The 71,896-nt window shown below is 47.2% G+C and overlaps 1 long non-coding RNA gene across 1 annotated transcript; it reads left to right on the top strand.

Moving 5' to 3' along the window:
- Positions 1-7,939: 7,939 nt before the first annotated feature.
- LOC123584878 lies at positions 7,940-54,545 on the top strand. The gene is made up of 2 exons (XR_006705719.1): positions 7,940-8,095; positions 54,315-54,545. It is a non-coding gene; the product is annotated as an uncharacterized LOC123584878 (long non-coding RNA).
- The last annotated feature ends 17,351 nt before the right edge of the window (positions 54,546-71,896 follow it).

Genomic DNA, 71,896 nt, shown 5'->3' on the forward strand with positions numbered 1-71,896 from the left:
GGGTAGGAGCATTTCTGGAGAGTCCTGATATCTCACCATCTGGGCATTTGCTATACCACATGGGAAGGGCCACATAGAGTGGTAGGTAAGATCAGACTGAGAAGTCTGAGATATCTGGGTTAACATCTTGGCTCTACCACTAGAAAACTACTTAGCTCCTCTGATAATAATACAAATACTAGCATTTATTGGCCAGTTATTGTTTTTAAGGTAATGTTTTACATGTATTAATTAACTTAATTTTCATAGCCATCCCACTAGGTATATCCCATTATTGATCTCACCTTGTAGGTGAGAAAAGCGAGGCACGGAGATGTTAAGTAACTTGTCCAAGGTGACATAGATATTAAGTGGAGGAACCTGGACTTGAATCTCAACACTTGGTTCTATAGCCTGAGTTCTTTTCTCTATGATATACATTTTCTCTTCAGATGCAAGATGATGCCAACTGTATCTACTGCATGGAGCTGTTGTTAAGGGTTACATGAAATAGCACAAGGTAGTGTGATTAGGTCAGTGCAAGTACACTGTAAATATTGTATCCTATTAAAGTTTGCCTCTTAGCCTAAATGTCAGCAAATACATATTTCTCTGTTTTTTTGTTTTTTTAATTAATTTTTTTATGTTTATTTATTTTTTTTTTGAGAGAGAGAGACAGAACATGAGTGGGGGGAGGGACAGAGAGAGAGGGAGACACAGAATCCAAAGCAGGCTCCAGGCTCCGAGCTGTCAACACAGAGCCCAGCACGGGGCTTGAAACCACAAACCATGAGATCATGACCTGAACTGAAGTTGGACGCTTAACCCACTGAGCCACCCAGGTGCCCCTATTTCTCTGTTTGGCCCTTCTCTTGGCAAGTCATAGTTTCTCCAATGCTCCTCATTTCCCACTGTCTTTCGTTATTTGCCACTCAGTCAATTTCTCATCAGGTGGTCTTTTCTGCTGTGTGGGGTGTGGATGTGAGGGATGAGTCTGATTTCACCTGACCCACTGGAAGAATGTTGCCTGTTCAAAGAGTCCAAAAGGGAAGCCACACACTTGATCTGACGTTGCTTCCACTACCAAAAGTCTGACTGGTTCCATCCCTACCTGTTGGGTTCTGCTGATTACTTGGAAATCACACGTCACTTTTTACTGGAGAAGTGTTATACTCTCACTTATTGACCAGATTTAGGTATGAATTGCTTTTAACTTTTTAAGAAAATCAAATCTTCCTTTTTGGGAGTGATAAGCACTCCCAAAGTATTTAGTACATAGAGACTTGTTCTTTAAAGGAACATGAATCATATGTCTGGAATGGGTGAGGCTCTTTAGTGAAGCTCTTGGTACCTCAGAGTGAAGGCTTTCTTACCGTGGCATATGTTGGGGATCAGCCTATCTCCATGCTCCCACCCATGCACCCTAATATAAAGCCAGTCAATTGCAAGCCTTCCCATATATTCACAGCTTATAGTCAGTCTTTTCATCCAGGGGAGAGGCATATTGGGAAGAACTTACACAATATCAAGAAAAGTTTTATTATCTACTTATATTAATCAACCTTTTATTTACAAGCATAAATGAATCCTTTATTCATAATAGACACTAGATTATCTCTAGACATTCAGGACAAAAAATGCAAAGCACAAACCAGTAAAGCCAACTGATAGAGTTAACCCCAGAGAAAACAGAAATACTCTAGAAACAGAAGGGGACTTAAATTATTTTTAAAAAAATTTTTAATGTTTATTTTTGACAGAGAGAGAGAGAGAGAGAGAGATAGAGAGAGAGAGAGCATGAGCGGGGGAGGGGCAGAGAGACAGGGAGACACAGAATCAGAAGCAGGCTGCAGGCTCTGAGCTGTCAGCACAGAGCCTGACGCAGGGCTCGAACTCACAGACTGTGAGATCATGACATGAGCTGAAGTCGGATGCTCAACTGACTGAGCCACCCAGGTGCCCCCTTAAATTATTTTTAGTTACTATCCTTAGAAGGATCCAAGATACTGTTGCATTTATAAAATAACTACTGCTGTAAAAAATAGAAACCAAAAACCAAGAAATAATTTTTTGGAATTAAAAATTGTGAATACTGAAATAAGCATTTCAATAAAAGTTCTAGAAGATAATACTGAAAAATCTCTCTGCTTGTGGTGCAAAAGACAAGAACATGAGAGATACAAATGAAAAGTTTAGAGATAAGAAAGATCAAACAGAGATATAGTCCCATACAATAAAAGTTCCAGAGAGAGACAACAGATAAATGAAGAAAGGGAAATAATCAAATATCCCAAAGTGCAGGAAAGGTGACCTTTTTTATTACTTTAAAAGAGCCTGTTAGCTGTCAACAAATGAATAAAAAAATACCCATACCTAGGTATTTGCTCATCAAATTTCAGAACATAAGAATAAAGAGAAGATCCTAAAAGTTTCTGAAGGGAAGGTTATCAATTAAAGAAAGAGAATCAGATTTCTATTTGATTCTCATTGGCCTCACTGGTTGCTAGAAGAGAATGGAACAACACCCTTCAATCTCTAAGGGAAAATGGTTTTGAACCTAGATTTATATACCCAGACAAACTATCATTCAAATGTGAGGTCTAAGGACATTTTTAAGAGATGGAAGGACTCAGAAATTTTAATCTCACTTACGGCTTTTCCATACAAAGCACAACAAAAACATAAAATCTGAGCATGTAGACCAACAACATAAGAAAATAATTGAAGAAGGAGGAAAACACAGGCTCCAATATTCAGAGTATTAAGAAGAAATCCCAGTTTAACAGCTATACAGCAGACCAAAAACCAATCAGATCAAATTAGACAGGATGTTAGATAACTCCAAGAAGAAGATTTTTAAGAAAAAATGGATTCCATTCAGTAAATACCATGATCATGGGCTCTCGGTATCTTATGGATATCATTTTTAAAATGTGTACTTCCTTTCATTATAAAAAATTTTTTTAGGAATTTCAGGAAAAACAACACTGACATGTTATTATCACCCAAAGGCCATAGTTTACATTAGGGTTTTTTTCTTGGTGTTCAGTCTATGGGTTTTGACAAATGTTTAATGACATGTATCCACCATTATAACATACAGAAGAGTTTCACTGTCCAGCTGTTCATCCCTCCTTCCCTGAAAACCACTGATCTTTTTACCGTCTCCACAGTTTTTCCTTTTCCAGAATATCACATAGCTGAAATCAGACGTTATGTAGCCTTTTCAGATTGACTTTTTTCACTTAGTAATACACTTTGAAATTTCCTCCATGTCCTTGCATGGCTTAATAGCTTATTTCTTTTTAGCGTTGAATAATAGTCCATTGTATGGATGTACCACAGTTTATTTATCCATTCATCCACTGAAGGACATCTTGGCAGCTTCCAAGTTTTGGCAGTTGTGAATAAAGCTGTCGTAAACATATATGTGTAGGTTTTTGTGTTGGCATAGTTTTCAGCTCCTTTTTTTTTTAGGTTTATTTATTTATTTTTGAGAGAGAGAGGGGGGGAGAGAGAGAGAGAGAGAGAGAGAGAGAGAGAAAGCAGAGAGACGTGCAAGAGAGAATCCCAAGCAATTTCCACACTGTTAGTGCAGAGCCTAAAGTGGGGCTCAAACTCATGAACTGTGAGATCATGACCTGAGCCCAAATCAAGAGTCAGCTACTTAACCAACTGACCCAACTGAGCCACCCAGGTACCCCTCTTTTTTTTTTAAAGTAGGCTCCATACCCAACATGGGGCTTGAACTCACGACCCTGAGATCAGAAGTGGTATGCTGTACCAGTTGAACCAACCAGGCACCCCAGTTTTCAACTCTTTTGAGTAAGCACCAAGGAATATGATTGCTGGAGCATATGGTACGAGTATGTTTAATTATGTGAGAAACTGTCAAATTGTCTTCCAAAGTGGCTGTACCATTTGCTTTCCTATCAGCAGTGAAGGCATTCCTGTTGCCCCATATCTTTTCCAAAATTTGGTGTTGTCAGTGTTTTGGATTTTAGCCATTCTAATAGGTATATAATGCTATCTCTTTTGCTATTTTAATTTACAATTGCAATTCCTGGATGACATGAGGTGATCTTTCCTATGCTTGTTTGCCATCTGTATATCTTCCTTAGTGAAATGCCTGCTAAGATCTTTGGCCCATTTTTAAATTGGATTGTTTGTTTTCTTACTGTTGAGTTTTAAGAGTTCTTTGTGTATTTTTTGATAACAGTCTGTCTTCAGATATATCTTTTGGAAGTGTTTTCCCCCAGCTTGTTGCTTGTCTTCTTATTGTTTTGATAGATTTGGTTTTATTGTTTTTTTCCTGCTTTGGTCATTTGGTCTTGCCTGTTACTATACCAAGTAATTTTTATTGAATTATAGATGTAAAATAAAAACTGTATTCTGAGGCTCTGAGTGATGTTTTCTTCTGGAGATGGCAAGCATTGCACCTGAATCCAGACAAGGATTAAATTTACTTGAAGCTGGGCTTCAGTCTTGGTAAAGACTTGATTTGCCTTTACTTCTAGGGAATTGTCCTTTTAGGGAATGACTGGGATATTTTCGAGGCCCACTCTACAGTGATGGATCCTAAGCTCCAGTTTTCATTCTTCTGGTTATGTGAGATTTTCTAGAATTCTGCTTAGCTCTCAGACAAATGCCTTGAGGCTAAAAACTACATGGATAGCTGACTTTCTTCTGTACTTCTCTTTGATATCTTGGCTCTCCACAGTCTTCCTATCTTGGCAGCTTTCCAGTGCCTTTAATTTTTTTTTTCTTTTAATAAATGTTTTATTGTGGAATAATTTTAGGTTTACAATAAAGTTGCAAAAATAGTATAGAAAGTTTCCATGTATCTTTTACCCAGCTGCCTCTAGTGTAACATTTTACATGAACACGGTATACTTGCCCAAACTAGGGAACAAACATTGGTACATTACTGTTAACGAAACTTCAGACTTTATTCTAATTTTGCCAATTTTTCTATTAATGTCTTTAAAAAAAATTACTGGATCTAATCTAGAATATTACATTTCATTTAGCAAGTACATTTTTAAAATCCAAATTTTTAGTTATTCCTGGCGGGTGGGGGGTGGGTGCTGATCTGTTATAAGCCTATATGCCATAAGCAGATGCAGAACTCCTATTTGTTGGTTTTTGTTTTTTTTTATTTTTTATTTTTTATTTTAATTTTTTAAATGTTTATTTATTTATTTAGTGGGGGCAGAGAGAGAAGGAGAGGGAGAGAATACCAAGCAGGCTCGATGCTGTCAGTGCACAGCCTGATTGGGGAGCTCAATCCCATGAACTATGAAATCATGACGTAAGCTAAAATCAAGAGTTGGAGGCTTAACCAACTGAGCCACTCAGGTGCTCAGGTTTTTCATTTTTTAAATAATTAATCTGTAGATAAGGCACAGAAGACTTAATATTGGATATTCAGCATTATAAAAGATAACCGACTGAGCAATGAAAAAATACAATCCATAAAACTCTGGGAAGAGTTATGATGGGGGGGGTAGTATTAGAGAGTTAAATGTTCTCAGTTTTGATAGAGTCAGTTGATACTATCAAGGTAATAAATCATGATACAGAAGTGTAAGAATTATGATGAAAATGATTAGAAAAACAAAATAGAAAGACTTGGTTATCTCTGAGTGATGGAACAGAAGGTTGTGAAGGTACAAGATTTTCCTTCTCTTTTATTCAAGCAGATTTGCTTAAATATTTTTTAATCATATGAAGTAGAATTTACATGTACTGACAGAGTATAATGCCGGTTATACAGTTTCCAAGGGGAAAAAACAATGGACAATACAGTATGAATGAATGATACTTTTTACGTGAAAACCCTTTGTGCCTACATATACATATAGTATGATTTTACACACATATATGTGGTCTTGTGCTTCTGTAATTCTCATGAGAAGAACATGTCCAGGTTAGCCTGCTGGTCACCAGAGAAGGAGGAGAGGCACACGGGGCAGAACTGACCTACCAACTTCTTATAGGAAATTTGGTCTGAATCTAAATTACCCAGTCCTCTATTACCAGTAGTGGAAGTCAAGAGTGACAAATACGCTCATTATAAATGTCTCATAACTAACAATAAATACAAAGAAAGAAATAATATCTTCAAGTGCTGAATGAAAAGATGCATTAACCCAGATTCTGTAACCGAAAAAAAAAAAAACCCTAATATTTAAGATTCAAGATGATACACAGACCATTTCACACATACAGAAACCAAGAGAACTGGTTCCCCAAGACCTTTCCAGATAAATTAATAAAGGGTGTCCTTCAAAAGAAGAAAAGTGATCCCAGAGAGCAAAAGTTGGATGCAAAAAACAGGGGTGAAAAATGAAATTAATATCTATTGGTGATAAGATTAATTACTGTAGAAACTGGTTTTCTCCATTTAACTACAAGTGCCATCAGAGAAATTAATGTTATTTTTCTCAGGAGGTAAACAGTTCTTGCTTTATTTTGGAGGAGATTTGGGACACGGAACAACTTGAGAAGTAGGAGGCAGTATAGTTATGTGTGTGTGTTCAATTGTAAGGGTAATTAGGATAATAGATCAAAGTTTAGCTTCCAAAAATCAGCAGGATGTTCTGTGAGAAATAATAAATTCCCATATTGTTTGAGGCAATTGGAATTGGTATTTCTGCAGCTTGCAGCAGAAAACAGTATGGAGATTCCTCCAAAAGTTAAAAATAGAACTACCCTATGCCCCAGCAATTGCACTACTAGGTATTTATCCAAGGAATACAGGGATGCTGTTTCGAAGGGACACATGCACCCCAATGTTTATAGCAGCACTATCAATAATAGCCAAGTATGGAAAGAGCCCAAATGTCCATCAACAGACGAATGGATAAAGAAGTGGTATATATATACAATGGAGTGTGACTCGGCAATCAAAAGGAATGAAATCTGGCCATTTGCAACTATGTGGATGGAACTAGAGGGTATTATGCTAAGCAAAATTAGTCCGAGAAAGACGAAAATCATATGACTTCACTCATATGAGGACTTTAAGAGACAAAACAGATGAACATAAGGGAAGGGGAGCAAAAATAATATAAAAACAGGAAGGGAGACAAAACATAAGAGACTCTTAAGTATAGAGAACAAACAGGGTTGCTGGAAGGATTGGAGGAGAGGGGATGGGCTAAATGGGTAAGGAGCATTAAGGAATCTACTCCTGAAATCATTGTTCCACTGTATGCTAACTAACTTGGATGTAAATTTAAACAAACAAACAAACAAACAAACAATAAATAAATAAATAAAACCAACCCCCCCCCAAAAAAAAAAAACCCCACAAACAAACAAAAAGGAAGTATTCCTAACTGATGTGGCAAGAACCAGCTATAGCCCTTCCGAGCTGTGCCATAGTTGTGAGTAGGATGGAAAAGCTGAAGCTTGCTTCTCCCTCTTCTCCATGTAAAGAGAAATCCCATCAGGCAGGCTTGTGAAAGGATGAAGCGAGATAATGTCTTTAAAGCAGTTAGCATAGTGTCTGGCACACAGTAAGTGTTTAATAAGTGCTCGTTGAATTGAATGAGTGAGTGAATGGGTGGGCGACTGAATTTGTTGAAGAGCTGCAAGAAAGCCTAGACTTAACACCACCCCACACTGGTGTCCATTTCTGGGATTCTCTTTTTCAAATGAGCATTGAAGATTTCTTTGTCTTTCTTTGGCAACCATCCTGTTCCGCCTGTTCCTTTCCTCTAACACATTCTCCATTGGTTTAGAAAAGGCTAAGTTTTAACGTTATTATTATTTATACATTTTTATTCACCAGAGGCAAGTCTTGTGGTTGTTTTCTTCCCTTATTTTCCTCCTAGTCCCCTGCTTATACCCTGTGTGTTTGACCTGTAGGAGGGTCACCTATGACCCCCGGGATGATCCAGGGCAGCAAAGTGTGGTAACATGGAGTTAGGCTATATGGTACTTGCATTGTCAAGATGCTTCTAGAACAAGGCTGCTTTTCCCACCCAAGGCTCGCTCTCCAGGCTCTTGGACACTTTGCTGGATTGCAATCATTGCATCAGGTAGAACAGACAGCCTGAAGTCAAATCCAAAGTTTCATCAGATCCTGTGGAGGATCACAGATTGGCAAGTAGGTCCTGAAGATAGGAGGCGGGGGGGGGGGGGGGTTCCAGGTGATTCACAGCCATTTCTTGTTTGAACCCAAATTTGTAAAACTGAAAACCTTCCAAACATGAAAGCACAGACCACATGGGAAACAAAACAGTATTGTACTTCAGTATTTCAACAATAAAATTGGAAGACAGGCCCCCAGTCCTTTACAGTAAAGTTGTTTAGAGTTGGCTGTGCGACTGGACCTGGCGGGGATGGTCAAGCTCGACAGGGCCATAAGCCTCTGATAAAACGTGGTATTATTCACATTTCTGTTCCTAGAGACAGAGACTCTCATCATGGGAAATATAAACATTTATGTTGATTGCTGGACTGTTTTCATATTGAAGGCTGTGACTCTATACCCCGCCCTTCCCCAAATCCTCACCCAACTGCTGCCTGACCTCTGAGTGGTCTTAGTGCTCTCATAGATTCCAGGGATTTGAGAACTGGGCAACTTGTGAGATGTGGAGTTAGACCCCCAGAAAAATTATGGGAAGGCATGTTCCTTCATTCTGCCTGGCTAAAACCTTGATTCCGAAGTCTGTTCCCTTGCAGTGAGCTTGGGGATGGCATTATGACTCAGAAAGTTTTTCTCTTTTGCTTGGTTTCTGTCTCTCTCTCTTTCTCCCTCTCTCCCTCCCTCTCTCTCTCTCCTTGTCCCCCTCCCCACCCCCTCTCTCCCTTCCCCTGATTAAAGCCCCACATCTCTAAGATCACATGTGGATAGAAAGCAAATCAGAGACCAGTCTTAGAGCTTTGCAATCAGAACTGACCTTGTTGTTTCTTTTCATCATATGCATGTGCAGCTAGATGGTATTGTGATATTTTGATCCAGGTACAAATAGAACATTCTCTTTTATCAGCAAAAGAGCAGGTAAGGGTCCTCGTAAATAGGACAGATGCTTCTGGGGCAGATGTGGCTGTGTGTGTGTGTGTGTGTGTGTGTGTGTGTGTGAGAGAGAGAGAGAGAGAGAGAGAGAGAGAGAGCGCATTGCCTCTGAGAGTTAGAAATCAGATTTCCTAAAAGTAGACACCTGGAAAACCCTGTACCATATTGGCTATTGCTTCTTAAGAATGACATAATGGAGCTGGAGAAGGTCCAGGAAAGGACAGCTGAATTAATTAAAGAGTTAGAATGGGTTTTAAAAACACCTTTATTTTCAGATTGTAAAAGTAATACGTATTCATTATAGAAAATCTGGAAGATATTCAAGGCAAAAAGAAAATAGAATTACGTATTACCCTACCACCCAGGAGTAACAGTGTTTAACATTTTGTTGTACTTCCTTTCTGTCTTTTTTCTATGAACAAACATACATATAATAACATTGGTACATGTTATTCTATGTTATTATTGGCACATGTTTTATACATATATAAAATTTTGTATCCTATTTGATACATATTTTGTATCTTATTTGGTATGTTTCTTTGAAATTAAATAGTTTCTGAAACATTCTCATGGCTGTATAATATAGCCAGTGGTGGGTCTACAAAATTGTCTTTGGCTACTCCTATATTATTTAGATTTGGTTTATTTTTAGATTATATTAATACATTAATTACATATTTACTTTTATAATGAGCACTGCAGTGAAAGGTTTTCCGCTCAAACTTTCATGGGCATCTCTGATTATTTCCTTAGAATCAGTTCTTAGAAGTAGAATTACGGGGCCAAGAGTTTTGAACATTTTTAAGGTTTTTGTCAGACTGTAGTAGAGACATGAGATGAATTCAGGTGTTGAGAGCTTGTCAGCATGAAAAGTTAAATGCCAGCTGGAGGCATGGATAAAGTCCTTAGTACAAAAGGTTTCATTTGGTCAAGTAGAGTTTTGCTGACAAATCCTGAAATATTGCAAATATGAAACGATTTTTGGAATTCAGTGAGGGTAGCTTCGGAGCCAATGGAAAGAAGGCATGATTTCCCTGGCAGAGTAGAATCTGTGTAATTCTTTGTGTTGGAAAATGGAAACCGGAAGAGAGTACAAACTCCGTAAGAAGATACAGACTCCAATTTATATGACGGGGGTGGTAATGCTAGGGTTTTCGGGTGGGTTTGTGATTTTGAGGTAGTACCATCCAGAGCCGAGAATTGAATGGCACAGCCCTGAGACAACGGCCGCGAATGTATGTTTTGACTACACGGCACAATGCTGGGCTAAGGGGTCACAGGAACTCTGTAGCCTTGAAACCTAGAAACTGTGACAAAGGGCTCTTCTAAACTGCCAGAAATGGCTTCTAGAATGCTGAGGATGGAAGCAGGGATTGGTCTTTGGGAAAGACTAGTATTTCTCTTTTTGCGGGGGAAAGGGTCACTTCTGTGAGTGCTCTCAAGTCATGTAGATGTGATTCAAGTATCTACCCTACATTCCTAAAGAGAAGCGATTGTAATATAGATATATTAGCATGTTAAGCATTCTATTTACTGAATGAAATCCCAGGCTGGGGCCAATGGGAGGGCATTCAAGGGATTTTTTTTTTTTTTTTTTTTTTTTTTTTTTTTAGCGTGAGGATATTGGTGGTTTTCTCCTGTGGACTGGGAGATAGAGTTTTTGGGGAAAAAGGTGTAGAGGAAAGAAGCATGTCAAGAATCAGCTCCGCATTTGTTGAGATTATTTCAGCATCAATTTCCTTTCTCTCTCCCCACCTCCTCCTCCCTCCCTCCCTCCATCACTCTGTCCTTCTTTCCTCCTTCTCTTCCCTCCCTCCCTCCTTCTCCCTCCCTCGCTCCCTCCCTGCCTCCCCCTTTCTCCCTTTCTTTATTTTCTCTCCCTTTCCTCCCTTCCTTCCTTGTTTCCTTCCTTGTTTCCTTCCTTCCTTCCTTCCTTCCTTCCTTCCTTCCTTTCTTCCTTCCTTCCTTCCTTTTCCTTCCTTCCTTTCTTTCTTTTTACTGCAGGTGCAGGAAGAATTTTCAGTGTAATGAACAATGGGTGGAAGGCGACGCATCACAGAACATGTGTAGAAATGGTACAAATGAATTTAGGTTTTCTTTAACATTCTCTTCTGTATTCCGAGATAAGAAAACTATTTTATTATTATTATTATTATTATTTTAATGTTTATTTATTTTGAGAGAGAGAGAGGGCGAGTACAGGAGGAGGGGAGGGCAGAGTGTGAGCAAGCGAGCAAGCGAGAGATAGAGAGAGAGAGAGAGAGAGAGAGAATCCCAAGCAGGCTCCGCACTGTCAGCTCAGAGCCCAACGCGAGACTTGATCTCACAAACCATGAGATCATGACCTGAGCCAAAACCAAGAGTCGGATGCTCAACCAACTGAGCCACCCAAGCACCTCAAGGAAACTATTTTAAAAGTGGAATAATATAAAAGCTACAGAGTAGGCAATCAGTACAAATTTTTAATTGAAATATGCAAATGAAGACGAATTACATATGTTCACTTTGGAGCTCCTGCGCTCTCTGAATGTTCTATACTGCCGGAGGGAGCGCTGGTGGGAGGACAGCTCTGGGGAGGGAGAGGACAAAATGTTGTGGGAAGCAAGGGGAGGGAAGGCCTTTTCTCTAAAGAAATTAGATGACATAATCACAGAAACCAAAGGAAAGTCATCATCTTATAACCACAGGCTCTTTAAAGGTACTCAGATGTGAGGAGGCTTCTGCAATGCCTGGCTGAGACCCAGAGGTGACTGTTGATCTGAGTTTGGTCCAGTTGGGTGTGACTATCGGGTCTCCCTGTGATTAATATTAATATTAGTCTCTATTGCTTGACAACTCACTACCTTTAGTGCTCATCCTCGCCTCCATTCTTTGGTGTCACTGTCAGTGACAGAAAACCCACCTGGGTTATTAAAGAGACTAAGATAGCAGCAGCAACAATAAGCTAACCCTGGGCTGGCCCCAGTCCTCAAATGGGCATAGGCAGATGCCGCTCTGGATCTCTGGACTTCCGTCTAAGATCAAGACCTATGGTACTGACAAGGTGTGCAAAGCATGGACTATTAGGTCCTTGTGCTATTCATTTTAAAATCAGTCAATACATTTATATTTACTATATATTTACATATATATTTACTATATTTACAAGACCTATGGTACTAACAAGGTGTGCAAAGTAGGTACTCGTGCTTATTTTAAAATCAGTCAATACATTTATTTTTTATTTATTTATTTTTCAATATATGAAATTTATTGTCAAATTGGTTTCCATACAACACCCAGTGCTCATCCCAAAAGGTGCCCTCCTCAATACCTGTCACCCACCCTCCCCTCCCTCCCACCCCCCATCAACCCTCAGTTTGTCCTCAGTTTTTAAGAGTCTCTTATGCTTTGGCTCTCTCCCACTCTAACCTCCTTTTTTTTTTTTTTTTTTTCCTTCCAATACATTTATATTTACTATGCGCCCTTCAGAGTCGGACCCCAGAGCGACTGTCCCAGGGGAAATAGGAGCAATGTGAAGGGCGATCAAAAGGGACAAACTTCCAGTCATAAACTAAATAATTCCTGGGCATGTAACATACAGCATGGCGACTCTAATCTTGTATATGTAAAAATTGCTTAGACAGTAGATCTTAAAAGTTCTCATCGCAAGAAAAAAAACTGTAACTATTTGTAGTGATGGATGTTAACTGGACGTATTGTGATCATTTCAGAAAAAAAAAAAGGGAAAGAAAAAGAGCAGTGTGAAATGAGAAGGCTGTCCTCAGGCACTTACGACACTGTTGGGGCTCCTAGAGTAAAGAATGGTCTCTGTCATACTGTAGAATTTACTTATTTGTTTTGTCTATTATCTGTCTCCAGAGTCTGTTTACGTATTTATTTTGTCTATTATCTGTCTCTCCTGCTCAAATGTAAGTTCACTGGGATAAAGATCCAGTGTTTTGAACAATGCTTGGCATACAGTTGGTGTTCGATATCTACTGAGTATCTGCTGAAGAAATGAACGTTCTCACGTGCTTCTCCAATGGTGCTCGTCCATTCATACGTAAAAAAATACACTTATATCTCACTTCAGGTGCCAGGCACTCCTCCAGCCCTAAACATCAATCCTCTGACTTAGGTACTAATATTCTCATCCCCATTTTACAGACGAGGAAAATGATTCTTCCTACCCAGGAGGTTGGCCTTAAAGGTTCTTTCAGCCCAACTGAATTATTAGCATCTCTCAGTGCTGAGCTCTTATTATTATGAGTCAGGCATGCATATTAACTTTTCATCTTGTAGAAAGCAAGCAATGTTCGGGAGCACGTAGAAAGTAGAGTCCACTATGAGAAAGGGACGGCAGGAAATATTACGGAAATTCAGAGGATAATGCTGCTGCTTCTGTATGTTGTCTTGAGAGACATGGGAAAATGAGATAGAAAGGCATGCTGGGAACAGCAGAAACAAAGATGTGGAAGGCCATCGAAGAAGACCTCTTTTTGGTTGCCACTCAGGGGTCCCTCAGAGCCAGAATCCTGCCTCTTGTGGGCCAACGGCTCTCCTGCCAAGTCTTGGTATGTCTGTCCTTCCAACAGTCTAAGGATGCGGTCTAGCACGTTGGTGAAGAGACCCTTAGCTATTGTTTTCATTCCTCACTTGGGCCCGTTCGTGAACTGCTCTGAGCCTCAGTTCTTTGTCTATAGAATCGAAGCTAATAGGACCTACCTTAATTGCCTGTTGGAAGGATCAAGGGTGGTCATGGATATGAAGCTCTTAGCTTTACCTGGTGCCATGACTGCTCAATAAACTTGCTGCTGTTATCCACCCTAGTTGTCTGAGTGCTGGGAGGTGATAATAGTCACAACCTTCTGCACTCATGTGGGGCTTACGGATTAGAATCCTTTCGTGTGCGTGAACTCATCGAAACCCTACAACTGTTCACCTGAACTGGCCTGGGAAAATCAGCCGTCTCTGCCTTCCCTAACAGATATTTTAATTCTGATGAGTTACTTTGGGCTGAAATGAACAATCCAGGCAAATGAACCCAAAAAGCTGTGGCTGAGGGGGCTGGTGGAGAGGGGTGGGTGGGATGTACAGGTTGGCTTTGCTTTCAGAACCGGCTGGCAGGGCCCCTTCTCACCACACCAGCCCCTCTCGAGGCACAGTACTGGGCACTGGGGTGACTGCTTGGGACCACTGGCTCTAAATAGGGGCCTACAGACTACCACAGGCGTGGGGCAACTGATGGGAGAACCCACGATCTGAGATAGTCATATCTCAGGGAGACTCGGAAGTCAATTTGCTGTGAGAAGCAAGTTGACACAGCGTTTTCCAAAAATCATGCTCTGGAGTAGATTTGCGTAAATGAGTGTATTGTATTTTTTTTTAGAAACCATGAAAGCTTTAATTACCTAAACTCTAATTAAGCTTGTCTCTTGCAGAAAACACCGGATAGCAGCTTATTTTGTACTTGGCTCCACTTTTTTTGTTTTTAAATATTGGGTGATATTCTATATGACTCTCAGTTCAACTCCATGGAAACACTTCAGAGATGTTTGCAATCCAACAAGTATTTCATTGAGCACCTACTAAGTACCAGCAGGGCTTAGGTTTTCAATACAAAGGACCCGAGCTGCCTGGGTCCATTCTTGGCTCTGCCGCTTGCTAGTTGTGTGACCCTGAACACGTTATTTTAACTGTCTTCTGCCTCAGTTTCCTGATTGGTATGATAGGCATTATACCTGGTGCCTCTCTCAAGGTCGTTGTGAGAATTAAGTGAGATAATGCGAGTAAAACATGTAGAGCCGTGTGGGCAGGCGGTGCTCTGTACAGATTGGCTCTTATTACGTGCAGGCTGCCAGGCCAGGAGCTGGGCTAGAGCCTCCAGGGACACTGTCTCTGAGTTCTTAGAGCTTGTAGTCCAGGGGAGAAGCCAGGCCACTAGCAATTAATCAGCAATGAGTGATGCAAGGTATAAAAGGGGCAGGCAAGGTGCTCTGGGTCATAGGCCCCCGCGGATACTCTGGATGTTTTCATTTTCCTGTTTCATTAACGTAGGCCAGCTCGTTAAGCATCACAGGTCTTCAGGGTCGAAAGGAACTTCCAAAGGTCACTTGTCCCCTTCAGTGACCCAGGAAAAACCTTCCTTCAGATGACACCACGATCACATCTGCGTTCTCCTCCTGCTCCATGACGGCAGCACGTTCGTGGACTCAACCCAGACTGGCCTGCGTTCAGGAACTGCCTGTGGATTGAGTCGGAGCCTGTCCCGGGCAGACGTTCTCAGCACTGGTCGTTAGGAATGGAGCGGTTCTCTGCATCCATCGGTGACCCATGCCGTCTTGATTCCTGGACCTGGGCATGGGGCCGTGGCCATTTTCTTTGCCTGTGGCTGTTGGACACTCTGCCTGTGGTCCCCAGGGCTGTGGTGGGCAACAGGACAAGAATGGGCAGAGAGCAGAGGCCACAACCAGGGGCCTCCAGAGTTTCTTAGCCTTTCATCTGTGGAACACCTACTTGGAGACCACCTGGAGTAACTGTTTGAAATGAAGATTTCTTGGTCTCAGACCCAGTGAGCTCCAGAGTACACACACACACACACACACACACACACACACACACACACGTATGCATATATTTAATGTTTATTTCTTGAGGGGGGAGAGAGACAGAGAGAGAGAGAGAGAGAGAGCAAGCAAGTGGGGTAGGGACAGAGAGGCAGAGAGAGAGAGAGAGTCCCAAGCAGGCTGCATACTGTCAGCACAGAGCCCAGCGTGGGGCTCGAACCCACAAACCTTGAGATCACGAGCTGAAGTCAAGAGGTGGACGTTGAACAGACTGAGCCACCCAGGTGCCCCAGAGTACACGTATTTAAATAAGCTTCCCGGATGATTCTTAGGAGGCTGCTGCCCCAAAGCTGAGCCCCTGAGCCTGCTTGGAGCCCTTGTTGGAGACAAATGCGTTTCTCTGCTGGTTCCTGAGTGCTTCACCCCTAATAGGCCTCCCTCCTGCCAGGTTTCTTCAGAGCCCTCAGCCCAGTGTCCAGTCCCACTGGCTTCTAGGGCCCCCCAAATATACCGGGAATTTGGGGTAAGGAAGGAGGAGGAGGATGCTGGAATAACCAGCAAATTGGGGATAAGGGTCTATGGCTCACAGAATCTCAAAATGCCAGAAGTGGAGAACATCTCAGAGCCGGACCAGTCCAGTTTTTAATCCGAGGGTGAAGCCTCACCCCTTTAGCAGCCAGGGGCACATACGCAAGGTCTGACAGCCAGCAGCGGGCTGCGCCAGGGCCAGAAAGGAGACCTCTGGTTCTTGTCCTACTGTCGCGATCCTCCCCCCCCCCCCCCCCAATGAGGGCCACCTCTCGTCTGGCCTATTCAAGTTACGGGGGGCCAAAGAAAGCTCCATTCGCCTACGTCTGCTGTGCGGGTCTTGCCCTCTGCATTACTTCACCAGCAGTCGGGAGGGCCACGCCGAGGTTGGCTGCGTTTGTGGGTAAGAGCACGTTAGGGAGAAGGGCGAGCCGGGCCGGGATCCGGGCCAGGGTCCAGAAACAACCTGGCTGGCTCTCGTGTGTCCCCCGGGACTGCTGGTGAGTGAGCTACTCTGTGGTGGTGCTTAACATTCGTGGTTGTTTTCACTGCTGTTCGGCCGCACAGACGTCCACGCCTAACCGACACAAAGACACCACTCCAGGAGAAAGAGCATTTTCTCTGCTGCCACTGCTGTTACTCTTGCTAAAAAAAAAAAAAAAGAAAGAAAAAAGCTTTCATGAATGCGTCAGTGACAGGACAGGCTTTGGTTGTGAACGGCGGTGGATTGCCCTCTGCAGTGTGTTTGTGCGCATGAGTGCCTGTGTGTGTGTGTGTGTGTGTGTGTGTGTGTGTTTGAGTCTTGCCCAAAGTGACTGACGGATGGTAAATTATTTTAAAAGCTTTTTTCCCCCCTTTTGTGTATCACCTTCACCCCTGGCATGTTATATGCCAAGGTACTAGGCCTGGGTCAGAGAGAGATCATGTTTGAGAACTGGAACGTGTTCATTTGTACACAGCGAGGGGGAGGGGCACAGCCAAGGGGAGGATGGAGACGGGCACCCGGATGTTTGCTCAAGTTTTCTAACGCTCACTGGAAGACGGCGGAGGGGTGGGGGGGGGGGCGGTTTACGCCGCGCTCAGAAAACACTATGGAGGGTTGAAGGAAATTTTGCATTCTTTCTTCAGTAGTCACTCCACAGCTTCCCGATGGCTTCACATCTCCAGCTTAGATGGGCTCAGGCACACTGAGTCCCAGTGAGACTTTAACTTCCTTTTCTAGCACTGCACCTCTCGGAGTGAGAGCTGAAGATGCCCGTTGGTTCAGCACCCTGTCGTCAAGAAAAGAAGACACAAAACCCAGGATAAGCAGCCTCAACCCTGCTTTGAAAGACTTGCAGGCCCGGAAGTGGTTTCATTTTGATTGGTTAGAGCTTTGTCACTTGCAGATGACAGAAACCCATTTCGAACCAGCTTGACTGCAAAGGGAATGCCGTGCGTCTCGCATGCGCGGAAGGAAGGACATTAGGTTAGAATGACAGGACGGTGACTCAACATTGCCCCCTCCATCGCGGGACGTCTATGAAGTCTGCCTGCGTCAGCTGCTCTGGGGCTTGGTCCCTTTCTCGCTGCAACCTGGCTTCCTCTGTGCATTTCGGAAGATGGTGGCCATCAGTGCTGAGTTCACAGCCATATAGCTTTCAAGCCAAGGGATGGAGCAACCCTCACCTCCAGTTTGGAAAATTCTTGGAAGGATTCTGGTAGGTCCTTGTGAGCAGCAGGCTGTGGCGCTCAGATTGGGCCAGCCAGAGCCCTGTGTCCACCCTTCTTCGAGGCTTATAACAGATAGGGTTAAGGGTTGGGTGCTCTCTGTGACTCACAGCCCCACCAGTCTGTACAGGAAGAGGAGGAGGTCGCCCCACGTCACACAAAGATGAACGTTGATGAGAAAAAACCCCAAAGCTACCACAATATGCTGTAGTAGGTTTTGCAAGTAGGAGAGTAACATAAATGGAACCTTCAAGTTCTCCTCCCTGTGGTGGCTGAGGTGATGTGTTATTATCTCCAGTTAAAGACCCAAAGGGGAGCAGGCAATGGCACAAATGATACAATCAATGAATGCGGGGTAAAATACCCACAGCTTTACACTTAGTAAAAAGATCAATACTAATTTCACTCAAAAATGTATATTTCAAGTCATAAGTAAGTACAAGACACTTTGCTAGTCCTGTGTCTGGATCCCAAGATAGGTAGAATGGGTCACATCCTGTGGCAGTCATGATATGTTTGGGAGATTAAAAACGTGGAACAATAGTACCAGGTACTATGTGGTAAACACCAGAGGAAAGGTTCCAAGTCTGCAGGAATGTCAGAGGAAGAAGTGGTTCTCTAATTCCTATTAGAGGTTCAGTGTGTGGTATAGGAGGAATTTCATTTGGCCGCTAGAAAGAGACTTGACCACAGTGGCTTAAACAACATTAGAGGCTTATCTTAAGTAGGCAGCATGCCAGCACCAACAAAATCGTGTAGCAGTCAGTCTTCCTGCGTTTTGCGCTGGTTTCCATCCTCAAGATCACTTGATGGCTGCCAGAGTTCCAGCCATTTCATCTGCATTCCAGGAAGTGGGAGGAAGAGAGGAGAGGGCGAAAGAGACTCTTTTGGTTCAGTCAGCTCCCTTTAAGCAGTTTTTGTGCTTGTCTTATACAACACTTTTGTTTTCATGTTCTTGACCAGAGCTTAGTTACGTGCCTATATTTAACTATGCAGTCTTTTAGTCACCCTGAATAAAATCTATCTTTTGTTACCAAGGAAGAAGGGGAAAATGAAGATCTGCGGCTGATTGGCAATGTCCACCAATCCCAGATGATTTATAGGATATTGGGCTTTTATGCCATTATTTATTAGTATACAATTAAGTCATTTATCTATTTGAGATAATTTATTAAGCACTTTCTGTTTATGTAGCAGGAGCTCTATCCTTGTGGATATAGATGCCATAGAGGTGGAGAGCACAATCCTGGCCTCAAGTAGCTTCTAGTTGAGTCAGGAGGGAGAGAGAAACGCTGGAGTGCGGTTTCTACAGCCCAGCTCTTTGCTGTGTCACTGGGAAGAATGACAGAGTTCGAGAGCCTGAGATCAAACAGTTCACAATGTTAGAGTGCAGGAAAAATAATAATAGCCATGGCGACCATGTTGAGCAAAGATGGCCACGATGCAGTCTCCCATCCCGCATGCCCTTCAATGATACGGCCTTGCCATTCGTCCATTAGGAGGTGGGGTCATTCTAGCCCCAGACACCAGATCTGGGAGTGAGTGAGGCTTCTGACCAGTCCAGCCTCCAGCTGTCATGTTACCCCCAGCCTTTGGGTCTTCCTAAGCTGAGGCCCAGACATCATGGGGCAGAAATAGGCCATCCTTCCCGTGCCTCGTCCAAAGTCTTGCCCACAAACACATGGGCATAATGAGATGCTTATTTCAAGATGCTTAGTTTTGGGGCGATTAGTTCCACAGCAATAGTAACTGGAAAAATGGCTATGGCTTGTATTGTACCAGCCGTACTCTGGGCACTGTTCTAAATGCTTTCACTCACTGACTCTTCCTAGAAACTCTATTAGGCTAAGTGCTGTTATTCTCCGCCTTTTACAGATGAGGAAACTGAGGCACAGAGAAGTTTTATCCAAAGTCACACAGCTAGATGTGATATATCCTAAGCATTCTGGCTCCAGAATCTTCACGTTTTCTTGTCACACTCAACTGCTGTGGGTAGGTGAACATGTGGTCTGAGAACGAGATCGCATAGGTAGTCAAGTCCTGGTGGGTACAGCTGGCTCCATAACATCCTCAGAGCCAGGTTATCACAGCATGGGTCACACCTACCAGCAGCCCCACTTGTGGGACTGACAACTCATTCCCTGAACTTCTAGTCTCTGCAGCCACAGATGGTTTCTCATCTTACTCTTGCCGCCCACTCTGCCAGCTTGTTAGGTTCTGACACTTGAAAACTTGCTTTTTAAAATTTATTTATTTAAGTAATCTCTACAGCCAACGTGGGGCTCGAACTCAGGACCCTGAGATCAAGGGTCACATGCTCTTCTGACTGAGCAAGCCAGGAACCCCTAAAAACTTTCTTTGTATCCCTTTGGTCGGTTAGGATTCAGTCCAGTTGTGAGTAGTTGAAAAATGTACTAGCATGACTAAATGAGGAAGAAATTAATTTTTCTCACATAACAAGGAGTCCGGAGGTGCTTAGAACATAATCCAGTGCTGGGTACTTACTCAAGGATGTTAACAAGGACCAGCTCCTTCTGTCTTCCAGCTTTACTATCATTAGCGATGCCTTTTGTCTTCATGGCTGCAAGATGGCTGCTGTATCTCCAGGTGTTGTGTCTAGGTTCCAGGCAGAAGGGCCTTGGCAGAGAGGGGAGAAGTGAAGATTACAAAGGGCAAAATTCTTCCTTTTATGGGCTTTGCTCATTCTATGGGAGGCAGGAGGGATGTTCGAGGGGGGCAAATCTCTCCCGGGAGTTCTATCTACATCTTACTGGCCAGAACAATTTCACACTGCCCCCGCTAGCCACAGAGGAGGCCGAAGTTCAATATTTTGCTTTCTGGCTTCTGTAGTAGAGCAAAGCAAAGCATAGGTGGCTCAGAATATGAATGTTTAGTGTGGAGCTCAACAAACTTATTCAGCAAAGGGTAAGATAGTAAATATTTTAGGTTTTATGGGCCATATGGTCTCTGTCACACCCGCTCATCTCTACCATGTAGCGTGAAAGCAACCACATTTATTTATGTGTGGTGGTGTTTCAGTATGACTATGTTTACCAAAACAGGCGATGGGCTGGATTTGGCCCATGGGTCATAGTTGCCAACCCCTGGCTTAGTGATTCAACCTGCAATATTTGCCACTGGGCCCAAATATCCCAGCCAAAATGTTACTCTCACAAATTAGGGCCCAGGCATCCCGGAAAGATGAAGGTGGGGAGTGAATCTCATGAGATGATTTGGTCGCAGGGTTGACTCTGATGGCTGACAGCTTTGTGGAGGGGACACTTCTTCTCTGCATTAGTCACTCCATGTCTCTCCCCAGACCACAGGTCTGGGTCAGCGAGGTGACCAAGGGGCAGCTCTTAGTTACCCCAGCTGTAAATAAAAATCTGAGGGTTGAATGGACACATAGGATTCATTGAACACCATAAATATCTGTTTCCATATTCTTGAGCTCTTTGGTACCCAGAGAATAAACTAACAACAGATGTTTGGGGTGGGGTTAGAGAAAGCTTCTCTAATTTTCTTAGCCTCACAAAATTCACATTTGTATCTGGCTTCACCTTTGCTAGAGTAGAACCAGCATTGAGACAGTATGCGTTATATAATCTCACATCAAACCTTTGTGTTTATCATTAAAAATATGGCAACATCATTGCGGTTATAAACAGAGTTACCAAGGAAACCAGTTTATCATAATTAGCTATTTATTCCCTCTTCTTTTTTTCTCCCTCTCCCTTCCACCTGAGCTTTCTTTGGGCTGAAAGGTATGATAAGCTGCTATCAGCCTGGGCTCAGTGGCTAATTAGGTCCTAATATTGATTCATAGAATTACATTGCTTTTTTCCATAACTGTGCTGTTGTGCATCGTCTGTGCTTATTACAAATAGACACAGTGATGGAACAATTGCTTTGTTATATGTGTTTTAAATAGTCATAATAGCTGTCCCCTAGGGTGGTGGTATATCAAAACCCAACTGACAGAAGATAAAAACTTTTGGTCTATAAAAGACCTGTGGTCCTTTCTCTTGCATTAGGAAATGGTTGTGAACGGAATTGCTTCCTGGATGGGGTTTCCCAGTCCTGCAGGATTTTTCTTGTTTCTTGCCCAGTACAATAGAGAACATTAGCCAGTATCCATATTCCACACTGATACCCTAGAGCAGGGATTGGCAAACTTTTTGTAAAGGACCAGGTAACAAATGTTTCAGGTTTTGCAGGCCATATGCCCTCTGTTGTAACTATGGAACTCTGCCTTTAAAGCAGGAAGGTAGCCATAGGCAATATGTAATGAGTAGGCAAGGCCTTGTTGCAATAAAACTTTATTTACGAAACAAGTAGCAGGCCAGATTTGGCCCAAGGGTTGTAGTTTGCTAACACCTGTCTAGAGCCTTGATCCCGAATGTAGGGAATGAACTTCATTTTTTTTTTTTTTTTTTAATTAACTGTAGTATAGTTAACATACAGTGCTATATTAGTTTCAGGTGGGCAATACAGCGATTCAGCAATTCTGTACATTGCTCATCAAGGTAAGAGTCCTCTTTAATTCCCATCACCTATGTCACCCATCCCCCCCCCCACCTCTCCTCTAGTAACCCTCTGTTTTTTCTTTAGTTCAGTCTGTTTTTTGTCTCTCTTTTCCCCTTTGTTTTGTTTCTTAAATGCCACATAGGAATGATATCATATGGTATTTATCATCCTCTGGCTGAAGTGTTTCACTTAGCATGATACTCTCTACCTCCATCCGTGTTGTTGCAAATGGCAAGATTACATTGTTTTTCATGGCCGAATAGTATTCCACTTTACCCCCACACCCACGCACCCACACCCACACACACTTCTTCTTGTTTATCCATTCATCAGTGAGCACTTAGATGGGTTCTGTGGTTTGGCTATTGTAAATAACGCCACATGCAATAGACACAGGGCTGCATGTATCCCTTTGAGTTAGTGTTTTGTGGGAGTGAAGGTCTTAGAGTGGGAGCAACACCTGGAAAAGATTGGATAAGCCACCAAGGCCCAGTGTGCCCCTCCTCAGCTGTCCTCCAGGTGGCTCTCTCCCTGCTGGTCAATCTGTCATCAAGAGAGAGGTTTCTCATAGTGACCTTGCCCATGGAGGGGTGGACTAGGGATCAAGTGACTTGGGGTCAGTCCTGACTTGGACACTTAAGTGGATGACATTTTATCCTCTGTCATCCACTCTGCTTCCTCCAAAGAGCTGTGAGAGTCAATGGAGACCATGAATGGAAAGGTGAACAGTAAGCCAGTAACTCACGTAACCACATATGGTGTGGCTGTTAAGGTGTTGCTACAGAGCAGGTGCCAGACTTCCAGGAAGGGAATGACCCTTGAGGTTTTAGTCCAGCTATTATCTGGGTCTTGAGCCCACCCTATGCTACCCTCTGGGAAGCTGTCCAGTCTGAGTATTCATTACCCCAGTGGCCAAGTTCATGATCTTCCAAGATAGCCTGCTCCATCTAGAGATAGTGCTGGTTGTTAGAAATTTCTTGCTGATACTGAGCCCAAATCTATCATTCTAGGTCTTCTACCCACTGGCCCTGGTTCTATGACTTAGCATTTTCCATAGCAAGATCAATCTCTTTGTCACTTGACAGCTTTTTGTATAGTTGAAGATAGAAGCCGTGGCCTCCGTCTTCTCCTCATCTGGCTAAACACCGGCAATTCCTTGAACTGTTTCTATATGACATGGTTTTGAATCTTTTAGCTATTTTATTTTATTTTGAATTTAATTTAACTGTTTTTATTTTGAGAGAGAGAGAGAGAGAGGAGAGAGAGAGAGAGAGAGCAAGGTAGGGAGAGGGACAGAGGGAGAAAGGGAGGGAGAGAGATCCCAAGCAGGCTCGAAGCTCAGTGCAGAACCCGACACGAGGCTCAAGTCCACGACCCTGGGATCGTGACCTGAGCTGAAATCAAGAGTTGGATGCTCAACCAACTGAGCCACCCAGGCATCCCCGAATCTTTTCACTATTTAGGTTGCTCCCCTCTGTGCAAGTGCCATTTCCTCCACACTCCTCCTGGGGGCGTGGTATACCCTCACCTGGACACAGTAGTCCATACAGACTCTGACTGGTATGCAGTAGAGTAGGATTATCATCTCCTATGTTCTAGATTTAATACTTCTGTGGACACCGCCTAAAAACGCATGTGACCACATCACAGTGTTGGATTTTATTGAGTTGAAGTTGATCAAGCTCTTTAACTCTTTTTGACACATAGTACTCAGTCATGGCTACCCCGTCCTGACTGGTGCAGAGGAAGGTTTACCTGGATTTCCAATAAATATATGCATATATTTGGGGGGCTGGGTTTGGCTCCTTTGAACAAGGCCAAAGTCCCTTTGAATTGTGATTACACATCTTGTCGATTTGGGTCATCTGACCGAATGAGAACGCTGACTGTAATGTCAACCACACATCTTCACCTAGCCTGCCCGCATTCTGTTGCAGACACAGGCACAGCCTCTAAATCAGTGCTGTTCCATTTGTACTGGTCTGTCAGGAGGTTAAGGAGCTCACTCCAGAATAAAAGCACTGCGTCGAGGAAGTCTAAGCTGAGCTCAACACTGCTTAGTGATAAAGACGCTTTGCAGGCTGCAGACGGACAGTAGTGTCCCGACCACACTTTGGTATGGCTCCAGGCGACACTCTAAGGTCTCGATCAAAACCCTAGAGGCTGGTTTAAGGAGGGTAGATGAGGAGAAACAACACCTTCACAAAAGTAAAAAGGATGGCGATTACATGAAAATTCTCGTTGAGGTTCAGTCTAAGTTAGGGTTCTAATGGAACGCCTCTTCAGTCTGGATTTCCGTGCGGATTCAGTACACATTCGTTGATTTCTTATGCGGGGTGGGGGGGCGGGGAAGCCATTGTGTGAGGCAACAGGGCTGGGGGAATGGCTGCAAATATAAATAAAATACGGGCCAACTGTGGTTCGGGAGCCTTGGGCCAACTGTGGTTCGGGAGCCTTAAATGTTAGCAAATAACACATCGTGGCATCAGGCTGCTCGTGGCCTCCTCCAGCAGCATCATTCTCTCCTTTTACTTTATAACGGAATCTTGCATTTATTCATGGCAGCCGGGTCCTCGGGTGAAAGATCACATATTCCAGCATCTCTTGTAGTTAGACTTGCTCGTGCGATTGCCAGCAATCATCTCGTATCACGGGGCCACCTTAACGATGGGAGTTTTGTGCTCTAGGGATGTTGGAGCAGAACTAGAGGAGGACCTCAGATCTCTGATGACTGTGGAGCTTCCAGCCCTGCCTAACTGTGGGCTTCTTCACGTGAAGGGATAATTCCTTGTGTGTGTTCTAGTTTCCGTTTTCTGCAGCTGAACCTCATCCAAAGTGACAGAGAATTTGATACTTGGAAGGGGGTGGCTCCCAGAAACACAGTCTGAAGTGTGATATTGACTGAGTGGAGGAGGTGGGAAGGCAAATATTTAGAAGTCAGATTTTGCTAACTGGAAAGCTGGTGGCCCTAGTTATACACTGGTAGAGCATTTGAGCCTTTGCCAGCTGCAACTGGGAAAGCCAACCACGAGCTCCTGCTTTAGAGGAAATGGCAGGAAAAATTCAGTGCTGGTTAGCTCTCTCCCTCTTGCCACTTTTTAGCAAAGTCCTGAAAATGAGAGCTAGCCAGTCCGAGGGCAGATAAGGAGAGCAGTACTGCTTGGCGGGAGAGGTGCTCTCTGCCCCGGGTGGAGACGTGTATTGAGAACGTGAAACTTTGTTGCCTTTTATTCTAAAAAGTGAAGGGGGAGTTAGAGTGGCTCCCAAACCAGTGCCTTAGTAGGATATACGGCTGGTGCCCACCCCGCGAAGACAGGAGTGAGGGTACCGTCTTCCACAGTGTGGACTGCCTGCCTCTGAACTCATTTATGTTAGAGAGCGACACTATAAAACAATTATAAAAGCTGCTGGTATTTTGGATGAATGTAATGGAACCCGATCTTAATTGATGCTCAGGGCCCAGGGGCCGATTGTGAAAGTTTTCTTTGGTTATGCCAAGGCCTTGGTCCATCATCCTCTGGGCAGGAGGAGCGGCCCTGACAAGACCTGAGAAGAGTGTGTTTGGGCAGGTAAGGGGCAGGCAACCTCTAAGAGGCTACCTGTTCTGGGGGCACCTGGGCGGCTCAGTTGGTTAAGCGTCCGACTTCGGCTCAGGTCATGATCTCACAGTTCGTGGGTTCGAGCCCTGCGTCGGGCTCTGTGCTGACAGCTCAGAGCCTGGAGCCTGCTTTGGATTCTGTCTCCCTCCCTCTGCCCCTCCTCTGCTTGTGCTCTGTCTGTCTGTCTCTCTCTCAAATATAAATAAACATTAAAAAGATTAAAAAAAAAAAAAAAGAAGGTAACTGTTCCGTACCCTCCCACCTCGCAGCTTGCTGGCTCCTGCCATTCTTCCGTGATGCTTGTATTCCTTGAAGTTTCGAAGGCATTTCAGATATTGGAAATGTCTTCTTAATGAATTTCAAATACTCAGAGTGGGGGATGGGCACAAGAATGCTCCAGCCCCCGACAGCTGCCAAGACCCGGGCCAAGCTCCGGGGAGCGAGGTAGAGAGGCCTAGGAGTGGCAAGGACGCTGACAGGGAATGGAGGAGGAAGGCGCAGAGAAATGTAACCGGGATCATCATTCTGGTAAAGGCCACTGCAGCCTGGGATGCTGGGATCCTGGGACAGGTTTCTCGCTCAAAGCCATTCTCTAAGGCCGATCCTTCGCTGCATCAGTGAGGTGGAATTTGATCCATGTAGACAGCTGATCTGGACATTTTTGGCCTGGATTATTTGTTTGACTGTCTCCACTGATCAAATTAACTGGATAATTGCCAAATCTCTTCTCAGTTGTGCTCCCTCAGGCAGCTGGTGCGGCCAGCAGGATGGGGTGGGCCTCCAAGGACAAGCCAGATGAGAGAATTAGCACATGCTTGCTACCTGGTATACCCAGGGAACCGGCCATTTAAAATCGGGGGTGAGAACTGGGGGCCAGGTTGGAAGCACGTGGGTGATAGATGGGCCTCAGCTCTCCTGGCTTCACAAGCATCATAGGTCAGTGACGCAGCCTGATTTCCCCCACCTAAGCCTCTAGACCAGCACATAAGATAGTGTTCATTAGAACTGGCGAGCCGGGGCACCTGGGTGGCTCAGTCGGTTGAGCTGCTGACTTTGGCTCAGGTCATGATCTTGCAGTTTGTGAGTGCGAGCCCCACATCGGCTGGCTGCTGCTGTCAGCCTGTCAGCACAGAGCCCGCTTGGGATCCTCTGTCCCCCGCTCTCTGCCCCTCTCCCCCTGGCACTGTCCCCCAAATAAACAAATATTAAAAAAAAAAAGAACTAGCAAGACGCCCTAATTCTGTGCCTACCTGCTGCAGTGTGTGTGTTCAGGGTATTAAGGGTCAACCTCTAAGTGTTTGTTGTGCAGGGAGATGCATTTCTTAACCTCTAGGGGCCAAGAAGAGCTTGAAAGAGGCTGCGGAAAAGACAGGGAAAGAGATCTTCTTTCTCTTACCTCGGGGTGGTTGGGATCCCGGGCGGTAGCTTGAACCGGCACACTTGAGTGGTAATCCGATTGTTGTGGGTGTTTCTTGTGTCTTTCACCAGAACACATCTTCTTTAAGAGTGTGATTCTGGGTTGGTTTCCTTAGCACTTAGTACCGTGTCCTGCACATCATCAGTACTCAGTGAAGTGGTTAGTCTGTTGCTTAATTCAATAAGATTTAGTGAGCTCTTATTACACGCTTGTACACTCTGCGGAGCACAAAGTTGGTCAAGCCTGATTTGTGAGGAGCCCCCGATTCATGGAGCGAAAAGTGATCACAGTGCAGTATGGGAAGAGGGATGGTAGTTTTGAACAGAACTGCTTTGGGGTATTAGAATAGTGTTGGAGGCACTCTCACTAAGCCAGAGCCTTGAGGGGGCTGAGGAAACAAGTAAAAAAATGAGAAGAGGGGTGCCTGGGTGGCTCGGTTGGTTAAGCGTCCGACTTCGGCTCAGGTCACGATCTCACAGTTCCTGAGTTCTAGCCCCATGTCTGGCTCTGTGCTGACAGCTCAGAGCCTGGAGCCTGCTTCGGATTCTGTGTCTCCCTCTCTCTCTCTGCCCCTCCGCTTCTCACGCTCTGTCTCTTCCTCTCTCAAAAATAAATAAGCATTAAAAACATTTAAAAAAAAATGAGAAGACCTGCCATTCCTGCGAAACAATCTGCTGGTGCCCAGTGAGGGCTGCCTGCCCTGAAATGGGGCTCCGGCTTCTTGGTTAGCTGGGGTTCATGCTCACTGCCTCTGCTCCTGGCTTGACCTCCTCAGATGAACCTGGGTTTGAGGGAGCAGAATGCTGGCTCCTCCCCCAACTCCTATCCCTGGATGGTCTTTTTTTTTAAATGTTTATTTATTTATTTTTGAAAGAGAGAGAGAGGAGAGAACAAGAGGGAGAAGGGCAGAGAGAAAGGCAGATGGAGAATCCCAAGCAGGCTCCACTCTGTCAGCACAGAGCCCTACACGGGGCTTGAACCCACGGACCGTGAGATCATGACCTGAGCAGAAACCAAGAGTCGGACGCTCAACTGACTGAGCCACCTAGGCATCCCATATCCTTGGATTTTTTTTTAATTTAAAAAAAATCTTTATTTTTGGCGGGGTGGGGGGGGGAACCAGAGAGAGGAGACACAGAATCCACAGCAAGCTCCAGGTTCTGAGCTGTCAGCACAGAACCTGATGTAGGGCTCAAACCCCCGAGAACCCTGAGATCATGACCTGAGCTAAAGTCGGATGCTTAACCGACTGAGCCACCCAGGCGCCCCTGGATGGTCTTAGGAAACATTTTCTAGTAGAGCACTAGACCAGGAGTCAGAAATCTGGGGCTGTCGGTCCAGCTCTGTGATTGGGGGCAGATCACTTTACCTCTTCCTCAGTTTCCACAATCAAAATGAAGTCCTCCCATGGTCTCTGTGTAGCTCCCAGTGTTTCTGTGTAACGGAGAGAGGCAGTGGGGCTAAAAGCCCTTCATAAACTGTTGACCAAGAATAAAGAACAGGCAGGTGGTTGCACCAAATGAACGGTTGGGGTCTCTGCCGGTGGGTGCTGCAGAGAGAAGGGGCGTCTGCCTGTATCCCTGGGCTGGGGCCTTTAGCATGCCTTCAAATAGGGCACCAGGAACTGGATGTCCACAAATGTAGGCCCGGCTTCTGGTCAGATCGTCCAAATGTTTGCCTTTAGATCCATTGAGAAACCACCGAGCAGGTGGGGAGGTGGGTGCAGGAGGCTCCCGGAGGCCTTTGTCAACAGAATCCTCGGTCCCCATGCACATGGTCTGGCCCCGAGGGCCGTACAGCTGCACGTGGCCCAGCCTGGCAAGGGGAGCGGGCTGGGTGTCTGCCCGTCTGTTCGAGCTCTGTTCCATGCGAGTTCCGCAGCAATCGCCCTCAAACCATTTCTGTTGGACTCCCTCTCTCGGGAACTTCTGCTTTGTCATTTAAAATAGTTTGGGAACTTCAGATTTAGCCGAGTTTCAGAGCAGTTTATGTGGTCTGTAGGCGGTTTTGTTTTTAAAATTCATGACAAGTTCCTTGCAACATGTTTTATTATATTTTCACCACCTGTTCTACCTTGGGGTGGTTTTAAAATCTGGGACTATCTATCTGTCTTTTTTTTTTTTTTAAGTTTCCTTATTTGCCATTTATGTGTCTTGCAAACACACACACACACACACACACACGCACGCACATACACACAATGTGAATTTAAATATGGATACATATATACATGGAGATATATATATATATATATATATATATATATATATATATATACTCAGCTCCCCCTGTGGCTTGATTGGCTTTACACTGTGGTTGTAATGTTGAAGGTGTATGTTTTGCCAGGCTAATTATGGAGTTTTAAATGATAAATTTATAAAACAAATAAAAACTTGTAAAACCCTTTGCCAGTGATAAGTGCGATCTCTGTGAACATTAATAGCAGAAAAAATACCCCCAAACACACACAGAAAAACCCACAACATTTAATCCTCCAAGGAAAAAAGCCCTTGAAAGTTTTACAACTTATTCTAGCTTCCATTGAAGGGGAAAAAGAGAAGTAGTGTGCCCATTTTTACAGATGGAAAAACCAAGTCTCAAAAAGGGTAGCTGGAGGCTCAGTTGTAGAAGTGGGGTCTATCCCCAAATGCCCAACATCCATGTAATTATTTATAGTATCTCTCTGTGTCCACCAGGACAAGGGACCAAGACATATTTATAGCACTGTATTCTATTTCTTTTTCTCTAAAAATACAAGTAACATGCATTCAGGTCTAATGATGGTCTCATTTGAACCCCTGGATCCAACCGTGCCTGAAGCCTGGAATTTTAAGTTATGTGACTCAATAAATCATCTTTGGGCTTCTTCTACTAGAAACTAAAGAAAAAAATATAAAAAAATCCCCAAACAAAAGAACAATCCAGAGTTACACTTTTTACATATATGTACTTACATTTGACATAAAAATGTGATGTGAGGTGGGTATTATCATCTCCACTTTTTAATAGACCAAAAAAGCCCAGGTATGCACATAGAATGTTTTACTGCTTATAAAACCAGGTCAACAGATATATAAGATTCAAGACAAACTAAGCTTTTAGACGAAATAAAAAAGCAGTCTACTATATTTTCCATAATATCATTGGGAAATATACATTGGGCTCCCTGACATGGTGTCCTGTCATAACCCTTGCGTTGAGATTTTCAAGAAGGATTTTGTTTGTGGCATTGAGACACTGACCCTCTCTTCATTGCATGGAAACCAAAGCTTCCCAAGGGCAATCAGAGAGCCCTCAATATCCTCTGTAGTCTTCTGCTTTTCTTGTCCCACAGGGAGACGATTTGTAGTATTGCATGACTGGTAATATGGGAAACAAGTGGAGTGATATGTACAAGTTGCATATTTTATGCGAGTGGAATCTGAAGAGTAATATCCTGGAACAAATAAAAAAAGTCGGTGTCTTGGAATGGTTAAGAACACGGACTTTGGTGTCATGCAGACAGACCTAACTTCAGCAAGATATTTCACCTCTTTAAACATCAAGTTCTCCATCTATAAATGAGAGTACTATGATCGGTAGTACGTCTCAACAAATGGTAGCTCTTCCTATGATCTCCCCAAACTCCGATCAAATAAGTCTGGGATGCACTGCATGCTAAAATCTTAATCTTTGAGATTCATGTTCATGAGTATATTGAAGACTTGGAGGAGTCCACCAATAAGGAAACCGATTGCTTTCATTTATCCCAGTGTTTTCAGATCTAACTTAAGCATAAAATACTTCTCTCCTCTCCGATCTTCTTGCAGAACCAGGGGTCCCATGGAACCCACTTTGAGAAACCCCAGGCGTGCGCAACCTACAGTAATTGAGGGGGGATTCGTTAGGCCACCACTAGGGGGTGTGCCAGCCAAGTTTTCTGATGCTCAGTCAGAAAAGAGGGTTTGCTCTCTGCTTCCAAAGAATAAGAAAGAGCTTTTGAAGGACTCACTGGGGAAAAAGAAGAGGCCAAAATGGCCATGGTTTGGGGGAGCAGTAGAAGTAAAAAGAAGTGTGGTCACACCATGTGGAACGATGGAAGTTTTCCTGCCCTTCCTTTTCTGATGTGCAAATGGCTGACCTTTGGCCAATGAATCAGCAGAGACCTGGGAATGGCTGACACGGAAGGAATGACTTGGGGGCCAGGCCAGGGCAGGGGTGGGGAAGGGAGAGGCAGGCCTGCAGTGGAGCATCAGAGGCCTCAGGAGGGGGAGCCTCAAAAAGACCAACACTCTCCAGGATATTGGTTTCTGTATCTGCTATGAAGATTATATAATAATAATAACAATAAAAAATAAAATGTTCCCATTAGCATAAAATACATATTTCATAAATACATATTTTCTGTCAAGTAGAGCAAAAGTATGTTTGTGTGTAAGCGAATCCAAGGGGCGCATTTGGAGGTGGTCACTGCACATCAGCTGATGAAAGTGTTCATAGTAGGGAATTTGGGAAATGCAGAGAAGCAAAGTGAGATCACTCGTAATCACACCCCCTTCCCCAACATTTTGAAGCAGGTAGGGGGTGTGTAAATAACTGGGTATTTGATGGAGCAGGTATTGGTTAGGGTTCTTTTGGTTACAGTGACAGAAATCCAATTCAAGCACCCTGGGTAAAAAGGGGGCTTTATTCTGAAGATCTAGGCTCGTGTGTCTTGTGGGTTCCAAGGGCGGAAGTGTGGCCGGCCCCAGGAGCAAGAACAACAGAGACTCACGTGCTGTGACTCTTGTTTTTCCCTCTGTGCGTGTGCCTCCTCTCGTCTCTTCTCTCTGTGGATCAGCTGCCGGCATCTCTGGCCCACGGGCTAGGACATGTGGACCCACATCTGCAACTCCTGGCCACTATGTCCTATCGCTTCTACTGCTGGAAAGAGACAGATTCCCTCAGTTCCAGTTCAGAATTACTGGGGAGGGAGACGATTGTCCTGGCTAGGGTCACACATCTACCTTGGACCATCAACTGGGGCCAGGGCCAGCCATACTGTGCAACTGTGCATGATGACTCCTCTGTGGCAACTCTGTGTGTGTGTGTGTGTGTGTGTGTGTGTGTGTGTGTGTGTGTTTGTGTGTGTGTGAAGTTCCCAGAAAAGCTGTAGTTGGAGTGGGGAAAAGGGATACTGGCAGACAAAACAATATCTAGTGCTGTATATGTTTTCTATATTTATATAGCTGGGATTAAACTGTATGTAAATGTATCCTGTATCCTGTTTTTAATCCAACCTTATGTCATCACTATTTCCCCAGTCCTCAAAATCTTTGTAAGCAGCATTTTAAATTATTGCTTTGTATTCAGTTATTTGGATTTACTTAGCACATTTTCAATTGTTAGATAGATTGTTTCTATTAAATTTTTTGGAGTTTCCATTAAATTTTTTCAAGGGGGGTGCGCCATTAGTGATAACTATGATGGAAGGAAATTTTCTTGACTCTATCGAGGATTAGGTTCATTATTGTGAATAAAAATAAATAGGATTTGTGCCCACAGTTCTCCTTCCCTTTCACAGGTAATGCAGACTGTTCTGGGGCTCGGCCCCTACAGTGCATTGCGTTTCTCCTCCACCCTTCCCCAAAGCCAACAGTGGCAGTGGGAGTTGACGTTGAACAGTATGGAGGAAAGCAGGCAGGAATAGAGGTATGGTGGTCCCTTGGGGGCTTTGAGTCTACTGTTTTCCCACCTGGTTTGCATCTGGAAACAGGTCTAGGTAAAGTGAATCATCTGTGAGTAAGCCCTTCCACCCAGGAAACTGAGATCCAAACGCCCAAAGTCAGGCATCTCAGGAATGGGGCCCCATTTGGATGGGGCTGGGTGTGTTAACACAGGAGACTCTGGGAATGGAGGTAACTGGGGGACCTGAGCAGAGGCTGGCTCTTCAATTCTGTGTGCAATTCACACCCCTCTGTTCTAGGGAGCAAACAAGAGTTGCGCAGCCATGAACCTGCCACACTCTTTTTTGGGAAGGGATGGCCTTTGGCGGTTGCCAGCATCCCAGGATTTTTCTCAACTTGGAATTAAACATTTGCTCAGGTTGAAATGGGGCTTTAATGGCCCTTCATGGAATGAGATGTCCTGGATGTGGGGGTCACTGGAGGTACTCCAGTGGAGGGCAAAGAGTCCCTGATGGTGACAACCTTAGCCAAAGAACTTAGACTATTGGAAGGAAGCTCCATGTAATGCCACCAGAAAGGGGGAGGAAATTGAAAATGATGTCCTACTATGTGCCAGGCCCTGTGCTTTACATTTTATTTTTCTGAGGTTTTAAATGGGGTTACCCTACACAGTATTCTTTGTGTTGATTTGATTGGACATTTATTGCTGCTCTATTATTTCAGGTGATCTCTGTTTTAGGGGGAAGGTTCAGAACGTCCTCTGCCATTGTTTTTCTGCATTTTCTAACACTTTCTATTTGTGGAATACTATGTTTTTTATTAGATATTCCAGTTCCTTCTGTGCTGGAGTGGCTCCAACTGATGTTTTATCATTCTTATTTGTTTTGAATAATAATAAGGGAATAATGATACTAAATGCCCTGACTCCAGGAGGTGGAACATTTCTCAAGCTAGGGCTGTATTTAATTTTGTTTTGGAAACTGCTGAAATTATTCAGCACAAGAGGGCCAAGAGGCACTGTGTTTCTGACTGGGAGTAGGGAAGCTGGAAATAAAACTGTTCTTGCTTTGTCAGAGGGGAAGGGAGTCTGATACCTGCATGTGAGGCTTACGTCCATGGTGAGATCATACCTGTGAGTTTGAGAGCATGTTGGAAAGTCTTGACTGTAGAGGACAATCCCATTTATTTGAATTTTCTACTAAAATTGGAGTTTGGGGACATTGATCAGTATTTGGTCACTAGGGAAGAAGTCTTTGGTGAGTAAAGAACAAATAGAGTAGCAGAAGAAAAGTTTAATTCCTGCAAAATAACTACCTTTGTAGCTCCTGTTAGGGTAACTCTGCCAGGCTAACTGGGTGACTGTTTAACTGAGGGGTTGCTAACCTGAGAGGTTGTAAGGGGATGTGCTGTTTCTAAGTTGATGAAGCCACATTTCCTCCAAGGCGACCACACTAGGACTTTCTAATTCAGATCTCCCTCTGAGTAAGCAAAACTCTAGTGAGTGCAATCATAACACAGTTCTCTCTCTATACTATTTGGCCCTTTCAAGGAATTGTAGCTGGTCCCTTAACAGTTTTGTTCTCAGTTTCCTCATTGATAAAGTCGGGGTAATAATGGGTCTTCCTTAGGGGACTGCTGGGAGAATTAATTGAGCTAATTAATGGCACTTCGTGCCTGGCATGAAGTGATCAATAAATGCTACTTGTTTATTTAGGTGGCGGCCAGGTACATACGGGTTGCCTCGCGGAACTGCACTGGTACCTCGCTCCTATCTCCGCAACAGTGAGCTTGTGTTCCCAGAGCAGGCGGCAGTGATGGTGAGGAGAGAAAGTTCGCAGGCATGTTGAGACAGGAAATGGGCAACTGACACTTATTGAACCCACGCTATGTAGCATGTACTGCCACACCAGTATTTTATTACTTTAACAAATAATAAATCGCTACCAAGTACTAAATGCATGCATGATGAGAAGGGACAGAATATGTCATCTCCTTTAGAGCCCAGGAGAAGTGGAGAATCTTGCCAAGCAGAAGCGGCATGTGAATGAGAGCAACGCACCCTGCTTCCGTGCCCATCCAAGGCTCCACACCTGCAGACTGCCTGCCACGTGCATTCTGGAGAAAACACAGCTTTGTGAATGATTTATGCTGGAATCTGATGGAGCCAAGTGATCCTAGGCCAGGCTACTCCAGACAAGATAGCCCATCAAAAGAAGGTCGAGACCCATTTTCGGTCCTAGGGGAGAAGCATGGCCATGGCCAACTCCCAGGCACTTGGCAGAGGTCAGTTGTGGCATTCAGATGGTCCTATAGTTGTCTAACTTCAGGCCGGTCCCTTGACTTTTCTGAGCCCTACTTGCATTCTCTGCTAAGTGGGGACGATGATACTCACCTTGTGGGACAGACAAGGGTTGGAAGTACTACAACGTGGACAGGATAGTACCCAACTGTTCTAGACTGAATTGTCTCTCTCCCGCCTCCAAATTTCATATGGTGAAGTCCTAAACCCTGAGTACCTCCGAACGTGACCTTATTTGGAAATAAGGTTGTTGTAGCTTTGATTAGTTAAGATGAGGTCGTAGTGGAATAGGGTGGGCCCCTCATCCAAAGTGACTGGTATCCTTATAAAGAAGGGGAAATTTGAACACAGAGACAACACAAACATGGGAAGAATGTCACGTGAAGGTGGAGGCAGAGATCAGGGTTTTGCAACCATAAGTCAAGGAACCCCAAAGATTGCCAGCAAACCACCAGAAGCTAGGAGAGAAGCGTGGAACAGGGTCTCCCTCACAGCGCTCAGAAGGAGCCAATTTTCTGACACTTGGATCCTGGAGTTCTAGCCTCCAGGTCTTTGAGACGATGCATTTCTGTTGCTTAAGTCCCATACTTTGTTACTGCAGCTTGAGAAAACGAATATGCCAACCACGAGGAGCCCATCATCATCCTTGATAATTGCCGCGGTGTTTTTTTTGCCTCTGATTGCCTTCCTGGTGGCTTTCCCCAAGGCATCCAGCAGGCAACCAGAACCACCATTTGGAAGGATGCACAAAAGGAACGTGCTGGTGGGGGGGTGGGGGGGAGGGTCGTGGGGGGTGGTGTGGAAAGACCGGTGCTAAGACAGAGAAGTGATGATTTTCCCTCCAAGTCTAAATGTCCCCACCACGTGCAGCTCAGCCTGGGCAGAGTGTCTACCAACCTCTCCTTCTTCTCGTGTCCCCGTGCCCATCTTCTGCTCCTCCTCTGCTCACATGTCTGCTTCATGCCCATCTGTGCTGTGGGGTCTTAGAGAAGACTATTTCTCTAAGTCCCAGCAAGGCTCCTGGATCTGCCAAACAAGGATGCCTGGCTTGGCGGAGGGATCACAGAGAATTGTCATGACAACTCCCTAGGCTTGGGAAGCGCTTCTGCACAGTGCTTTCTTCTCCGTTGGCCCTTGGAAGAGTCACACAGGGCAGGGAGATACCTGGAGCAAACGCGGTTTCTAGGAAGGTGGGACTGGGGGCTGGGGGTTGGCAAGCGGCGAGTAACTTTCAAGAGTGAGGAGCAGGAGGCAAGACGGTAGTACTGTGATTTCTTCAAAGTGCTGTGAGCCTGGGGGTGGGAAAGCGGGGACTGGGTCTCCCGGTAAGGCTTGGGAGAGTTCTGGAACACAGTGTCTATTTTTCTTTCCTCCTTTCCCCTTCTCGTTTTGCTCCCTGTCTTCTGCACATTTCCTCTCCTCCTTAGCTGGGTGCTTATGGGGCCAGCCTTATGTTGCACCCGCTGAGTCCTCCCGTTCATCTGGTCTGGTTCCCAATGTGTGATTTAGTGGTGGTGCGTGCCCCGCACACGAGCAGGAGGTGGCGGGAGGGGAGAGGGAGGCGGGGGGGAGAACCGTTTGATCTGCTAAAACGCACCTTAAGAGCAAACCCATCCACATTACGGAAGGTATCAGCTGGGTCCTGCCTACAGTTATGTCAAACAAAGTGTGCTGCGAAGTGCCAACTCTCCCTTTGTGCTGTGACACCGAGAGCTGCCAAAAGATATTAAAAAGCTTGCATGAACTAGGTGATGGCAGCTGTAACTATCTAAGTTATTGCCTGGCAGCTGCAGCACTGCCTCACTGCTGCTGGCCGCCTTTCTAGTTGGTTCTCCATTTGTTTGCCCTTTCTCTAGCAACCGAGAGCCCCGAGCCTGCGGTGGGCGAGTGGCCGCCCCAGCCCCCTTGCGCCTGCGGTAAGGGAAGCTTGTGGCCCCGCCGCCGAGGAGGAGGAGGGACCCCCCCCCCACCCCCTGCTGTGACGTGGCTCCTGGGGAGAAGTGGTTTCTCCTGGCCGGGCCCCAAGCCTAGTTCTGCATCGGTCAGCTCGACTTTAAGGAGCCTTGGCCGAGCGGATACACAGAGCAAGTACGCACGCCCAGGCACAAGCACCAAATGCAGCTTTTTGTATTTGTGTGTGTGGCTTTTTTTTTTTTTTTTCCCTTCCCCGTTGGCTCCGAGTGAGCTAGAACAATATCGCCAGCTCCAAGCCCTGCCAGTCCTACATCTGCTCCCTAAAACCTCCAGCAAATAAGAATACGGTGGGGTTGTTTAACCAACACTTACAATATACACACTTTTCAGCTCCTCTCCCCCTGGGTTGCCCAGGCTCAGAGATCTGGATGCTGGTGGCAAAGGGTTGAGAGATAAGGAGCTAATGATCCCTGTGGGCATCTGTCTCTGAAGCCTCCTTCTCTGGCATGTTGATCTGTGGCATAAAATACATTTCATTGTCATGGGCTTCGGGGAAGGTGTCTGTACCGAGCTGTTTTTTTGTATTCTTCTGTTGAGTTTGGTCTTTTCAGCTGTCTGTTAAATAATTCATACAGCTCATGAAAGTAATATTTCTGGGATGTAGGGGGTTCCATTTTTCCAATTCCCTTTCACTCCATCTTTTTTTTTTTTTTTTGAAGCGGTTGTGGGGAGAACTTGGCAGGCGTGGCCTGGGTGGTATAATAAAGCCTTCTGTCTTTTCCTCTCACCTCTCCAGCTCAGGCTGGGAGGGCAGGAGGGGTTGTTGACCTTCAGTGGGCCAAGTCAAGGTGAAGGCTGAGGTTGGAGTTTGGTTTTCATCTCAGAGTTCAGCCATAAAGAGATCCAAAGGCATAGGCCTTTTTAAAATTCTTGCTGCGAGGGCCTTTTCCTTCAATATTCTCCCAAATGCTTGCCCAGTGCCTAGCATGGGACTTTACCCCTGGTAGATAATGGCTGTCTAGCAAAATGGATTGAATTGAGGCCATTCTGGGGGAAGGCAGGACTCAGCATTCGTAACCTCTGTTATGATGAAGTCAATCAAATAACCACACTGGCCATTTTGTTTATCTGCACATGTCAGGGTGGTGTTCAGGTTTTGTCAATGCAAAAGCAGCGTCTTGTTCTAGAATGAGTACAACCTTTCCATTCCAGCCCAGCAGAGCCCAGACCTGGGTTTTACATCCTACAGAGTGCTGGCCTCACTTTTGGCACTGGATTACGGTTGAGCATTTGTCTATAACCCTGAAAGTTCCCTGAGAGCAACGACCAGGACTGCTTTGCTCATTACTGGAGGCCCAGCACCAAAAGCAATGTCGGACACCTAGCAGGTGTTGTCTAAGTGTTTGTTGAATGAATACGTAAAGTTGAGTATGATGTCATATAACAACCTTCCGGAAAGTCTGAGGTGGGAGGGAGGTTTGTCAGAGCCTCCCCATCCTGCTGGATGCCTCCTTTATCCTGGATCTCCTCAGCCCCTGAGGTGCCCTTGAGGAGCTCATGTCTAGGTGCCGTGGTCATAATCTTCTCTCAAGTGAGGGTCTTCGGAAAGGCCCTGAAGACTCAGGCTCTGGAGGCAGATGACCACCCACTTGTTGGCTCTGTGACCTGGGGCAAAGACTCCATGCCCTTATCAATAAACTCTAAACCCATCTCAAAGAATTACTGGAGTGTGTTATAAACCGAATGTTTGTTTCTTCCCCAAATTCATATGTTGAAGCCCTGACTCCCAGTGTGGCTCTCTTTCGAGAGGGAGTCTCCCAGGAAGTAATTAAGGTTAAATGAGGTCATAAGGGTAGGCCCCTTATGCTACAGGGAAGAGGTGCCAGATAGCTCACTCTTTCTCCTTCTCTGCATGCTCCGAGGAAAGGCCATGTGAGGACATTGTGAGAAGGTGGCCATCTACAAGCCAGGAAGAGAGCTCTCACCAGACACTGAATTGGCTAGAACTTTGATCTTGGGCTTTCTAGGCTCCAGAACTGTGAGAAAACAAATGTCTGCTGTTTAAGCCTCCTAGTCTGTGGTATTTTGTTATGGCAGCCCGAGCTGACTAACATTCAATGACATAAAAACAGAAATCTTAGCACAGTGTTTGGTATATAGTCAGGGAAACAGTATGGAAGTCTTTGTCAAGTATTTATGGTCCACCAAGGACACGAGGCTGGGGTGGGGGGAAGGGTAGAGAGAGCAGAGGAACCCCCTTGTCTATATTGGGAAAGGACTGGGAATGGTTTTACATGAATCTGGGAAGGTAGTGGAGGAGGTGGGATTTTAGTGGGCGTGACGATGCTTGAGGTCTTTGGAAGGCAGAGGTGATGGGAGGCCTTTCTGACCCGAGGGACAGACAGACGAAGGCATGGGAAGGGGCGGGGACTTGTATTATTGAGGGCTGACTGTGTGCAAGACCTGTGCTCTGTGTGTCACACACGTCCCCTCACTCAACTCTCTAGTCCCCCCGGCCTACCCATCCAGTAGGTAGCACCACTCCCAGGCTACAGACAGGGCAGGTGATGAGAAGGGCTAGAATTTACTGCACACTTGCAGGTGTCTGGGTACATGTATATTCTCCCTGGGTCCTCACAGCAATCCCATGAGGTGCATTGTGGCATCATCCTAATTTTATAGATGAGGCCATCAAAGCATAGTACTACGGTTGAGCGTCTGGCTCAAGGTCACGCAGCTAGTGGTGCTGGCAAAGGTATTAGACCGGGCAGGCCAACTGCTGAGTCTGTTTTTCGTCACGTACATTTATGTCTGGGTCATGCTTTGTGCTTCCTGGGGGCTGAATAAATGGGTCCAGATCCCACACTGGCAGGACTGAGACTTGAATCCAAACCTTTCCGCTGTATCACACTGCCCTGGAGGCAGGAATGTGATCCCTAAATAGTGGGGTCTGCCGAAGGAGCAGCGGCAGTAATGGTAAAAATGGACCAGGAGAGATGATGACAAATGACGTAGCACAGGGAGAGAGACAGTGTCTGGGCCCCGTGGGGGTGGGACGCGGGAAAGCAGCTGTGGTGTGTGCAGGGCAAAGTGGTGGGGTAATCTTCACAACAGCCCCGGGAGGTTGGTACGATCATTATCCCCATTTTATACATGAGGAACTGAGACACAGAAAAGCTAAGAACCCTGCCTAGGATCACACTAAGTGGCGAAAGGCAGGATTTGAACCCAGATGAGGTGGCCTCTGTACCCATCCCTCCTGTTTTGCCATGCTGCCTTCAGTGGAGCCTGGATGATATTACTGGATAACCTGGTGGGGGGGGAGCGGTTTATAGGCAAAATAAAGAAGACAGAGGGAAAATATTGCATGTCTCCTTACTGGCAGAGGACCTGAGAAGGTCAGGTGTCCCCTTTATCAGCGAGGCTGGTGCCAGTACGGGCCTTGGTGCTGCCTCGGGGGTACTCTCCCTGACCCGGTGCTCAGCAAACAGATTTGCATTGACGACAGTAGACGTCACGGGACTTGTGCACCCTGGTGATGCCTGGGGTGTTTCCAGCAGGCCCCTATTTCACCTCCACAGATGCCACGGGGCTCTGTGTGGTATGGGAGTGAGCATCATGGCTACTGCCCTCCCTCGGTACTGACCTCAGCTGGTGGCCTTCTGCGAACCACTGTTTCAGACGCTGCCGGGCTTGGAATCCAGCCGGCTCTTTACTAGCTGTCTAACCACGGGCTAGCCTCTCTTCCCTGTGTGTTGGCTTCCTCACCTGTGCAGGGTGGATGGTCATCGTATGTCGTCACGGGGCTGTGGGGGGGGGGGGGTGCGTACACGAGGTGCTCAGAGCCATGCTTCATACCTGTTACCCAGTATTAGCCCTCATGGCCCTGTTCCCATCCCAGCCGCTCTGGCTGTCTACATGCTTGTGACTTGCTCGCCACCACGGCGTGCAGGCTTCGCGGCAGTTCTCCTCACCTGGCGTCTCCATCACTGACCTGCTGGGGCCCAGCAGCAATTCTGAATGCACTGCGTGAACTCCCTGGGTCTCCTCCGGGGCCCCGTGGAGCTGTGATCTGTCCGGCTGAGTGGCTGACCGTCCGGCTGAGCTGTGATCTGTCCGGCTGACTGCCGTACGTAAGGGCTGGCTCGGCCCTTCCGTTCCACCTCTGGTTCTTCACGACCGTGGGATTGTTTGTTTTCTCCCGTGTCCGAAGGTGTCACTGTCTTTTTCTTAGCCATCTTTGTAGATGTAACAAGTGAAGTCACCAAGGCCTTCAGACAAAATGAGAAGAAGGGATCCGAAGACAGCTCTTGTATCCTTTTCCTCCCAAACTGCTTCAGTATTAAATAACTATTCCTGGAACACCTTTTGTGCCAGGCTCTGGGGACCCAACACAGACAAACTGGACACGGTCCCAGCCTACAGAGAGCTTTCAAGCCCAGGAGGGGGCCCGTAAACCAAATGTGAAGAGGCTGTGGCCGACAGTTAATCCGATGTCCCAGACAAAGTTCTGCTGAGCGGGCTTGTCCATAACAGGTTTGCTGCAGGGAGTTGCGCTCCGTATGCCAGACTGACCGGCGTTTGAGGGAATTGTATAGCATGTTCTGTTTTGGTGTTACTAAGCACATTGCAGGGTTTGGTAAAACCCCTGAATTTGAGTGGTGTAACTTTCATTGCAATCGCCAAGGCTTCCAATTAGCTGTAGGTGGAGAATCCGCTTTGTAAATGGCCCAGTTTTTAGTCTCAGACTGACCGATGCCCACCACCGTGGCTTGCCCACGTCACCCGTGCTGCCTTCTCAGGGACCCCACTTTGCATATCAAATTTGTCCCACCCAACAAACATTATTCATAATGAGCCTACTGTGTGATAGCCACTGTGCTGGGCCTGGGAACTGTAAACTGAATCAGACACGAGTGCCCCGCGGCTGATTCAGCTCAAAGAATTTGCGATCTTTCCCCGAGAAGTTGGGCACGAACAATTTTTGTAAATCTGTTTTTAAGCGTATTAAGAGAGTTTACTTTTGAAAAGAATCTTCAAATTCAGTGTTTGGATTTTCTGTACACTGTGTGCGTGTCTCGAGGGTGGGGCAATCTGGAACTCATGGTAGCTGAAGCGAAGGATAATTAGGAAGACAGTGACACAGTGTCCCTTCTAGAATGGAAGGGGCCCAGGTAACTGTCCAATCCAACTGCTGGATTTTTACAGATGAGACAATTCAGACCCCAGGACATGACACGAATGTCTCTGGTGGCTGAACTGGCCAGTGGCAGAGCTGGGGCTCGTGTCAAATGCTCCTGTCTATGTGCCCCGATGCCTTCTTACACGGCAAAACCAGTTGTCCAGGCTTTCTCATTTCCAGGTTCCCCCCTTCGGTGCAAAGAAACAGCCGTATAACCTTTCCATAAAACCAGACGGGGCTGTTTAATCTCAGGCCAAATTGCCCCCCAAAAGCACTGGTCCTTGGGGGCCCCGGTTCTGCCACGCTCTGTCCACTTGGAGCTTCCGTGCAGAATTTCAACCCCGCTGCAGCATTTGGCTACTTGCAATCACTCCGCTCCAAGAGATTGTGTGATGCTGACAGTCCTCTTGTGCCCAGAAATCCTACTAGAGGAGGAAGGACAGATGCAGCCACCACTGCCCTTGGTGGGGGAGGCCATCGAACAGAAGGGCACGAGAGCAGGGACATGGCACACGAAGCCTATTGTCCCGGCCACGGCAGCCCTGGGCACCTCAGCGCCTGTTCTCCTGGGCTGCTACCGCTTGAGGCAGGTGGAGCACGGACGGGCATGTGGCCCTGGAGGCCGCCCCTGCCAACAGCGGCCCCGGTGGGCATGGGGAGCAGGAAAGGGCCTGGCGTGTTCTTCACGCAATTCCTCACTTATTTGGACTAGCAAAGTACTGACTTTGGGAGTTTGACTCTTCTCGCAAATGAGAACCCGAGGGCTTTGGTGAAATGAGGGGCAGACCAAAATCAAGAGCCTTTCTTCAGAGCCCTTAGAAGCCCTTTAAGGGATGACTTAAGGTTTTGGCTGTGTCCTCGTCACCCCCAACTCGTCTCTCTGGCTGGGGTCCTATGCTAGTCCTGGGAAAGGTGATGCCCTTACTGCACGCATTCAGGGCAGAAAAGGGGGAAGGGGCCACTGGGAAAATCTCGAGGTCATCTGGAAGATGCTGATCTTCAGCTGAGCGCCTGTAAAATGATAACCGGCCTGGCCAGGAGGAGAGGGGACAAAACCAGATAAAAGAAAAGCCCCAAACAAAGAGCGTTCATTTCAGCTCCTCTGTCTTCTTTCAGAGGAAGACTAACTACATGATTGTTGTGAACTAGAGTCAGGACCATGGGGACCAGAACATTCTCTGCTGATTTTCTTTCTTCTCCTTTTTCTATGGAGGGGTGTGTGGAGAAATAGTGGGGGGAAGAGAAACTTGTTGAAGAGAGCCGAGCAAACAATGGCTGGTGAATGCCAAAGCTGGCAGTCAGTGGTTCTTAATGTTTGAATGGAAGTGGCTGGAGCTCGCTTCCCCCCCCGCCCCCCCCTCCACGGTCCGTGTTGCCAAGAAAACATGGAGTAGCTGTTTTAAGCATTTACAAATGGTAATGTACCAACAGCTGGTCTCAGTCCAACCGAGCTATTGTAGGGGTATTAAAAAGACAGGCCAGAGTTGGAGATGTACTGCCAACCTCCCTTGCAGAGTTGGGGAACATTTTCCTTGGAAAAAAAAGGTCTTATATTCCTGCAGAGATCGACAGGACGGTTCCTCCCGTGGAGTCAGTGCCTTGCTTGGCAGAGGAGGCCGCGCGGGCAGGCGAGCCAAATGCTTCGGCGACAGGGAAGCTGGGAGTCAGGGGGCTCGCGGCGGATTTATCAGCGCGGCCACGCGGCCTCCCTGCCCGCGGTGCGACGCGATGCGTGTGCGCGTGCGTGTGGACTGGGCCGGCCGCGTGGCCCGGGCCGTGTGGCCTCCCACGGCCGGCGCGTGCGCGTGAGCCGCCGCCCCGCTACGCTACGGTCCCCTCCTGCTCCGTGTCTCGGCTGTGTGCTCCAGATCCATCGCGCCTTTCCTTTTTGCTCAGGCCAACGGAGGGAGGAGAAAATCTGAAAACTCGGTCCTCCCTCCCCGCCTCCCACCTCCTGTGCCCCTCGATGGCACAGGGAGGCACCTGAGGGAAGGGCAGCCCACCTTCCCCCCCCCCCCACCCCCCCGTTCTTTGTCACAACTCCCTCTGTCTGGGGCACTCTTCAGGGTTTTGTTCATCTCAGGAAATTGTAATACACAGAGCATGCTTCTTCGCTAAATGTAATTACCAGCGGCCCTGTGTTTATGGATGAGGCATGGTGGAAAGTAATAGAAAATGATTATTTTTCGTTCTGAAGGCCTTCTTTATTAGTGGTGCGGTAGGGACGTCAGCTGCCTTCTCTGAATGGCAATGCAATGTTTTGCTTTCCCCAGCAAGATAAACGATCTTATTTGTTGATGTTTGGTGCTTGAGATGACATTTATGTGAAATAAAAGGGACCAAATTAATAATAAAAAAAAATGATTAGCCAGACACAAATGAAAAATGTACATCTCTCCCCCACCCCAGTTAAGTTGTTTGTATTTACATGCTATTCACAAATAATGGCAAAATGCCCAATAGTTGGATGGCAAGGATTTTTTTTTTCTTTTACAATCATATGGCTCGATTCCGTTTTCCAGATCTTGTCTGAGAGCTGCTATTTGAAATAAAAATGTTTGCATCCGTTTCCTCATTAATCCTTCCGTTGTAATACAACCTGCTGCAGGGAAATGGCAAAACAGATGCAACAATGAAAATTAAAAGGGATGGACACTTATCTTGGGCTATAAAAGCTGCTAACCATGTAGGAACTAGAGAGGCTTTTGGACAGAAAATATGGCAAATGATAGAAACGATCATCGGACTAAGAGTTTGCTATTTGGAAAACTCTGGTGGGACATTTCTCTGCTCGTAACGGCTGGAGGATCACTCCTCAGCTAAGTGTACACCCGAGAGAGTGCTTGTCTGCTTTGCCTTGAGGCCTGTCTTCAATAGTTGGTGCGTCTACCCATCTGGTTTCTCATTGGGCTGGAATTTTCTCGACACGAAACAAGCGCTTTGCAAAGAGTCTGTAGACCTCCTATTTTGGGGGCTCCGTATTTTGCTTGGAAATATTGCTTCCTGCCCTCTTGGGAATCAGAGGCTCAGAGCAGAGCTGCACTGACCTTGGTCTTTATTTTTGCAACCAAACACATTGTCTCCGGGGAAGGTGGAAGGGTTTATGGCACGAGTAGGGGTGAGGGAGCATGAGTCCACATTGCTCAGACGACTTGGTGAAAAGGAAGAAGGTTCAAATGCACCTTTTTGGGAATACGTGATACCAATTTACGTACCAGTCTGGGGTTTTTTCCCCCCCATATGATTGCCTGATGTTACCTCATGCTTCTATTCAACTCCTGAATTCATAGGGATTTGGGGGCGTAAGTAGATTCAGCGTTTTTGTGTGTATTTATTGAGCATCACCTGTTTGCAGTCTGGGCGTAATACACAGAGAGAAAGGCAGAAACATGGTCTTTGCCCCCGTACAGCTTATAAACCTCTTGGCGGAGACCGAATTGGCACAATTAAATAGACATAAAGACAAATAGCCAACCTGAGCGGTGCACACGGGAGTTGATGTGTGGGATGTGTGATGAGAACATGACTCAGGGCAGAAGGTTTATGGTGTTGGAGCCCTGCACGCAATGCCAAGGGCACGAGGCAGTACCACTTGCTGATGGACCAAACAAACCCTGGCCGGTGACCTGGACAAGTGGAGGGGATAAGGGCCCACGCATGTGGAATGTTTGTCCAAATATTTCAGGCTTCCGGCGACTAGCCCTTGGCTTGAGTGACACAATGGAATTAGTTTTGGGTCAGACGGAGATGCATTTCAGACCTATCTAGGAGGTCTGGTGGAGGAACACTAGTGGTAAAGAGGTTCTGCAGCTGGGTTAAGTGTTGGTTCTGACTTGGCCTTAATCTTTCAGTATCTCCGTTCTCAAATCCGTGAAATGGGTAGAATCATAGTGCCCACTTTATGGTAACAATATGAGGGTTAAATTATAGAATATAGCACAGGGCCTAGCACCAAGCACATACCCAGTAGATGTTAGCATAAACAAAGAACTGTTCTTATCCTCTCGATATATCTGTTTTGTTTTCATTTCTATTCTCGTCTAAGATGCGGGTCCAAGTGTGTGTTAATTGTTCTACTTAGGATCATCATGACGAGGGTGATGCTTCCCTTTTCTCTTCAAAGGGAGGCCCACTCCAAATTATGTAGCTGAAGGCAGGAAGCTGGGCTGAATGACCTCTCACGGTCGTTTCTCAGAATCTGGTTCTTGAATCTTTCGAATTCTGCTGCTTCAAAAGCCTTAGCAGGACTTGGCCACAGGGAAGTGTGCCTTTTGGTGAGTGGGTGGGCAGGCAGAGGTTGATTTGGCACAGCCCCCAGGACAGAAAAAGTCCCACTGATGATGTAGTTGGGAGCCTGGTTCAGTTGAAAACCTGTTGAAGCATTTTTGTCAGCAGAGCCAGTGATCTGCTCCCGGTGCTGCCGAAACCCGCACTACTAGGCAGGAACTCAGTAGCCCAGTGTCAAGGTGTGAGGACTGGCGAATGCAGCAGAGGGACCAAGCTGGTGCTGCGCGAGCAGAGATGGATCAGAGGGCGGGAGGAGGAGGGTCAGGGCCGGGGACATGGCTCTTGTCAAGCTAAACCTTAGGGTAGGTCCTAGCGTGGCGTCCTCATTCATCACTAACTTGGGCGTGAGCATTGACAGTTACACCCAAATTACAGCCTCGCAGATGTTGATAGGTGTTAATAGTGAGATCCTCGAGGGAAGCGCCACAGCTTACCCATCTTTGTATTTGATTTCAATGGCACTTGCACTTGCTGGCCCAGAGTGGACTCTTGCTATCTGTTATTAGGTGATTGACTGTGTGAGCACTTCGCGTGTGTGCTGTGCGGAGGAAAACTGCTCCCAGAGACTGGTGTTTTCTTGCCAAGTGTGCCTCCAATACTGATGTGGCTAGAAAGAAAATTCAGGAATTCTGATTTGGCGTTCATTTCGTTGGGCAAGTGAGTCATTTCTAGAACAAATTTCTGTGCCTTACGTGTGGATGTCAGCCTTTGAAAAGGCTAGCCGGATCTTTCTTTTCCTTTCTGGGAAGGGAAGGATATGTGAAATTCAATGACATCTGCTGAAATTCAAACATATTTTTATTTATTCATGGCCATGATCAGGGCAGAACCTCTAATTTCAACCAATAATTAGACTTGACAATAGATGTGGAAATAAAACATTTTTGCTGAATTCACTTGTCATTCCTCCCTGCTGTAGCTGGTGTAACCCAGATGTCAGCTGTCCCCTTATTTTTCTCTTGGAGCTCCCTCTCCCTCAATCCGTTCATACTAATGCTTTAGTGAGCCTTGTGGCATTTACTCAGGGTTCCGTGGGGGAGACACGGAGAGAGGGCCAACACTGCCTTCTTCACAGTCACCCACTTAAGTATCTCCTGAGGTCCGAGAACAGTTTTCTAAAGGCATTTTTATTGCTGCTCTACCGAGAGTCTCTTTTTCCTTCTCGTCCCACATACCCAGAGCAGAGGCTTCAATCCTGCACCCTCACTGCCTCCACCCCCAACCTCCAATCCCTCTCCTTGCTACTATTCCATCATTTATTTCATTCCCAGTTGCATGCCGTCCTTCCTGCTGCCGTTCACGGCCAATTGAAAGACTTCCAGAGCAAAAGCCCCACCGGCCTTTGCAACTTGACTAACAGTCCTTCTGGAAAGACTTGGTTAATTGCCATTTTCCACACTGATCATACAAGTGTTTATTTAGGCTTTTTTGCTCTGCGGTCCTTGGAATGAAAGTAAGGATTCTGAGATGGCCATATCTGCAGAAAGTTGTTGCTGGCCTTTTCCTGAGCTTTCAGGGGAGTGATGGGGCAGAAGCTAGAAGGTAGGGAGATGGGGGGTGAATGGGAGATGACGAAGCAGAGACAGTGGGAACAGATGATACTTTCAGGATGTTTCCTTGTGGAGAGGAGAGAGACGGAGCAGGATGGGGGTCAAGAGAAATTTGTTCCACGAAAGAGGGAGATGCCAGCGCATGTCCAAATGGTGATGAGAAGGAGGAAGTAGAGAGGGAGAGGCTGAGGATTAGAAAAAAGAGGGGATACTCACGGAACAATGTCCCCGAGAAGGGGGGAGGACATAGGGCGCGGAGCATCGGAGGAGGGTCTAGCCACAGAAGAACACAGATGCGTTGGGAAGAGGGAGGGCAGAGGGTACAGGGCTGCGGACAGGTGGGCAGTGGGGCTGGGTGGACGGTGACCTCATGGTAGGCTAGGTGAGTGCAGTCTGAAACTCTTTCCAGGGTGTTCCCTGGGGCCCACCTGCCAAGCTGGTCTGCAGGCTCCCTGCGGACAAGCATCTTCTCCGTCTTCTCTCCGTGGGCTGCCGGATCCAGCTCCTGCTGGTGCTGATTGTTACATCTTTAGATAGTTTGCAAGCCAGTCGTTAAAGCGCTGGTAGCATGCAATCAGCCGTGGAGAGAGAGAGCGTGTGCTCTACGGAAACTGGCAATGACTACAAATCAGAACCTTTTCTTTCCCTGGAAAGCTGGTTCTTAAACATTCAGCAGCACACCATTGCTTGCAACTCTGGTGCTCCACCTTGCACCGTTTGCTGCACCGCTTGACCTGTCCACCTTGTTGAGCGCGCCGCCCTGTACCTCCTGGAGTGCACATGACGGCGTTTCTCTGCCGGGCCTCAGTTTCCCCCACGGTTCTCGGGTCTTTGCAGCCTGCAAGACCAGGTGGAAACACAACACGTGTGGAGGGGGCACTGAGAGGGCGCACGTGGGTGCACATCGCTGAGGGAACGGCCACCGGGGTGTTCATACCATTCTGCAAGAGACGTTCCCGGTGGCAGTGCCGCGACTCTCTCCACCCACCGGCAAGGGTGGCAAACTTTGGCTTTAATTATTTATTTCTGTGCCTGCAGGCTGACTGAAGAGGGATTTTCCCATCCCTCTCAGCTCCATAAAACACCTGCACGGAAGCAAGCCGTGCGGCTGTCCGGTTGCTGTGGATGCGGGCGCTGTCAGGGCCTTGGAAGCTTGTAACTCACCAGCAGAGCGGCTGCCACAGGCTTCCAGGAGAGGCTCTGGTCTTCCCGGGTCCAGAGCACTGCGGCGGGGCTTGCCTCCCCCCGCCCCTCCCCCTGCCGCAGCTTCCCACAGCTGCTCCTGCCCCACTGCCTTTGGCCAAGAGCAAACACTGGGGGATCTGGAACTCAGGACCTGAGATGTCACGGGTCTACAGTCCAGGGAGTGTGATGAAGCGGAGAGGGCCCCAGCTTCGGAGTCTTACAGGCCTACGGTTGAGCGTGGGTTCTGACAGATAACGCCCCAGTGACTTTGGGCAAGGTATTAAATCGTCCAGCCTCGGAAAAGGATTTGGTGCGATCGTGTCTGCAAAGAGTCTGGCATGTGCTAGGATCTTAAAGTGTTGGTTGAAGGGCCGGTGTGGGACTGAGGGCGATTAATTAGGGATTCAGTAATTCCCTGACTCTAGGAAAGTCCCTGGACTGCTGCTGTCCTCTGGTCGCTAGTCACTGACACTTCCAATGATGCCCCACGTCTATATGCTTCCATCGCATGCTGGCACTCAGTATGAGGGTGGACACGTTTGGGGGCACCTGGGTCGCTCAGTCAGTGAAGCGTCTGACTCTCGGTTCTGGCTCAGGTCACGATCACACGGTTCGTGAGCTCGAGCCCCGCGTTGGGCTCTGTACTGACAGTGCGGAACATGCTTAGGATTCTGTCTTCTCCCTCTCGCTGCCATTCCCCTACTTTTTTTTCTCTCTCTTTCTCAAAAGAAAGAAATAAACTAAAAAAAAAAAAAAAAAAAAGAAGGATGGACACATTTTATGGTGCTGGAAACCAAGCAGGAGGTGAGGTAGGGAGCAAGAGCTGAAAGCAATGGTGTGCTGCTGAATGTTAACAACCAGCTTTCTGGGGGAAAAACCTGATTTGTAGCCATTGCCAGTTTCCGTAGAGCACACACTCTCTCTCCACGGCTGATTGCACGCTACCAGTGCTTTAACGACTGGCTTGCAAACTTCCTAAAGACGTAACAATCAGCACCAGCAGGAGCTGGATCCGACAGACCACGGAGAAGATGCTTGTCCACCGGCAGCCTGCAGACCCGTTTTGCAGGTGGGCTTGGGAACACACGTGGTAAATAACAACCACCACCAGTAGCGAAGCGTTTAAGAATAGTTATAAAGCGGCACAAGGCCCCGCAAAGAAACCATTTACATTTGAGAGTATTCCATAAAAGGAAGGATCAGAGCTGAGTCAGGCTGGCATTCCAGATGAGAAGGACCTCGACGGAGGGAAGGTAGGTCTTTCAGAATGGGAAAATGGCATTCATAGAGGCTCAAAAGAGAGGTCTGGAAAATCCAGCTCAGGAGTGGGTTGGGAACAGCACAGAGAAAGAGCAGATGATGAGTTGGTGGCCCGGATCCTGGGCTCTGCGGTCTGAGAAAGGCGGTTTTGAGTCCCGGTCCTACCGCTCACATAGGAGATTTATGGCCCTAATTCATAAAATGGAGATGCCATCTACCTTTTAGTGATGTTGTGAGGGTTAGAGATAATACAGGTAGAATGTTGGCTCAGTGCCTGCAGTTAGCGAGGGCTCGATGAATGGCGGTCATTAGTGTTGCCGTTTGCCTTGTCTAGCTTTTCATGCCCCAGTGTCCCTGAGTGTCCTACATACCCAGTGCAGGCCACGGCATGTCCCGGGAGCCCACCTCGAGTACTCTGTCTGACCGATGACAAGCCTCTGGGCCAAGGCTGGACAATAGGGCGTTTTCGGATTGTTCTCTGTCCCTGCCCTTCCTGACTCTGGTGTCATGGGGCAGCTTTGAGAAGCTCTGGTGTCACTACCTTCTCTTACATGGTGGAACCTGTCACCTTGAGGCTGCTGTTCCCTGGGCCCCCTTTGTCTGCTCATCCTCTCCTCTAGGCGGGAGCATCAGGGAAGCTGCTGGCATATGGGGATCCTTTGGTTTGTTCCATTTATGTTTACTGAACACCTGGGCCTGGCAGCGTGCTGGTCACTGAAAAGCAAGATGAATAAATGGGGCATAGTTTGGCCCTCAAGGTCCCAAATGGTGGTGGCAGTGAGGGTGCTCAGCTGTGTTAGTGTCTACATGTCAGGACAAAGGAGCTCATCTATACCACAGCGGACTTGGGCAAAGCCTCCACCTTAACCTGGACATCAGGCCAGTTTGTGGGACGTGTCAGCAACTCCGGAAACCCTAAAGCCTTCCACAAAGCCCCGTATAAATTCTCAAAACACAAATCCTTTAGAGCAAGTCAATGTGAAATCTATCTTCATCTTTGGAGTAAGGGGTGCCGGAAGCGTCCAACACATCAGATAAGAGGTTGCTACCAAATGGTTGGGGACTGCGTCGGTACAGCAGGTCCCAAACGTCACCTGATGCCCTCCCCCATTTGGATGGATGACTCTGCTGCACGTGAGCCCCTGTGTGGCCCTTTGTTCAGGTGACCCAACTCTGACATCAGTTAGTGTTTTGCAGATGACTGTACCCCTGCTCTTTCTTCTCTCTCCCACTTGTCTCATTTGTTGTCCTATTTCCCTCCCTCCCCACCCTCCTCCTCCTCCTTCTTCTTTTTCTTTTTCTTCTTCTTCTTCTTTTTTTTTTTTTAAATTCTTCCCTCAAACCTTCAAAGGGCTCTTATAGGCACCACTTAGACTCTGGTTTTAGGGTTAAAGAAATTGCTCATTCTCAGTTAAATTTGTGGTGCTTTTCAATCTGTAGAACAAATTATTCGTTCCAATTTACTAGCATTCCATGGAGTAGGATGGTCTGTCAGCAACAAGGAGAGTTTTAGAAAGGTAAGAAATCTGAGGTTTGAGGGGAGGGGTGCTGAGGCTAGCATAGGAGTCAGGAATGCACACACACGTGTGCACACACACACACACACACACACAGACAAACACACATGCTCTCTGAGTTAGGGCAAAATCAGCAGAATCTAGGTAGGCTGGCAGGTGATCTGAAATTCTGGAGGTCAAGACAGAGGGGTAGAGAAGAAACCAGAAAAGAATTTAAGAACCAAATGGACTCAAGCTTCAAAGGGTTAGGCGGAGTAACTGCTAATTGGGAACCAAAGGGCCAGGGGCAGGGCCAGGGGAAGGAGAGGTTATGATGTGGATCCATGCTCTGGGGAGAACTTCATGCCAGTCTGGATCCCCAGTGCAGCAGAAATTCTTTGTGTTTCCTGCCAGGGCAATGCTAAGGCAGTGCTAGGGGACATCGAGATGAGCACAATGGTAAAAACCTACGAGAATGCAGAGAAATTGTCACCGGCTTCTGACTTTTATGTCTGACTGACTGTTCAGGTTGGTGAGTGACCGAACATTTTTGGAGTGACCTGCCATGCTTTGGCCAGAAATACAGCTCCGTCTGTGTCACATTGGTGGGGACAAGCACCCTGAGCTGTGTTTTCATTAGTGGGATGGGTTGTGCTGAGCCGCTCGCACTTCCTTCTCGGTGGGATTATGACCCAAGACGTATGCTTGTGACACTGGATTCACAGGACTTCCTTCATGGATTTATTTTAAAACTTTTGGGCTTTGAAACTGGTATAATTGTTCATGTTTTCTTCTTTCGTTGACCATTCAGAATCAAATTGCGGTCCATTTCTTAGTGTGTACCTATTAGAGCATCATTTTATTTATAATTCACTTTTGGGCTCTTGCTGTTTTCTTCCCTTATATTTCCCTCACTTATCTTTCCTAATTTCTCTGTGTATGTAATCCACCTCAGTTCTTTTAGAGATCACGCTTAGAGTTAAATAAAAGTGATTCCTATAATGTTTTGCCTCTACATTGAATACATGTGTATCGAGAGCCCATAAGATGGTTTGTGAATCCTTGAAATCTCAACAAACAATATTGAGAGCTCTCAGGGCTAGATTTCCATGAAAAGGTAAATGGCTGCCCTCAAGGAGATTCTAGTCCCAAGTCATAGATAAAACTGATCGATTCAAGTTAACAGAATTGTTCAGGTACAGGATTATAGAGGTAGTATGAATGGAAAGGTTTAGCTTGGTCCTAAATCCATTCAGGAAACATTATTGAATACCTACAATGCTTGAGGCACCGGATTATTTCTTGCGGTAAAGCTGTTGGGCCATACAGACAATATACACCTTGATCATGGCGAGGGTGTGGGCTGGGCCAGCTCTCTGGAGGAGGTGACTTGTGAGAGCGTGCTAGCAGGACAAGAGTAGACTAGAGTAGATCTTTGGAAGCTGGAAGACGCGAGCCTTAGCCATTGTGAATGCTTTGAGTGCCTCCGGCATTTTCTTCCTCATCTATCATAGAAGGCTTTTTGGTCAGGTTAAGGAGGTGAATGTTCCCTCCAAAGACTGCTTAAAGTCCCAGATTTTTTTCTGCTTGTAGGCAGTACAAGCTGCTCTGATCACCTTCCCCTGCCTCTGTCACCTCCTTTTACACGCTGACCAGGTCTTGAGCCAGACAGCCTGTGGGCCAGTAGGCACACCAGGCAGCCAAGCCTCACCTACCTATTGCCATAGAAGACCAGCTATGAACAGCACTAAGATGCCCATCGCTGTTTGGAAGAGGGGAGCCAGGGCGGGCCAAGATGGCAGATGGCTAAGAGCGGCATGCTGTTTTCGGGCCCCTCTACCTTTGTTACTGGTGCCATTTGAAGCTGCTGGTTACTGTTTTTAGCTTGGCTGTCCATGGGCTTGAGGAGGGAGCTTTGGTAGTCACTCAGGAATGCAGGGTATTTTTAGCGAAGAGATTCTGCTTCAGGCATGCGCATTGTGTTTCTCCAATCTCAGGCGTGGTAGAAGAGGGCTGGCCACTGGAAACTTGGGGGATCAATCAGCTTAGCTGAGAAACCCACAGGAAAAAGAAGAAGGGGGGGCAGTCACGTATGATCAAGACCCTCTGGTCCGTTGGGATTTTATTTTTAAACCTTGTCTCTTCATTCCTCTTCAGAATGCTGCCCAGGTGAATCAGAGGTAGACCCCAGGAAGGAAGAAAGGGTGGGAGAGAAACTGCCCTGGGGTCGAAGAGCTCCCTAACAGAACTTCGAAGCCGTGGAAACCACACGTATTGGGCCCGATCACGAAGGAACAGGTAGTAGTGAGCTGAACACTCACTGAAACATTTTCTCGAGCTTGAAATCAATTGGTAGTGATTTATTTTTTAATGAACTCACAAGAAAGATTGAGTGAAACAAGTGTTTGCCCAAGCACGTCTTCTCCTCGCTCTAGCGGCATACGATTTTCACAGTGGCTACGAATCGTCTAGCTGAACACATTCCTTTCCTTCTCTTCCCCGACTGACATCCCCGCCTCTGCCTCCTTCAGAGACGGGGAATCTGAAGGCCAGGGAGTTTCAGTGACTTGTTCAAGGTCATACTAGTTTGGGACTGGAGCCCAGGTGTCCAGACGCCACATTGCCTGTTTTCTATATTATTTCTATATGGCCTGTGTTTATTGTATTGTTGGGAATATCTCTGTTGTCTACCTTTTGTTCTTATTTTAATGAAAACATTACATAGGAACTTAAAAGGCTGCCCGAGAGAGAGGTAGGCGAGGATCATGCTTAGCGTCTGGGAATTACGAGAATGTTTTATTTAGCTCCTTTCCCGGCTACTTTTGTTTGTTTTCTTCTGTTCAGTGTAGCTCCCATTGACTGAGCACCCAAGGCACTGTGTTGGGTGTCGCCACGTGGATTATTTTGCGAACGCATCAGCCTTCGAGGAAAACATCAGACCCATGTTTCCAAAGTCTGAATACTGAGGTACAGAGGGGTTAAGTGGTTTGCTCAAGATCAAATACTAGCAAGGGACAGAGCCGGAATTAGAAGCCGGGTCTGGCTGCCACAAAGACCAATGCTCTTGTGCTGACTCCGGCTGTTTACAACATACCTGGAAGCTGTGTTTTTCTGTGTCTTGGGCACGACGGTGGGCCCTCTGATCAGTGGAATGTGCTACCTGTGCTCACTTGCCATGTGGACTTTCAGGAAAGTGCTGGGGGAGATGCAGCCCGTTCCTTCTCACCCTTACATCACTAATCCGTGAAATGTCTCCTCCCACACCCTCCCAAGAAGTCTCTCTAAAGTGAACGCAGACCGTTTAGACCATTCCTTCCTCAGACCCTCCGCTTTGCTTTACAGCTGCTACCGGCGTCTCTGGGCTCCTACCTTTGTTCCAGAGCTCTTGTTGTGTGTGTTTTGTTTTTCCCCAGTGAGTTTAAAATAATGCAATTTAGCATAATTGAAAGAGTGTTTATTGAATGGCCTCCCAAGGAGCTAGGAGCTGGGTCACAGAGGTGGCTCTGTTACTTCGGATCTCATGACAGGACTGGGCCCTGAGCCACTCATTTATTCTTCTAACAAACACAGTGCCAGGCAGCCTCAAGTTGCAAACGGTCTCGTTGGGAGGAATACAAGTACACAAGGGAACCCCAGTGTCCCAGACACCTCCAGCTTTGTGGGCCAACGGAGCTCAGTGGGACCCAGCCCCCCACAGTCCACCGGTGTCCCCAAGTCTCCAGGGGCTAGCTCACTGCCTCCCTCCTGACCTCTTCAGATGCAGCAGGCTTCCACATTAGGCTGTGTCTGCCCCACCAACCCCCCCTTAATTCATTGCACAAAGATTTCAATATCCCATTTGAAATACTGAGGATACCGGAGGTCCTAAAATGATAGGAACGAGAACGAGGAATCTTATTTTTCTCAGGCAGTGAGGTTCCCAGGCTGGACGGGAGCAGGACAATCATAAGCTTACCGTCCTACCGGGAAGACATGACCTGCCATAGCAGGCAATGTGTGAAGCAACCTTTAACTGAAAATTAACTTGTGTAGCTTAAACCAACATACCCTAGGAGTTTAGAGAAAGCAGTGGTCAGTAAGAACTGGGATCATCAGAGAGGATTTCAAGGTGAAACCACATGCCCAAAGCCACTTGTGAACCGATTGGTGTCAGAAAATGGCCCTCAAGGGCCCCCCGTTCCTCTCCCTGGGCTCTCCCCTCTCGAGCGATACCAATGGAAAACAAATGGTGTGTTCAGTTTACATCCCTACTTAATTCAGTTCTTTTCAGGCCACACAAAGTTTCTGTTTCAACAAAAGCCTCCAGTGGGGCGCCTCTGCAGATTCCCTCTTGTTCTGTCCTAAAACAATGGGATGGGGACAGATCGTGACAGAGTATGGTGAAGGCCGCGGCCGTCCTGCCCGAAAGACACAAACGCTGCCTTTCAAGTCCGCAGCAGTAACCCAATCCCCTTTCCCATCTCCCTGTGGGATGAGACCAGGTGGAAGAGTGAGGGGGGAGAAGGTCATGGCCGTTTTGACCTGTTCAGGGTGTGTGGAAAAGGGTCTTTTCTTCACCTGGCAAAGAAACGTGTGCCTCTGATGCTGCCCATGACCAGCTCTGTCCATGCCCCTGCCCCCTCCACCCCTGTTTGGGCACCAGACCGCAGGCCAGGTCGATAAGAATTGGACTCTGGGGGACAAAATCCTTCTGCAAGGCAAACAGGACTTTCTCCGGGTTCTCTGGCTCGGTTCCTCTGAACCCGCAGTCGACATCTCCAAGTCACAAAATGTCGGATTGGAGCCGCTGTCCTTGGAAAGAAGGGAAACTGGCACTTGGTTCTCATCCATGGCTGTGATCCTGAAAGGTTTCCTGTTTAACGCTTTATTTGCATTAAAAAAAAAAATCGCCAAGCATCTCGGAACTGGAGAGGACCCAGTGTGCGCTGTTCCTGGGCGGAGGCTGGTGTGCTGGGAGCTTCCACACCGCACGAACCCGGCTCCTCGACAGCAGCCATTTTCAACATGATCCTTGTGTTTGCTTGGCAAAATCCGGGATTGGAAAAACAAAAGGTTTTCCTGCCAGATTCCATTAATTTCAGCAGCAGCAGTAGCGGCAGCAATCTGGTTCTCTCGGATGAATGTTTGACGAGGGTGGCCAGCCGTGGGGTTTGGGGGGTCTTGTGGGGTCTTTTCCAGTGAAAGTGTGGGCTCTCCCTGCTCATATTCTCTCTCCCATAAGAACATGTGGCCAGACAGGATGACGGGCAAATGAACTGGCCACGCACCGCAAGCAGGTGGGAGGACGGGGCGCTCTGAGAGGGAGCAAGGGTGTGGAAGGAAGGGACGGCGTGGGGTCTCCTCTGGCCCAGCCCAGGAGGGGTCAAAGGTCACTCCTCACCTGCTGGAACTGGAGGGCCACCAAGGGACCTGGTGCTGGAACGTGAGACCAAAGGATAAGTCCCGAGGTGTCTGTTCTCTGGGGTCGCAGGACACTGCCTGCAAAACAGGAGCTGCCCTGTTACCAAGGGTGACACAGACAGAGGGGCCGGTGACCCAGCGCGAGCAGGAGTGGGCTGGGGAATTTCCACTGGTTCCGCCGTGAGGTTGGCTGGTGGGTGTGACCCGCCTGGAATTTTGTAGGAGTCCCCTAAGCGGACTGGGGATGCCCCACTCGTGGGTATGGTCCTGAGAGTTGGCCCTGCGGGCAGATGGTGATAGGGACAAAGGGCTATTTGCTCAGTTGTTTTTCAGTTGTATTTTCTCCTCTCCTTTTCTTAGATTTTATAACCTGGGAAGAAACTTTATGGAACTGGGAGGATCAACGGATCCATGACCAGTAGAGTGAGCTCACTAGATGGTCGCTTGCCTTTCCTAGGAGGTCAGAGGAAAGGTGGATGACGGCCCCGGGGGTCTAGGTCTAGAGAGCTCACCTGTAAAGAGCTCCTCATCACCCCAGGCTAGATGGCAGCCTTGGATTTGGTCACTTCCCAGAATTACCTGGTTAATCAAGGTCTTCTATAAGGATGACAAGTGGCCCAGGGGCTATTTAAAAACAAACAGCAACAGCAACACCTCCACCCTCCCTCCCCTCCCCCAACTAGCTCACAGTCCTCTTACCGAGCACTAGGTCACCATGATGGTGATAAAGCAGCTTCACTTACGGAATCCTCGCTGTGGTGCCTCGCCCTGGCCTGGGGGTGCTGTACTACATGTCAATCAATCTTCTTCCTTCGTTCCTTCCTTCCTTCCTCCCTCCCTCCCTCCCTCCCTCCTTCCCCTCACCTCTTCTTTCTTTCTTTCTTTCTTTCTTTCTTTCTTTCTTTCTTTCTTTCTTTCTTTCTTTCTTTCAGTTTATTTTGAGAGAGAGACAGAGTGAGAGAGGGAGGAAGCCCATGTGTAAGGGGGGAGGGGCAGAGAGAAGGAGGGAGAGCATCCCAAGCAGGCCTTGCACTGTCAGCAGCAAGGAGTCAGACGTGAGGCTCAAACCCACGAACATGAGATCGTGACCTGATCCTAAATCAAGAGGCAGATGCTTGAACGACTGAGCCACCCGGGTGCCCCTACATTGTCAACATTTAGACCTTTGTCATTCCTGAGAAGGCAGGACTACAAAGGAAAAAGCAGGCTTGAAGACCTTAACTTGCCCAGATGAAGCTGTGGCTTTAATACATGTTTGTTTCCCTGCAAGGTCTGGCTGGAGCCCCCCAGAGGGAGAGGGAATCCTGATACAGGGGCTCCTTTGCTCATCCCGGTGAGTGAGAAAGGGCTGGACATGTCCTCCGTCCCCACGGTCCTGCCTGTAGGCCTGTCATCCAAAAGGTGGTAGCCCCAGCCTACTAGGTGTCATGTCGCTGCTTGAAGTTGAAGACAGTATCAGGATTCCTCACCCTGTTGGGGGGGCTTCCGGGATGTAGATTTCGCGTGTATGCTGTGTGTCTGCATCGGAATGCAAGAGGGAAGGAGAGAGGGAGGGGGAGGGGGAGGAGACTTCAAAGGAAGACAAGACTCAAGATTTCTAGTAGATCTGCAAGGAGATGGAAAGAACTGTTAAATGAGAAAATGGAAAGAAGCACGTTTGTGGCACCTGAACGTACATTCCATTTGTCCAGCTTTGCTCTCGCCCCCTCCACTGACTTGATCTGCTCTTTGTTGCCAGCCAACGTGTGGGATTTATGCTTCGTGGCATCCTCCAAATGCACAGTAGACGCTTGATGAATGGTGGTGGTTGCACTGAGATGAATGATACTTGGCCCACTAGAACATAAGCTCCATGGTGTAAGGAATATGTCAGTTTTGTTCACGGCTTATGTCTGGCTCTTGAAGTAGTGCCTGGCACATAGTAGATGCTTAATTAAAACTTGTTGAGGGGCACATGGGTGGCTCAGTCAGTTAAGTGTCTGACTCTTGATTTTGGCTCAGGTCATGATCCCAGGGTCATGGGATCAAGCCCCAAGTCGGGCTCTATGCTGAGTGTGGAGCCTGCTTACAAATCTCTCTCTCTCTCTCTCTCTCTCTCTCTCTCTCTCTCTCTTTCTTTCTTTGCCTCTCTCCTTTGCTCACATTCTCTCTCTCTCTAAAAAACCAAACCAAACCAATAAAAAGCTTATTGAACAAATCCTACAACTACAGACCTATAAGCCCCACCAGTGACCTGCATCTGAGTGTCCTCAAGGACTTTCCCTTACTGATGGCAGTGCTGGGAGATGACTAGGGAATCCATTCTCTGTCCAGACAACATGAGAGCCTTCAGGTTTTTTTTTTTTTTTTTTTTTTTTTTTTAACTTGAGAATCTTTCCCGACTTTAACCACAAGAATGCTAGGTGAACATGACAGGTGGGAAGCTGAAGATTAAAGTCACACTTTTTAGTCTGTATGCCAGAAAACCTGGTACCTCTGTGTAGACTGTCATGATGTAGGAACTCACACCCCTTCTCTACTGATGGGCAAGGTTGGTGGCATATCCCTATATCCTCATGGATGTTTCCATTGATTCCATCTCTTTCCATGGAGCGACAGTCAGTTTTACCTATCAACTTGGTTGAGCTATAGCACTGGGTGACTTAATCAAATACTAATCTAAATGTTGCTGTGAAAGCATTTTGAAGATGTGGTTAGCATCTAGAAGCAGTTGACATTAAGTAAAGGGAATGACTCTTGAAAACGTGGATGGGCCTCATCTGATCAGTTGAAGACCTTAAGAGCCAAAATTGAGATTTCTCAGAGAAGAAGAAATTGTGCCCCAGGACTGTGGCTTCAACCACTGCCTGAGTTTCCTGCTGCCCATGACCTACACATTTCAGACTTGCCTGCCCTATGGGATTTGGATTTGCCTGCTCCCATAATTGCATGAATCAATTCCTTGAAATAATCTCTTTATACATACACACACACGCACACACACACACACACGCACACACGCACACATGCAAATGTGCATTCTCCTGTTTCTGTTTCTCCGGAGGACTGGTACATGGGTCTTTTATGTAGGCTCTGTTAAATGATACATTCCTAATCCCATAAGGAGGAGTTGTGTTATCATTGCTCAATAATTGCATTTATTGAGCAAGGTAGTGTGACAAACTCTGTGATAAAGGGCTGTCCTGCGCTGGGCTATATACTATAGCGTCAAAGAGGAAAGGGCATGGCTTTTTCTCAAGGGACTTAAATTAGAGCTGAGAAATACTGCATCCCATTTTCAACTATTCTTTGGTATCTCACCCACCCCCCACCCTCCCACCATAGCTTTCATACCGTCACTGACTGGGCCTCTGTCTGCCCACGAGGTGAAGAACTCATCCTCGGTGGGGCAGAGACCTCCTTGTGCGGGTTGAGGAGGTGGAAGTCTGAGGCAGTGATGATGTCAGAGCACACGCGTGTCGACTGTTTCCATATCTGCCTTCTGTTTTCAGTTCAACTCAATTCTGCACACTTGTTGCTGCCTCACTGGACAAGTCTCACTCTTGAATTTCCACAACTAAAAAACAAAGTGAACTAAAAGGCAAAGTATGTTGTGTGGATACCATGCAGAACATACAAAGTGGGAAGGCAAACAAGGAAGGGCAGTTGTCCTGACGGGGAGGGCGGGCAAGCCTTCTCAGGGGTGCTGTTTCAATGGAGCTTGAGTGGCGACTCACCTCTGGTCAGAGGGACCAAGAAGGAGTGCCGACTGTTCCTGAGAGAGGAAACAGGGCAAGGTGCAGGGGCAAAACCACGAAGAGGTATGTTCAGACAGCTTTGAAGGTATGCTTAATATTCAACTGAGTTGATATATATGGGCTGAAAGAAAAGAAGGAACACCAAATAGCGTGTGGACCTGAATAGGAAAAAGAATTCAATTTTTAAGTTCCGATCTGGGATCATATACAGAGCAGAATGATACAACTTTGAGAACAGGTGTTTTCCACCTCAGTGAGATGTGTTACGTCATTCCAGTATGGTTAGCGCAGGCTTTGTATTATGGGGGGTGGGGGGGGGGGTGGGACATCGAGAAACACAGAAGATACAGCCATAGGTCTAAGGGGTCTATAGTCATACTGGGATGATAGATTTGTGCATGTAACATTCATTCAAGAAACTTTCATTCAATCTCTGCCATGCTTCAGAAACTGTTGAGGTATATAACACCAAGTTTGGGCATGGTCCTGCCTTCAAGGGGTTTACAATCTAGTGGAAGAATCCAGAACGCTAAGTTATTCCTTATACTGCAGTGTTTTGGTGCTATGATGGAGGAATTGCACAGGTGATTCTGGAGTCCAGAGGACTGACTTGAGGGATAGGAAAGAAAGGCTCTCTGGAGGAGTGTGTTTGTTTCTAAATGGGAGAGATGTGCACATTTAGGAGAGAAGGTGATGGAAAAGAGGCAGCAGAGAGGGAGAATCTAAAGACAGGTGGATGGAATGTGGTCCCTGAGGAGGTGGGAGGGGAGGAACTCAGAGCCAGGTGGCAGGCTCTTCCCTGGACAGGAGGAGGGATGCCTCTGTCAGGGAAGCAGAAGGAAAGAGGAGAGGACAGGTTAAGGTGTGAGGAAGAAGCTGAGGAAGGATGTGTCCTAGGTTCTCAGTATTTCTAGTGAAGGAGGCAAGGCTGAGGTTGAGAAGGAGGTTAAGAGGAGGGTGGCAGAGGGGCGATTTTGAGGTAAGAGAAGATTCAGAAAGGTGGATGAAGAGGAGAGAGAGAGAAAAGGACGTGGTCATAGGGTTTTGCTTGGAGACTCCAGATTCACAGAGACTCTGGTTGTGTGGTTTCCTCTGGCAGTTCTCAGCAGCCCGGCTGTGGGGCAGGTGACTTCGATGGATCCAGAATTAGGCTCCCAGGTCTGGGAAGCAGACCTCAAAGGTAACAGCAAGGAAGTTACTGAAGAGAGAGGTCGCCAGGTATTTACTAGAAAGGGAAAGATGTGAAGCTAGATGGGTGCTAGTACGTGGAGAGAAATTTAGCTTGTCATGGACCAAAGGGTCCATGAGATGAAACAAAAACCCGTACACATTGAAGAAAAGAAAGCTAAGAAATAATGAGGATGCAGCGTGGAAGGGTTGTCCTTCTAACTGTGAAAGCTCCCTGGATGATGGCGGGAACCGGGATGGGGAGAGTAAGACAGCCAGATAAATGAGGGGGAGTGACAACGAGGTCAGAGCACGTGACCTCCCTCCCTCTCCTCCTCCTGAGCTGTCATCCTCTGACCTCCTCCCCGGCCCTCCTCAATTACCTGCCATTTAGCTCACTCCTGTGTCTGTGGAAAGCACAAGATGCTGAGGCCAAGTGGCAGACGGGAGTCAACTGAGGAGGAAGATCAAGGCATGTGCCTGGCAGAGGTGAAGGCTCATCTGGCCGAGAGGGAGGAGCCATGGAGGGGAAGGTGTCTCTGAGTTGCTGCAGGCCCCCCAGAGGATGGTGTTCCTTTGCTCTTGTGGCCTTCATGGAGCTCAGGCTTGCCTGCGTGGAGGGGTTGTTATGGTCTGATGGAACTGGGCTGGAAGACACTGGGGATCTCAGGCCCCTCTGACCTTGGCCAAGGTCATTCCTGAGCCAAGAGGGAGGATGAAACTGGCCTGTGCCTCAATGGGAATGGACACTCCTGGGCATGCAGCCTGGGAGAGGTTGGCCGCAAGAGACTGAGTGAGTTGGGTGATAATATAGCAGACCCTCCAGGCGGCATTTAATCAATCAACGAAGCTGGTGGCACAGGTAAAGAGTGCTGTGGGCTCTCAGGCTGACGTGGTCAAAGCTGAGTTGCTGGGGGAGCTGGGCCATTAAGAATGGGTGCATTTCTGCGTTTCTACCGGTGGGGGTGGAGGTAGGCTGAGCTCAGCAGGGGCCAGCGCTTCTGAGAGATCCAAGCCCCATCAAGTAAAAGGGCCACTCAGTCCCCTGGCTAGCTTCTGGCAGCTGCACCCTTGGGCCTAGGCCGAGAGAGTGTGGCGGGCAGCTTCAGAAGTTATTCATAGGCTTGATGGGTTGCCTACTTGGCAGATTGGCCCAGGGCATCGTGATGGTCTCCTTGGAGGCTTGGGGTGTTCAGAAGTCTTTTCGCTCCATCCCAGTGTTCCTACACGTTTTCATAGCAGGCAGAGGATGGCCGCTAAAGTCGACCACCCCTGGAAGCCAGGGTAGGTGGAACAATGGGCCTGGACTGTTCGCCATGATTTTGTTTGCATCATTAGTTCCTGCTGAGACTAGTTGAGTCCCCTTTGTTTGTGCCTGGCAGGCCGTGATAGGCCATTCCTATCTATTAGGAAAGTCCTCATTAAGTTCTGTCTGCAGAAACTCATTCTATTCTAGGCTATCCATCCTTAGATCTGCAGAGCAAATGGCAGATGGGATGGGATTGTGGCGTGGCCAGGGGAGAGAGAAGGCTGCATAATTATGGTAAAAAGGAAGGAGGGAGAAGATACCTTCCGTGCCATTTCTTTGATGAGGACACAGAGTATGTATGATAAAGCCTAACCCAAGGAGGCAGAGGGATGAGCTGAAGCTCCTTGGCCCCCTTACGTCATATTATTCCCCTGCCACAAGTGACCCCTTCCCTCTCTACAGTGGTGTCTCAACATCCCAATATATTTCCTGTTTGGGGCCAATTCACACCTTGTGCAGAAGCTGAAGTGGGGCAGGCATGCTCTGTCCTGTTCCCTGGTGTCCGGGCAACATGCGGGCGATGTGGTCTTGGACAGTCGGATGCTTCCATCTACCTGGTACTGAGCAATGAGGGTCCAGCAGGGGCAGTGTGCATCTAGTGACAGGCACGGTACCTGGGGCCATAGACCAGACTGTGACTGGGGGTGGGCTGGCTGCCCCTCAGCTCCCTGGCCTCCTTGCTCTGCCTGTTGGCTGCTTCTCTGGTTTTTCTATCACCTCTATGAGCTCTCAATTATCTTTCTAATAAATCTCTTTTCTACTGAAGTTGGAGTTGCTTTCTACTGTTGGCAACTGAGAATCTTGACTGAGAAGCACTCCCCTGGAACCCACAGTGCGCTTTCTGCCTTTTTTTAAATCCAGAAGCCTTTGGGGCGCCTGGGTGGCGCAGTCGGTTAAGCGTCCGACTTCAGCCAGGTCACGATCTCGCGGTCCGTGAGTTCGAGCCCCGCGTCAGGCTCTGGGCTGATGGCTCAGAGGCTGGAGCCTGCTTCAGATTCTGTGTCTCCCTCTCTCTCTGCCCCTCCCCCATTCATGCTCTGTCTCTCTCTGTCCCCAAAATAAATAAACGTTGAAAAAAAAAATTAAAAAAAAAAATAAATCCAGAAGCCTTTGGTGCACGCTGCTCTTTGAATTGGGTTTACAAATATTGCCTTCCTATAGTATAAGCTCCTTGGGTGAGAGAAGGGATCATGTTAATTTTTCCTTTTCCAAGAGTACTTATCTCATTTTGTTTGCTCTTCAAATATTTATTGAATAATGAACCAATGAATCACTATGTAGCTAAGTGTATTAGCTATCTACTGAGGCAAAATGGGTACCCCAAAACGTAGTGGCTTAAACCGGCAAGAGACATTTATTATCGCACACAGTTTCTAGGAGTTAGGAATTTGGAGTGGCTTAGCTGGGTGTTTGTGTCCTCTGGTTTCAGTTAAGATGTTGGCTGGGACTGCAGTCTTCTGAAAATTGGACCACATCTAGGGAATCTAATACCAGAATAGTTCACTCAGGTGGCTGGCAAGTCAGTGCTCGTTGTTGGCAGGAGCCCTTAGTTTCTATCCATGTGGACCTCTTCATCGGGCTACCTGAGTATCTTCACGACATGGCAGCAGGCTTCCCCCAAAGCAAATGAACCAAGACCTGGCAAAGCAGAAGATGCAATGTCTTTTATGACCGAGCGTTGGGGGTCACACTCCTTTATTTCCATGATATCCTATTGGTTAATTGGTTACACAGGCCAGATCTATTCAGTGTAGGAAGGAAATAGTCAAGGGTATGACCACCAGGAGGTGAGAATCATTAACACCATTTTGGAGGCCGTCTACTGCCACATGGCTCACAAAGACAGCTGGGAGTGGATTTTCAGGGTCAGGTCCTACCTTAGATACTTTGGAGATCACAGGGAAGGCTAAAAATGATGTTGGCCCACTTGTCCTCTGAGATTAATCTTGCCCAGGGGTGTTCACTTTCGGTTCCCGATGTGGTGAGTGAGATCCTTGTAATTACACCCTGGGATCCATACTCTGCTCCTCAGTGGACTGGAGGTGGGTGGGGCAGTTGGGAGGTTTCACTTGGAGGGATCTCACCCAGGACCTCTCATTGCCCATCATTTACTCCTCTCTTGGTGATTGCACTAAGTTATTTTCTGGCTGTTCAACTCTAGAAATGTGGAGTTGTTGGATAGCATTCCTTTAAGATTCGTGTCAACCTGGAACCTCGGAATGTGACCTTACGTGGAAATAGGGTCTTTGCACATGTAATTAAAGGAAGGATTGAGGTGAGAACATGCTGGGTTAGGGTGGGCCCTAATTCCAGTAAAAGTGTTCTTCGAAGAGACAGAGAAGGACATAAAGAGACACAGGGGAGAAGACAAATTGAAGAAGAAGGCAGAATTCAGAGCGATGCATCTCCAAGCCAGGAACGCCACAGATACCAGCTAGGACAGAGGCATTGACAGCTCTCCTTCAGAGCCTCTGGAAGGAAGCCATCCTTCTAACACCTTGCTTTTAGATTCCTGGACTCCTGCGCTGTGTGAGAATGAATTTCTGTTGCTTTCAGCCTCCCAAGTTTGTGACAACTCGTTACAGGAGTCCCTACAGTGGACTCTAAATAAATGTTCAAGAGGAAGGAGGAGTCACATGTCTCCACTTTAAATCAAAAGCTAGAAATGATTAAGCTTGGTGAGGAAGGCATGTCGAAAGCCGAGATGGGCCAAAACCTAGGCCCCTTGTGCCAAACAGACAAGTTGTGAATGCAAAGGACAAGTTCTTGGAGGAAATGAAAAGTGCTGCTCCAGTGAACACATGAATGAGAAGAAAGGGAAACAGCCTTATTGCTGTTACGGAGTAAGTCTGAGTGGTCTGGATAGGAGATAAAACCAGCTACACCCTTCCCTTAAGCCAAAGTTCAGCCCAGAACAACATCCTCACTCTCTTCAAATCTATGCAGGCTGAGAGAGGTGAGGAAGCTGCACAAGGAAAGTCTGAAGCTAGCAGAGGTTGGCTCATGAGGTTTAAGGAAAGAGGCCTTAAACATCCGCAACATCAAAGTGCAACGTGAAGCAGCAGGTGCTGGCGTAGGAGCTGCGGCCAGTGATCCCAAAGATCCGGCTCCGAGAATTCCTGAAGGTGGGCACACGAAATAGCAGATTTTCAATATAAATGAAACATCCTCCTCTTGGAAGTAGATGCCATCTAGGACTTTTGTAGATATGGAAGACAAGTCAATGCCTGGCTTCAAAGGGCAAGGTGACTCTTGTTAAGGGCTAACATGGTTGGTGACTTTAAGTTGAAGCCAGTGTTCATTTAGCATTCCAAAACTCCTAGGGCCTTTAGGAATTATGCTAAATATACTCTGCTTGTGCTCTAGAAATGGAACAACAAAGCCTAGATGACAGGACGTATGTTTACACCATGGTTTACTGAATATTTGAAGCCCCCTGTTGAGACCTACTGTCCAGAAAAAAGATTCCTATCAAGAGATTACTGCTCATTGACAATGCACCTGCTCACCCAAGAGCTCTGATGGAGATGTCCAATGAGGTTAATGCTGTTTCCATGCCGGCTGACACAACTTCCATTCTGCAGCCCACAGATCAAGGAGTAATTCTGTCTTTCAAGCCTTCTTATTTAAGAATGACATTTCACAAGGCTAGGGCTGCCATAGATAGCAATTCCTCTGAAGCATCTGGGCAAGGTAAATTTAAAACCTCCAGAACGGATTCATCATTCCAGATAGCATTAGACATTTGTGCTTCATGGGAAGAGGTCCCCAACTGTCCACAGGAACAAAGGTTTGGAAGAAGTTGATATCATCCTCATGGATGACTTTGAGGGATTCAAGACTTCGGTGGAGGAAGTCACTGCAGATGTGGTGCTAATAACAAGAAAACCAGATGAGAAGGGAAGCCTGAAGATGTGAGTGAATTGCTGTTATGCCACGAAAAAAACTGAATGGACGAGGAGCTGCGTCTCACAGATGAGCGAAGAAAGTGGTTTCTTGAGATGGAACCTACTCCTGGTGAAGATGCTGTGAAGATTGTTGACATGTCAGCCAAGGATTTAGAATATTACATAAATTTAGCTGATAAAGCAGTGGCAGGGTTTGAGAGGACTGACTCCAATTTTGAAAGAAATTCTACTGTGGGTAAAATGCTCTCTACCAACAGAGCAGGCTGCGGAGAAATCGTCCAATCAGTACAGCGCATTTCATTGTTATCTCATTTTAAGAAATTGCCCCAGCCACCCCAGCCTTCGGCAACCATCAGTCAGTAGCCATCAGCATCAAGGCGAGACTTCCACCAGCCAAAAAGATTATGACTCTCTGAAAGCCCAGATAATGGTTAGCATTTTTTAGCAATAAAGTATTGTTTAAAGTTTATTTATTTATTTTGAGACAGAGAGAGGGTGAGGGAGGGGCAGAGAGAGAGAGGGAGAGAATCCCAAGCAGGCTCTGTGCTGTCAGCACAGAGCCCAACATGGGGCTCGAACCCACGAACCACGAGATAATGACCTGAGCCAAAACCAAGAACTGGACCCTTAACTGACTGAGCCACCCAGGCACCCCAGCAATAACGTATTTTTTAAATTAAGATGTGCACGTTGTTTTTTCAGACATAATGCTACCATACGATTACTAAATATCACTTTCATATGCACTTGGAAGCCAAAAATGTCATTTGACTCACATTACTGTGATACTCACTTTCTCATGGCGGTCTGGAACTGAGCTTGTAATACCTCTGAGGTGAGAGGGTACACATCTTTGAAGGACTTTCTAAGACCGTCCCTGGTTCAGAATGTATAACTGGCAGCGGGAGCCAGATTTGGGTAGTGCTCTGAGGGGAAGGAGGGGTCGTTCTTCATTACCTGGAAAACCTCAGGACAGCTTGCTCTCCAGCTATATTGAGCAGACCTTCTGCTGCCTTCCCACACCCAATGGTGCTCTGCCCACCGAGGTCCCTGGGATCGCTGACACGTTGGGCTGGGGCGAGACCAGAGATTCAGATTGGCTTGCTCCATCTGCCAAGGTAGAGTGGTAAAATGACACCTGTTCTATGCAACAGCCCATTCACTGACTTAACAACTCATCCATCCATCGATTGACTCACTAAATTATTAATTCAAGGTTGACCGCGAGCACAGCTGTGTGGTTATGTCTTGCCCTTTCTTCTCGGGTTCATTCCTACACTGCACCTAGGAATCAAATGCTTTTTAAAGAAAAGTGAAGCCCCTCCAGTGAGGTGGAAAGAATCTGCTGTACTAATTCATACCAATTTAATCATAGTGTTATTAGGGACCTAATGGATTTTTCCTCAACTGGGCATTTGCATTTTCAAAGTGAGATCTGGAAAACTCTGTCATTGCTCTCTGGTGCTTGGACGGTCATCAAAGTAAGGCTTCCTCTGTCCTCTCGCTCACCCCAGAGCAAGGACTGTGCCTGAATCTATTGATGACACGTGAAGGGAGTGGGCTTCTCTGTGCAGTCCGTGGTGGGATGAGATGGGCGTTGGAGACAGGAGAAATCCAGGGAACCCCTTCTGCCTTTGGGTAGCTTCACTCCCAGTTCCGGAGGAGAAGGCTGGGGGTGGGGGTGGCTTAGCCCAGGGCCTCCTCCTTGGGGTGGAGTTGACCTTGAGAGGAGCAGTGGCGTCTACCGTCCCTTCCTCTGGGGGCTCTTTAATGCCAATCTGAACAGTCTGGAAATGGAATCTCTGGGACCCCTCCCCATCACTATGATTATAATAAACTCCAGGACTGTAGCCGCGGAGCCTCGGGCTTCAGGAATGCAGCCTGTAATTACCTCGCTTCTAAATGCTCCTGGTAATGGATGATGAGGCCTCGTGCATCAGACCAGTTAAATTGCCGTGCGACTCGGCCACAATTTAACTTGGCAGACAATACGCTCCAACTTGGCAATGAAGGGAACGTGAACTATTTGGGAATTGTTAACTTTTAGAACAACCTGGAAAGTGCCAGGGAAGTCTCTGGACGGGAGAAGTTGTCAGTGAAGTCTTGGACCATGAGCTGATTATCCATGACTCTCTCCCCTTTCCTGCCCACCTGGCCCCACATCGCTGGGAATACAGATTGCAGGGATGACCTGGGTCCTCCCACAGGATCACACTCACCGCTCCAGGAACCCTGCTGGATGCTGGGGACAGGAGTGCTGGCAGAGACCACACTGGGTCTCTGTCCTCCAGGAGTTTACGTTCAGTGGGGGCCAGACCTACACACATCTGGGCCACAGTGGGATCCTTTCTGGAGGGATACAAACTGAGGATCTGGGGCTTCATGGTGGCTGTGTAATCTTGCATGGGGTGAGAGGGACGATGGAAGATCTCATAGGGAAGGTGACAGTATCTGATGTGGACTTTGAAAAATGCCTAGGGTTTGGGCAGGCTGAAGGGAAAAGTTGGGGCTTGCCAGCGAGAGGAGGCTGTTAGCAGTATGGCAGATCACTAGGTGAGTGGGCAGGTAAGAGTGGAGGGACAAATGAGAGTGTGACACTGTTTCCAGTTAGCTGGGGCCCGGCTACGAAGCTAGATGCGTTCCCTTTCCCAGGGAATGTACTTGTGCAGGCCTCGCGGCTTACAATCCAGCCAGTCCCTAGGGTTGTGCCTCTGCTGGGACCGCACATAGGCTGGTTAAGCGCTGCTCTGGCGTGGTGGGTAAGGGGCCAGGGCTAAGGTCAGTGCTAATGCTCTAGTGCCCCGAGACCAGCCGGACGGCTCCAGAACTCTGAGGTACTGTCCGCTGCCCCTGCCCGTCTGTCATGTCCTTGAACAGACTTGGGGGTGTGCATGGTCATTCCTACCCCTGGTGTGATCCTCTCCTCTCCTCCCCACTGCCTTTCAAGAGCCTGTGTGCTGAAAGGGTCAGCCCCAGCTCCAGAGAACCTGACCTTGGGGTGCAGGCCCGGCGGCAGGGAGGCTCGCTGGGGGACTGCAGCTGGCCACATGCAGGTCTGGGGCACAGTGCTCCCCAGGGGCCTGTTCTGTCTGCTGGGAACGGATATGCGATGTGGCACTTCCCATCACCCCAGGGATGGGCTGCTGTCCCTGCCGGAGGGACCACAGGGCTCTCACCGACCTCACCTCCACTGTCTTTGCCTCTTTCGTTCCCCAGGCCCTGACTGCTTCCAGAGCTCCTTACACATTTGCTACGAATCTTTATTTCCAGATTAGCCACCATGCACACAAAAGGGAGCGTCCTGATTTGAGGAGCAAAAACAGTGATTACTAGATCGGTTCTGTCTCGCAGAATGTGCAGGAACAAACAATGCCACACAATTTTAGTTTGTATAGCGTCTTTCAAACCACGCAATGCCCCGGGCACAGCGCGGAGTTGCTGTAAATAATACAATCGCCGAGATAAACATTCTAAACATCTTTGCATCGAGCTTCGTTTCATCCTGCCATACTGGGCCCTGGAGGCTGGAAGGAGAGACGGGGTGGGCGCAGCCCCCAGACTCTGGGGAAAAGGCAACCTGGACGTGGCCGGAGGGGCGGTGGCAAAAGGGAGCCCGGGTGGGGAATGCGGTCAGGAACTGCTGCATTTACAGGAGGTCAGGAAAGGGAGCTCGAAGGAAGGCAGGACGGCGGGAGACTTGGGGCAGAGAGTGGTGCTAGGGACGCAGCAGGAGCCCAAACAAAGTAGGCCCGCGCTCCCTGGGGCTCTCCTCCTCTGTGGACAGGACTGGGGAAAGGCGGGTAGAAGAAGAATGACCGGCGAGGTTATTCCTTTTGTGGAAGTTTCCAGGGCAGCATCAGACAAACACGGGGTAGTCGGGGCCTGGCTGTTTTACTCATAACTTGCTGTGGGACTCAGTTCTGTCTCCCTGAACCTTGGCTTTTCCAAGAGTGCTATGTACGGGTCATTGAATTTCTTTCCCTCCAGGCCTGACCATCTCAGTGTCATTGATTGTGTGCTCACCCCCTCAATCCACCCCCACCCCCACCCCTCCTGTGAAGCCTTGACAGGCTCTACACTTGCCCTCTGACTGAGGAGAAGGGGTGCAGCTCCCTTCTTGCCCACAGTGGGAGCCTCCCCTCAGCTTTCATTGGAGCAAAACCTCCACCCACTCCTGGGCTAGCTCTGGAGAAGAGGAGGGTGGGCCTGAGTGTCTAG

This window comes from Leopardus geoffroyi, chromosome C3, assembly GCF_018350155.1.
Source record: "Leopardus geoffroyi isolate Oge1 chromosome C3, O.geoffroyi_Oge1_pat1.0, whole genome shotgun sequence".
NCBI lineage: Eukaryota > Metazoa > Chordata > Mammalia > Carnivora > Felidae > Leopardus > Leopardus geoffroyi.